The sequence below is a fragment of the Musca autumnalis genome, unplaced genomic scaffold (assembly GCF_047663935.1).
Source record: "Musca autumnalis isolate F117 unplaced genomic scaffold, ASM4766393v1 scaffold_2, whole genome shotgun sequence".
NCBI lineage: Eukaryota > Metazoa > Arthropoda > Insecta > Diptera > Muscidae > Musca > Musca autumnalis.
In genome coordinates this window covers 196,767,800-196,839,888 of record NW_027411755.1, presented here as the reverse complement: position 1 = coordinate 196,839,888, position 72,089 = coordinate 196,767,800, and the positions used below count along the sequence as shown (strand labels likewise).

At 37.3% G+C, this 72,089-nt stretch overlaps 1 protein-coding gene across 1 annotated transcript; it reads right to left on the bottom strand.

Moving 5' to 3' along the window:
- Window positions 1-19,263: 19,263 nt before the first annotated feature.
- Wdr81 (WD repeat domain 81) lies at window positions 19,264-40,673 on the bottom strand. The gene is made up of 5 exons (XM_073970473.1): window positions 36,839-40,673; window positions 26,964-28,057; window positions 26,001-26,894; window positions 19,970-20,562; window positions 19,264-19,901 (listed from the first exon to the last, which is right to left on the bottom strand). The coding sequence occupies exons 1-5, from the start codon at window positions 40,293-40,295 to the stop codon at window positions 19,667-19,669; spliced, it is 6,273 nt and encodes a 2,090-aa protein (XP_073826574.1). The 5' UTR covers window positions 40,296-40,673; the 3' UTR covers window positions 19,264-19,666.
- Between the last annotated feature and the right edge of the window lie 31,416 nt (window positions 40,674-72,089).

Genomic DNA, 72,089 nt, shown 5'->3' with positions numbered 1-72,089 from the left:
ATAACTAATAAAAATCTTTAAAAAATCCACGCTTTTTGTGGTATTTGATAACTAATAAAAATCTTTAAAAAAAATCCACGCTTTTTGTGGTATTTGATAACTAATAAAAATCTTTAAAGAATCCACGCTTTTTGTGGTATTTGATAACTAATAAAATCTTTAAAAAATCCACGCTTTTTGTGGTATTTGATAACTAATAAAAATCTTTAAAAAATCCACGCTTTTTGTGGTATTTGATAACTAATAAAAATCTTTAAAAAATCCACGCTTTTTGTGGTATTTGATAACTAATAAAAATCTTTAAAATATCCACGCTTATTGTGGTATTTGATAGCTAATAAAAATCTTTAAAAAAATCCACGCTTATTGTGGTATTTGATAGCTAATAAAAATCTTTAAAAAGTCCACGCTTTTTGTGGTATTTGATAACTAATAAAAATCTTTAAAAAATCCACACTTTTTGTGGTATTTGATAACTAATAAAAATCTTTAAAAAAATCCACGCTTTTTGTGGTATTTGATAGCTAATAAAAATCTTTAAAAAGTCCACGCTTTTTGTGGTATTTGATAACTAATAAAAATCTTTAAAAAATCCACACTTTTTGTGGTATTTGATAACTAATAAAAATCTTTAAAAAATCCACGCTTATTGTGGTATTTGATAGCTAATAAAAATCTTTAAAAAATCCACGCTTATTGTGGTATTTGATAGCTAATAAAAATCTTTAAAAAGTCCACGCTTTTTGTGGTATTTGATAACTAATAAAAATCTTTAAAAAATCCACGCTTTTTGTGGTATTTGATAACTAATAAAAATCTTTAAAAAATCCACGCTTATTGTGGTATTTGATAGCTAATAAAAATCTTTAAAAAATCCACGCTTTTTGTGGTATTTGATAACTAATAAAAATCTTTAAAAAATCCACGCTTTTTGTGGTATTTGATAACTAATAAAAATCTTTAAAAAATCCACGCTTTTTGTGGTATTTGATAACTAATAAAAATATTTAAAAAATCCACGCTTTTTGTGGTATTTGATAACTAATAAAAATCTTTAAAAAATCCACGCTTTTTGTGGTATTTGATAACTAATAAAAATATTTAAAAAATCCACGCTTTTTGTGGTATTTGATAACTAATAAAAATCTTTAAAAAATCCACGCTTTTTGTGGTATTTGATAACTAATAAAAATCTTTAAAAAATCCACGCTTTTTGTGGTATTTGATAACTAATAAAAATATTTAAAAAATCCACGCTTTTTGTGGTATTTGATAACTAATAAAAATCTTTAAAAAATCCACGCTTTTTGTGGTATTTGATAACTAATAAAAATCTTTAAAAAATCCACGCTTTTTGTGGTATTTGATAACTAATAAAAATCTTTAAAAAATCCACGCTTTTTGTGGTATTTGATAACTAATAAAAATCGTTAAAAAATCCACGCTTTTTGTGGTATTTGATAACTAATAAAAATCTTTAAAAAATCCACGCTTTTTGTGGTATTTGATAACTAATAAAAATCTTTAAAAAATCCACGCTTTTTGTGGTATTTGATAACTAATAAAAATCTTTAAAAAATCCACGCTTTTTGTGGTATTTGATAACTAATAAAAATCTTTAAAAAATCCACGCTTTTTGTGGTATTTGATAACTAATAAAAATCTTTAAAAAATCCACGCTTTTTGTGGTATTTGATAACTAATAAAAATCTCTAAAAAATCCACGCTTTTTGTGGTATTTGATAACTAATAAAAATCTTTAAAAAATCCACGCTTTTTGTGGTATTTGATAACTAATAAAAATCTTTAAAAAATCCACGCTTTTTGTGGTATTTGATAACTAATAAAAATCTTTAAAAAATCCACGCTTTTTGTGGTATTTGATAACTAATAAAAATCTTTAAAAAATCCACGCTTTTTGTGGTATTTGATAACTAATAAAAATCTTTAAAAAATCCACGCTTTTTGTGGTATTTGATAGCTAAAAAGATCTTTAAAAAACCCACGCTTGTTGTGGTATTTGATAGCTTTAAAAAATCCACGCTTATTGTGGTATGTGATAGGTAATAAAAATCTTTAAAAAATCCACGTTTGTTGTGGTATTTGATAGCTAAAAAAAATCTTTAAAAAATCCACGCTTGTTGTGGTATTTGATAGCTAAAAAAATCTTTAAAAATCCACGTTTGTTGTGGTATTTGATAGCTAAAAAAATCTTTAAAAAATCCACGTTTGTTGTGGTATTTGATAGCTAAAAAAATCTTTAAAAAATCCACGCTTGTTGTGGTATTTGATAGCTAAAAAAATCTTTAAAAAATCCACGTTTGTTGTGGTATTTGGTAGCTAAAAAAATCTTTAACAAATCCACGCTTGTTGTGGTATTTGATAGCTAAAAAAATCTTTAAAAAATCCACGTTTGTTGTGGTATTTGATAGCTAAAAAAATCTTTAAAAAAATCCACGTTTGTTGTGGTATTTGATAGCTAAAAAATCTTTAAAAAATCCACGCTTGTTGTGGTATTTGATATCTAAAAAAATCTTTAAAAAATCCTCGCTTGTTGTGGTATTTGATAGCTAAAAAGATCTTTAAAAAATCCACGCTTGTTGTGGTATTTAATAGCTAAAAAAATCTTTAAAAAATCCACGCTTGTTGTGGTATTTGATAGCTAAAAAGATCTTTAAAAAATCCACGCTTGTTGTGGTATTTCATAGCTAATAAAAATCTTTAAAAAATCCACGCTTGTTGTGGTATTTGATAGCTAAAAAATCTTTAAAAAATCCACGTTTGTTGTGGTATTTGATAGCTAAAAAAATCTTTAAAAAATCCACGTTTGTTGTGGTATTTGATTTCTAAAAAATTTGATGAATGATGAATTTGATTTCTAAATTATTTGATAGCTATTTGATAGCTTTAAAAAATCCACGCTTATTGTGGTATGTGATAGGTAATAAAAATCTTTACAAAATCCACGCTTTTTGTGGTATGTGATATGTAATAAAAATCTTTAAAAAATCCACGCTTTTTGTGGTATGTGATAGGTAATAAAAATCTTTAAAAAAATCCACGCTTTTTGTGGTATGTGATAGGTAATAAAAATCTTTAAAAAATCCACGCTTTTTGTGGTATTTGATAGCTAATAAAAATCTTTAAAAAATCCACGCTTATTGTGGTATTTGATAGCTAATAAAAATCTTTAAAAAATCCACGCTTATTGTGGTATTTGATAGCTAATAAAAATCTTTAAAAAATCCACGCTTATTGTGGTATTTGATAGCTAATAAAAATCTTTAAAAAATCCACGCTTATTGTGGTATTTGATAACTAATAACATTTTTTAAAAAATCCACGCTTCTGGTATTTGATAGGTAATAAAAATCTTTAAAAAATCCACGCTTATTGTGGTATTTGATAGCTAATAAAAATCTTTAAAAATTCCACGCCTGTTGTGGTATTTGATGGGCTATAAACATCCTTACAAATTCCACGCCTATTGTGGTATTCGATGGTATCTTTTAATATCCCTGAGCAACTTATTCCTCGCTCAAAAATTGACTTCACATTCCAGTGCTCGTTTTAATAAAGAAAGAAGACATTTTTCAAATACTTGAAATTCCATAAATATTTTTGCTCATAATTCAACGCACAAATATACTTACCAGCTATCAGCTGCCGAGCCACATTCCAAAGCTTATTTTTTAATTTGTTTTGCCCACAACTACAAATGTGAGTGAAAAGAAGAAATTCCTTAACTGCTGCCGCCGCTGCTGCTGGTGTTTGTCATAGCTGATTGCCAGCCAGCCCGCCCGTACGAGATTTGGTCGCAGAGGAATTTGTGCTTGCGTTTAGGTATGACCATCGCCACATTTCTAGGCGTTCGTTCATAGACCTATCCACATTTGCTGCTAACCTATTACAAATGCTGTGGATTGTAGTCATTCTTTGAAAGTTTCGAATTCTCCAAATTCCAAGCGTTTGTTTGTTATTTCATTGTTGTTGCTTTTATGGGGGATATGGGTGCTTTGTTGTTACTTTTTTGATAAACATTTTTGGTAACGCTTGGTGTTTGTTGCTGGTACTTATTTGGTTTCGCTGGCAACATTTCGTATTTGTTTTGTAGGCAATCAACCAACCAACAACCATCATGTTTTTCACCATACCTGTTCTTCATATTATTTTTCCTGATCATGATACTGATGAGAAGAAGATTAATAATGGAGAATCGACACTTCTAATCCCTTTACGTGTCTCTCCGACAAACAGCACCGTATACCCGGTTACACTTAACCGGATTAACCCAGTGGGTTTGGGGTTCAAGTGTCAATTCCATAGCGCAAACGTAAAATAAATCCTCATGAAGCGGGTTAATCAGGCAAAAAACCCACCAAGTTCTGCCTCATCTGCTTTCGCAAGTACCCATGCTTCAGATCCATACATAAGTACGGGTAATATCAGTGTCTGGTAGAGTGTAAGTTTTTTTTGACGAGAGGTGGCTTTTAAACTGTTTACTTAGCCCAAAGTAGCATTTGTTGGCCAATATTATTCTTCTTTTGATTTCAAAACTGATGTTGTTCGTTTTATTTATGGCGATGCCGAGGTAAATAAAGTCATTTACTATCTCAAAATTGTAGTTGTGAACATCAACAGTTGGTCCGAATCTACGGGACGTCTTGCGTGTTGATACCATAAACTTTGTCTTATCGCCGTTGACTGCCAGACCCACTTTGGCAGACTCTTTTTCAATTTTCGCAAAGGTGGCTGTTACGGATCGAGTTGATCGACCTATTATATCAATATCGTCTGCGTAGGCCATTAACATTATATCCTTATTGTATATAGTGCTATTTTCATCTCTATCGGTATATACATTCGCTTCTCGTATGACCTTTTCCAATAGAATGTTAAATAGGTCACACGATAGGCTGTCACCTTGCCTGAAACCTCGTTTTTTCAAAAGGTTCCGGGAGGTTCCTTCCTACTTTAACAGCTGATCTTGTATTACCCAATGTCATCCCGCATAATCTTACAAGTTTTGCAGGGATACCAAACTCAGACATGGCTTGAAACACATTTGATCGAATTGGGCCGTCGAAGGCGGCCTTATAGTCGACTAACAGGTGGTATGTGTCGATCTGTGTTTTGTGGTTCTTCTCCAGTATTTGGCGCAGTGTGAAGATTTGGTCAATTGTCGATTTACCAGGTCTAAACCGTATTGGTTTGACCCGATTATGTTATTGACCATGGGTTTTAATAGTTCCCGCAGTACACTCGACAGCACTTTCTATGCGATTGGGAGCAGACTTATGCCTCTGTAGTTTATACACACCGTCTTGTCTCCTTTCTTGTGTACGGTACATAGGAGGCTGAGGTTCCAATCGTTGGGTATGCTCTCTTCCTGCCAAATTTCGGTAATTAACTGATGCATATTCATTATCAGTATTTCGCAACGTGTCTTGAACAGTTCGGCGAGCCCATCAGCTCCTGCTGCTTTATTGCTTTTCAGCCAATTAATTGCTGTTATGACCTCGCTTTGGCTAAGTGGAAGACATTCAACGTCGTCGTTTGCGATTGGTTCTGGTGTATCTTCATCGCCGCCCATATTCGATACTAAGAGCTTCATGAAATGCTCCTTCCACATCCTCAGTACGCTATCTGTATCATTTACCAGATTCCCTTCATGATCTTTGCAGGGAATGTGCCTTCACCATACCCTTCAGTCTTGTGTTTTACACTCTGGTAAAATTTGCGGACTTCATTCTGACTCCTGAACACCTCGAGTTTCTCACGCTCACGTTTTTCTTGCTCTTTCTTTTTTCTTCTGAAAATACGCTTCTCCTCTTCTCCCGATATTTTTCTTTCGCGTTTCGTGTTGCTACTGAATGCAGGGTTGCTCTGTATGCCGAGTTCTTTTCTTCAATAGCTTTACGGCACTCATGATCGTACCATAGATTTTTAGGTGGTGGTTTTTGGTACCCAAGCACAGATTTTGCGGCAGTTTGAAGTGAGTGGGCTATTCTTTGCCACTGCGCTTTCACATTATCGGGACAAGCAGTGCCGCCTTCCAGCATGTGAGTCAGTTGAGCGGAATAGGCTTATGTTATCTGTTGTGTTTGCAGCTTCTCGACATCCAGCTTCCGTCCTGTGTTACATCGTACTTTTGCCGCAACATTAAGACGAGTGCGTACCTTTGCTGCTACAGGGGAGTGGTCCGAATCGATGTTCGCTCCTCGAATCGATCGGACATCTAACACACTGGACGAGTGAGTGTCTTCCGTCTATCACAACATGATCAATCTGGTTTCTTGTTTTCCCATCTGGGGATATCCACGTGGCCTTGTGTATGTCGAGGTGTTGGAATCTGGTACTGCTCACTACCATGTTTTTTGCCGCTGCAAAATCGATCAGCCTCATTCCGTTGTCGGATGTTACCTCATGAAGGCTGAACTTTCCGATCGTGGGACCAAAGATATTTTCTCTCCCAATTTTAGCTTAAAAATCTCCTAGAACAATCTTAATATCATGGCCACGGCAGCGGTCATATGCTCTCTCTAGGCGCTCGTAGAATTTATCCTTGGTCTGTTCATCTTTCTTTCGGTCGGGGCATGTGCGCAGATGAGACTGATGTTAAAAAACTTTGCTTTTATACGGATTGTGGCAATTCTCTCATCAACAGGATTGAAGCTGGAGACGAGATTTTTAAGCCACCTATTTACCAGAAATCCAACACCTAGCTCATGTTTCGTTTCATGGCAGCTATAATCGTTAATTTTTACTTCTACCCGGTTCCATCGCACTTCCTGTAAGGCGATAATATCAGCTTTGTACCTGCCAAGTACATCCGCCAGTGCGCACCTGCTCAGTAGAGAGTCCTGACATTCCAGGTGCAAATTCGCAGATCATGGTCCTTAAAAAATTTGCGGGGTTCGTCAACTTTAGAGGGGTTTGTTTTTCTTATTTTTCTTTGTTTTTTCATAGTATGCGGTGTTTTGATGGGGTGAGTTACTAGCCCAACGCCCAACCCAAGTTTTTAACGTTCTTATGGGTGAACGCGCGTCACATGTTAGCTCACTACCTTTGACGGATTTTAAATGCAGCTCTCCAGGTGACACTACGGGGAGGTCAGTGTCCACTCTAGATTAAAGAGGTCCAAGATAAATCCTGGGCTTTGGCATGTTAAAGCCGGTCAAGACCGTTGCTTGGTATCATTCATCCCCTACATCACCCGGAATAAACAACAATTTTATGAATTTTTGAGGAGTGTACGAATATAAACCTTCCATACTGTACAACTAAACCACCCTTCGGAGGACCATAATCTAAAAATGGTGCAATTTATTATAGCTTCACAAATTGGAAAATTGGAAAGCAGAATGTATTTGACCCAACTACGTATTGGAAAATGTACTCCACGTTGAAACATCCCACATGGGATGTTCTATGCACCGGATTGACTCGGAGGAATCTTCGATCACCCCAACCACAGAAGCGGCGGCGGCAATATATACCGGAATGCCTGTTCCAAGCTCTTTGGTCCATTCTGGCGTAGAGAGGAACCACGGGACATGGATTTGTTTCGTTTGCAGATCTGTATCCACCATATGTCAACATCGCTGAAATGTAAATGATGCAGGGAATGGGCAGCTCTCCGAGGCTACTCTGGTCCTATCTGTCTGTAGGACTACTGCGATAGGAGCTGCTGCCTGCTGCGCCAGAACATCTCCCAGCGTGTCCCCAACTTCGTGATTAAAGTTGGAGACAATCCCGTAGTCTACCCCCAACAGCATGGTAGAACAAGAAAAGGTAACAGCAATACCCAGCTGACTGAACTGGGGCTCAATTATGTTTCTATGAAAATGTGAAATGAAAACTTTTATAAAGGAGACAACTGTCAAATGAATAAAATTAAAAAGGAAATTTCACAAGTGACTAGATCATCTCAAGGATTGCAACATTGGAATCGGAATAAGTAAATTGTGTCAAACCCTGGGAAGAATGAAGATAATTGTCCACAATGGTTAAGACACTCTCGAACCCTGGGAAGAATGAAGATAGGATCTCAGTCACTTTTGGCGACGTTAAGCTGACAGATCCGAAGAGGTGTGCAAGTTATATTAATCGACAATTTATCAACACCTCAGAGTAACAGCGCGAAGAAAAGAGTACTCTGTGACTCTGGAGGCTTTCCTCTCTTTCCCAGCGTCAGAAATAGCTTTCCAGTTGCCGAACAACCTCATAGGTTCCGTAAGCAGCACAGCATTACAAAAGCGCAGCATGCAATCTCCACTCATACCAGAACAAACCGTGCCATAAGACAATGTTGCGCCCAACTTATCAAAATCCTTTCATACTTTGAAGCCCTCCACGCTGTTCAAAGACATTGAGCAGACTACGCACCAGCAAAGTTTGAAACATTGGACGATCAATTACTTGTGTGGACGTCAGTCAGACGTGGAATTCAGGGACAAGAAGTCAAATCAACGTAGAGTGAAACAGGGAGATCCCCAAGGTGGGGTGATATCTCCTGAACCGTTTAACCTCTACCTCTCCTGTATTCCGCCCCTCCAGACGGCATTGAGATCGTAACGTATGCGGACGAATGCGCGATCTTAGCGTCGGGTACCTTCTCTGATGATGTTTGTGAAAGTCTGAACTCCATTTGACCGATCTTACCACCTTTTTCACAAGATGAATATGCAAATTGTTCATCACATTTACGGCACAGGTGAGAAGAGTGGCTGGTTTTATGGGACTTCAATGCTTATCATGAGCTTGGACATTCCGATCTAGGTATCGATGTTTGAGGGGTACAGCGGTGGTGGAGCAAATTGACAGCTCCACATTTTGCACGGTGAACGAAGACGCGTTTTTGAGAATAAAAGGAAATTGCCACAGCTCTCTAGATATCACCATTATGTGTTTTGGCAACCCGTCATTTGGCTTGGCTCAGACGACCTTCCTGTCTTCGTCTCCGTAAATAGACCACCCTACTTCATAACCTCTGAATGCCGTACTTTTCTGAAGCATGGTAAAACTGATTAGCAAAAGTTCGGAGGGTAATTAACCTATCGAAGACTTTCGGTACTATCATCCATGCCAAGTTGTTCGAGAACATAGAGAAGACTTTCCTCTGTGGTTAGCTACGCTGCGCCAATATGGTATATAAATACTGGCGCCCTGAAGACTGCCACAGGGTGCGTACACGCCAGGGACCTTAAAGAGAAAAACGAAGATTTGATCGGTGCATCAGCAGTACTTGCTTTGGTGTTATCCCTGTCACAATCTAGCGGAAAAGCTTCCCCCACCCAGGCACGTCAGGAGAGATCTTCATGACATAGAAGAAGCCAGGTCCAAAGGTACAACGAACCTAACAGGCAGAACTGGATAGCATTCACACTGATGCAGTTGCGCAGGTAGTATAGTGTGAATGTCGTACTTGGAGGCATCGCAGCAGAAGAACGCCAGCTGCCAAGACAAAGACGAGTGGTTTTAGCCCAATTAAGATTCGGACGATGAAAGCCACCGTGGTGCAATGGTATGCATACCCGCCTTGAACGCTGAATGTGCGGGTTCGATTCCCAGGCCAGGCAACAACAAATTTTAACGGTGGACTGGGTACATAAGCCTCGCGTGCTTACCTTGCTTGCTTCTGATAAAAGAATAAAAAAGAAAAGGGCAATCCAGTTCGAAATTTGCTCGGCCTTCTTTATTCTTTTATTTTTATTATGTCAGAAATGAAGCAGGAAAGCAAGGCAACCAGGCGAGGCAGTTATGTACCCATGCCTTCAAGGTTTAGCAAATCAATTAGTTGGATTCATTTGTAGTCGTTGCGCCTAAAGGGTTAAAGAGATTATGTAAAACAAAAACAACAACGGTTGACGTAAGGAACATTGTTTTCTACATAAATACGCAACTTGAACATCTTCCCATGGAGCTGTTTCCAAGGTCTTGATCATAACGCACAATCTCACAATGAAGGTAACATCCTCACTGTTTATTTTTGTTCATAAAAAGGAAATATTTCATTAGCATTTAGAGGATCACCAAATATTTTGTTTACCAATTGAGGATCCCAACAAAGAATAAAAAACAATATGCCGAACCAACTAAAACTTATCGTCACCCACTTCCAAAAAATCAACAGCACCTCCAACAATCACCAACCACACAGCATCCGTTCGTGTCCAGCAAAAGAAATTAGACGCACTATTGTCCTCATACAAATCCTCTTTGTAACAAGCGATCAGAAATGATCAACAAAACGCATCTTCATTTCGCAAGAAAGACAGGCTCATTCTTCTTCCATACACATCTCCTTCCGCATATCGTTTGCAGCAGCACAGCAGAAGTATTATCGTCAATGGCATTAAAGTGAACTTGAAAAAATAACTAAAACATATTAATAACAAACAACAACACCACCATCATCGTCATCACCACTAAAAACTGCAAAAAGAAACAGAACTTGTAATGATGCCGAAGCAATCAAAACAAAATAAATAAGTACGAAAAATATGGACTTCGATTGAAAGGCGTGAAGGGAACCGCAACAACAACGCCAACACCAATTGACTAAAGGAGAATTGTGGAGAATCCGAAACTGAATGGGGGGAAATATGTACATATATGAAAAAGGAACAACAAGAAGAAACAAATCCAACAGCATCTGCAAGGCGCAAACAACCAACGCATTAATTGAAGATACGAGGGGGGTAGTAAACGTTAATGTAAATGTAAGTATGTACATATGTAATTTTAACAGAGAGGCTTAAGCTGGAAAACTATGTACATATGTATTTCGATTTGCAATATAACGGTTTGAAGCCGTACAGTATCAACTGTTCCTAACAATTTCCATACGCACCTCGTATCATTTGTGAACAAAGTGACCCCAGCTACTTTTTATGTTTTTTCTCCCTTCAAATCAAGCATCGAACACATTTGAAGACACCCTCTTATTCTTAGTCCGCAGAATTCATCAGCTTATCGAAATGCACAGTGGGATTGGCCGACTGACACTTTGAAATAGTGCCTCAACGAAATAATGCTAGACCCCAAGTAATGTTTGTATGTAATCCATTTCAGACAAGTTGGAGTTGATTTAGCCATAGCCATGTCCGTCTGTCTGTCTGATTGGTGCACACGAACGGATCAACCGATTTGATTCAAATTTAGGGTATAGGTAGTAATATTTTGTCCAAACTTAGTTAAAGTTCGAATATAAGCCATTTTGTTCCGCTCCTTCCGGTACTTAACCCACAAAAGTCGAACAATTTTTGACAAGGAAGGAAATAACCGAATTGGTCATTACTTTGCATATAGTAATATTACTTACGGACATAGATTACGTTTGAATATGGACTAAATCGGTATACATCGCCATGTACCCCCCACACAAAATTAGGAAAGAGTACAGTTTAACAGTTCGCCACGGATTGTTTCGATTTTTTTAAAATACCATTTTTCCGGGGCAAAATTTGGCAACGTGTTGTGTATGCTCCCCTAGTTACGACCGTAAAACTTTTTTCGGGTGCAAGTCCATACTTCCCAAGATAATGACTGAAAACCTCAATAAATCCCATAGACGTCAGCAGTATTGTGTTTACTTCTTTTCTTTAGATCCGAGGCTGAGGTTATTCTCTGTCGACCAAGCCGACCGATACTTTTTACTTGTTCGTGGGCAAGTCCATGTTTCCTGATGTAATGGTCCTATCGAGAGGAATGACTCCCAAAATGGATCGGAACGGTTTTTGATTGATTTCTGCAGCCTTTTGAATCCATCTCATCGAGATGTTTGTGCCATAAATCTCTCCAATGTATAGACGAGTTTTTATACCCTACACCACCTTGTGGTAAGGGGTATTATGTCTTTGTGCATTAGTTCGTAACATGCAAAAGGAAACGAGATAGACCCATAGTTCCTTTTAGAGATATACATAAAATCACTTTCTGAGTCGATTTACGCATGTCCGTCTGTCCATGTATTTTTGTAAACAAAGTACAGGTCGCATTTATTGTCCGAATCGCATGAAAATTGGAGAAGATATTTTTTTGGCCAAAGTACGAACGCTATTTATTTTGGTAAAAATTGGTTCAGTTTTGTATATAGCCCCCATATATATCTTCGCCCGATTTAAGGCATTTGGTGCACGAAACAAGCTATATATGTCCGATTTCAATGAAGTTAGGAATATGCGACGGAATTTAGTCTAGAAATAGTGTGCCAAATTATATAGAAATTTCTATTTCTATTGATTAATCAATTCAGATTTGGATATAGCCCCCATATATATTTTCGCCCGATTTCAGGCATTTGGTGCACGAAACTCGCTACATATGCCCGATTTCAATTAAATTTGGAGTGTGCGACGGTATTTAGGCTAGAAATAAGTGTGCCAAATTATATAGAAATCGGTTCAAATTTGGCTATAGCTCCTATATATATTATCGGCCGATTTTAGGTATTTGATGCACGAAACGCTTTATATATGCACGATTTAAATAAAACTTGGAATTTTTGCCGCGATTTGGCCTAGAAATAAGTGTGCCAAATTATATCGAAATCTGTTCAGATTTGGATATAGCTCTCATTTATATTTTAGGCATATTTGAGGTATTTGATGCACGAAATACGCTATATTTGTTCGATTTCAGTGAAATTTGGAATGTGTGACGGTGGTTAGTCTAGAAATAACTGTAGCAAATCATATCGAAATCGTTTCAGATTTGGATATAGCTCCCATATATATATTCGACCGATTTGAGCTATTTGATGCACGAAACACGCTATACATATATGTCCAATTTTGACGAAATTTGGACTATGTGACGGAATTTGGTCTACAAATAAATGTGAAAAATTATATCAAAATCTGATCTGATTTGGATTTAGCTCCCATATTTTTTTACATATCCACAGTGGTGTAGGGTATTATATAGTCGGCCCCGCCCGACTTGAATCCTTTCCTTACCTAGAAGGTATATACACTTTTATACGGGCAAAATGTGCCTCATGAAAATAATGGTTTTGGACCCCCAAGTATGTTTGGACGAAATGTGTTTCAGACAATTTGGAGTTGATTTAGCCATGTCTGTCCTTCTGTCTGTCTGGCTGACTAGAGCGCACGATAACTCTCGAACGGATGAACCGATTCGGTCCAAAATTTGGCGTTAGTAATATTTTGTCCAAACTTAGTTTGGGTTATATCGGTCCACTCCTTCCGGTACCTCCCCCACTAAAGTCCAAAAATGTTCGGAAAATTTGTGCGCACGATAACTCTTGAAGGGAGTATCCGATTTGGTCCATACGTGGCACATCCTAATATATCTACCAGATACAGATCAGGTTCGAATATAGACTATATTTGTCCACCCCGTGGGTACCACCAATACAATTTTTTGGATAAATTCACTTTAAGATCAGCTCTCGAATCACTTTGATTTTTGTTGAAGCAACTTGCATTCACTGCCTCAATTACGACAGTAAAAGTTTTTTCAGAGGAAAGTCTATACTTCTTGAGAAAACAGCCCGGAAATTGTAAAAAAAAACCTCTATGGCACAATAGGTAGTGGTTGGAGAGCTCGAATACTGCGTTCGTCTACACTTTGGATATCGTAATATTTCAATTCAATTCAATTTATTTTCATAAATGGGAACCTAGCCCATAGGGCCAAGAGCGGTTCAAAAAAAAAAAACAAAACATACACTACTCCAAAAGCTTAAAACTAACAATACATTAAATTTAATAGTCTTAAAATTCATTAACAGGATGTAATTAAAGAAAATATGAAGATCTGTTTAGTAAATCAGCTAAGCAATATTAAAACAAGTAAGAAAAGTCTATAGTCGGACGGAGCCGACCATGGGATACCCTATACCACTATCCATGGACAATCGCTCTCAAATATCAGAGATGTAATGTATAATACTTATGACCAAAACCAAAAAGTTATCTAGCATGACAAAGACATTTTTGTAGCAGGAAAGGAAAATTTAGTTCACACAAACTAAAATGTAATGAACTACTACTACTTCCGTTGTTTAACCGCTACGTTATTGAAATTTTTACCAATTTCACACAAAAGTTTCAGTCCATTTAACCCGCTAAGTATTATCTGATCTTCACGTTGGTTTGTACGCTTCTTCTTCATCATAAACTCAAACTTTGTTTAAAATTTTGCGGGTTATTATTTTGACCTACAGAGCCGCTACAAAATTGGTTAAAATTTTGTTTTTGTCCATTTCATCCCCTGAACATTTCACGATCATCACCAAAAACTAATCATTTCTATTCTGGCCCGAACACAATCTCCTTAAAAAATTTGTTATTGAAGTTCAAATTGCCTTAAGATTGTTTACAATTTTTAATGGACGGACACACACTGCTAAATCGCTTTATCTCGTCGAGATATGAATTTTGGCGTACCAAATAAGGGGTCTAGGACGAATATTTCGTGATGTTACATAAACTATCGGAGAGACAATATGTAGCATGGTATAAAAATGTGGTTCTCTACACAGAACCCAATATATATTAGGCAGTAGGCCCGTTACCTAGCAAACACTTTATTGCAATTTACATCAGAGGAAAGGTCAGTAGTTTTTTTCCATATGTAGGCTACTTTGCGAAATGTATATGTCCTCAAGGAATTAAAATATCGACCAAAAATAAAATTTTTATATTTTTCATACAAAAGTAATGGTCTATTTCACCCGCTAAAGAATATCAGATCATCATTCAAAATTGTAGGCATCTTTTTCGACCTATACTCTAACCAGGTGCAAAATTTCGTGACTATTGATGTATAATTGCGACTTCTAGCGAGTTTATTATTACACTACAAACAAATAACGGGATATATTAGGCTGTAACTCTGTTATCTGATCATGCACACCAACATAATTGGCATCAATTGAAAGGTCAAGCGTTCCACTTTCAAGTATATCTCACTTGTCCGGAATGTCACTTCCAGGAATTAAGATATAAGCTGTATATTAAAATTTTTCACAATTTTCACACAAAAGTTTTGGTCCATTTAACCCTCTAAATATTATCCGATCGCCATCTCAAATTGCAAGCTTCTCCTTTGTGATATACTCTTACCTTATTTAAAATTACGCGTTTATCGGACTATTATTGAGACCTACAGAGCCGCTACAAAATTGGATAAATATTATGTTTTTGGTCCATTTCACCCGCTAAATATTTTACGATCATCACCAATAAGAATAGGGATCTATTCTGATCTGAACCCGACCTCCATACAAAATTTCGTGACGATCGGTCCATAATTGCGGCCTGGAGCGTGTTTACAATTTATAATGGACAGACGGACGGACGGACGGACGGACGGACTGACGGACGGACACACATCTCAAAATCGCTTTATCTCGTCGAGATATGAAAAATGGTATACCACATCGGGGGTCTCCGACGAATATTTCGCGGTGTTACATGAATTTTTACCAAAACAAACTTATAATACCCTTTTCCACATTGTGGTATAGGGTATAAATAAGGAACATAAACAATCATAACAAAAATTTGTACTAGTCGAAAAATTATTAATCTTCAAAATCACTCCGATTGAAATATTCAAATAACTTCCTTTTATAACAGATTAAGGAGCCACTGAATGCCTTAAGATCTTGCGGTAAATTTTGAACACACGGGCAACCCGTACCAAAAAGGATTTTTCCAAAAAAGGGGTCAAACGCGGTATATGAATTTGTTTGTTGTTTGTTTGTTTCTTCGAATATTAGATGGAATTCGAAGGTGGTGCCTCCCTATCTGTCGGTATCCCCGCAAATTTTTGAGCTTAATCCTTCCCTCCATATTTTTGTCGGTTCATACGCCAAAAAATGTAAAACCCCCCTACATACATAAGTTTTTTTTTTGGCAAAAAAACGTATTTCAATCCACACAGGCTGAGGGTATATCTCTGTCGGCAAAGCCGACTGATACTTGTTTTTTTGTTTGTAACACATTGAACTAATCATTTGCGACCATATAAAGTTATATATTCATAATCAGGATAAAGTTCTAAGACGATCTAGAAATGTCCTTCTGTTGTAATCACTCTAGCGTTAGCATTAATTGAGACAGAACGCTAAAATATTGCACCGAGTGTATTTTTTCCATAGGCAGGTCAAGTTAGATGATACGCTATATAGGTCCACGTTTTGGTATAGAGCCCATATAACGGTACCACCCAATTTAAGGTATTTTTTGGAATTTTAGCTAAATTTTTTGACCGAACTAGCTGTAATTTGACATTTGAAGTTCTCAGTGATCCGGAAACTTCTCTACCAAAAATCGTCAACATAGGTCCATGTTTTGGATACATTTGTATACCCTCCACCATAATATGGAGGGTATAATTAAATTTGTCATTCCATTTGTAACACATCGAAATATTCATCGGAGATGTATTACTCCTAGGATGCTTGGTATTGCAAATGGGCTATATCGGTCCACGTTTTTATATAGCTCCCATAGAACGGTACCACCCGATTTTCGGTAGTTTGAAGCTTTTAACTTCATTATTACACCGAAATGGCTGAAATTTGATACTTAGTCTTCCCCCAGAAAGTTGTCGGTACAGATCCACGCTATAATATATCTCCCATAGAACGGTACCTCCCCATTTTCGGTGTTTTGAAGGGTATGGCCACAATAGTCCATAGTATTTAGTCTTCGTTGGGGGTATTCAACTTTCCACCTGAAATTTGTAGGTATAGGTCCACGCCTTCATATTGCAATAGAACGGTACCTCCCTACAGAAATTTGTTATTTAGTCGTCCATGGTGTTATAAAATATTCTAGAAGAGAATAGAGACGTACTTCTTGATTTTCGGCAGTTTTTAGGTTTTAGTCCCCATAGAACGGTACCTCCCGAAGTTCGGTATTTTGAAGGTTAGCAACATTGTTTTACCTAAATTGCTGAAATTTGGTGTTGTCTTTTTCATAAACGAAAAGAAACCAATTGTTGAATTCAACTTCAATACAACTCGTGGTGGAGGGTATAACAAGTTCGGCCCGGCCGAACTTAAAGCCGTTCTTACTTGTTTGACCTAATTTAGGCATTTGGGGTATCCGTGGTCAAACAATTTTTGCACCTAAAAGGAAACTAATTATTCCATTTTATTACAGAATATTTTATGAAGGAATAACAGCAGACCAAACTGACACTGCATGGCTTACCACAGGTCGACCTATCGTGGTCTACAAGTTTTCTTTATCTGCATCCCAAGTGCTGCCGGCTAGGGACTTGAGAACCTTGTTTCTACATCTCAGCTTGTCACAAATATTTTTTGCATGCGCGGGTTTCTTTTTGGGTTGTTAGTGGTCGGAGTTCTACTGGCCGTTATGTTTAGTTGTGAATACAGGAGAGGTTAAACAGGTACGGTGATATCACGCCACCTTGAGAAACTCCTTGTTTCACTTCTTGTTCCTAAATTCCATTTACGTCTACACATATAATTGTTTATTCAACCATCACTATTCTATCACTCGACTTGCTCTTGTTTGATATTCATCCGACTCATAAAGTCCGCTATTTCCTCGATCTAAACTCAAATTCCATTGCAATTAAATTGCGAAGATGACACTTTATCAGACACTGGAACAGTGGTAGATGCGGATGTGACAAACTCAACACATCCATATTGATCCTAGGATTTATCCGTGCCGACGATACAAACACAAACACCTCACACCTGTTCAAAAGGGAAATTTTCACTTTTTAGTAAAACAAACACCCTCCGTAAAAATCGCTTCACTCTTTCAATTCAATTCAATTTATTTTCATAAATGGGAACCTAGCCCATAGGGCCAAGAGCGGTTCCAAAAGCTACAAAACATACACTACTCCAAAAGCTTAAATCTAACAATACATTAAATTTAATAGTCTTAAAATTCATTAAAATTCATTAACAGGATGTAATTAAAGAAAATATGAAGATCTGTTTAGTAAATCAGCTAAGCAATATTAGAAATAAGGAACATAAACAATCATAACAAAAATTTGTACTAGTCGAAAAATTATTAATCTTCAAATTCACTCCGATTGAAATGTTCAAATAACTTCATTTTATAACGAATTAAGGAGCCACTGAATGTCTTAAGATCTTGCGGTAAACCATTGAACACACGGGCAACCCGTACCAAAAAGGATTTTTCCAAAAAAGGGGTCAAACGCGGTATATGAATTTGTTTATTCCTCTCCGATCTACTAAAAACAAATAACTCTAAAACAGAGGAAGGGGCTTGGATTTGTATCACCTTAAAGAAAAACAACATGCACCTAATATTCAGAAAAACATCAAACGAACTACCAAGAAATTCTTCTACATACGAAGAAATATGATCACGACGTTTAAGCACAAAAACATAGCGCATGACCCTATTAAACAATAGCTTAAGCTTACGAAAAACATAGCCACAACTTCCACCAACAACCTCAATACAATACAAAAAATGCGGCATTATCAATGCATGTACTACCTGTATCCTAATTTTCTTAGGTAGAACAATATCCAAACAGTACAACTTTCTTAAAATAAAGTTTACCTTGGAAACTAAACAATTAACATGCAGATCAAACTCCAAACCACTATCAAGCAACAAACCAAGACACTTCATCGAGCTTACAACATCTATAGACTCCCTATAGATGGAAACATTTATAGAACTCTCTTGGAAGTTGCCAAAAAACATAGCCTTAGACTTACTAGTATTTATTGAGAGCCCATTGTTGGACAACCACGTGACTAACATATTAATATTAAAATCAATAGAAGACTCCAAAACATCCATAAAAACATATTCCCCTTTAAACAAAACCTGTATATCATCAGCAAAGGCAAATGACATACAATTTCTACTATTAATACAACCAAACAAATCATTAATATACATTATAAACAACAAAGGCCCAAGGACAGAACCTTGGGGCACGCCACTACTCACAGGTAGCATACTCGAAACACAATTTTTACAACTCACATATTGCAACCTCCGGAACAAATACGAAAAGATAAGCTTACATGCTGAAATATCGTTATGTCATCTTCATTTCTTCAGAGTAATTTCTTATGTATCAACGGTTTTTTGTATCTACTGAAAAATAGAAAATTGTGAGTACACTGAGTTAGCTGGCAGCCGCTGGCAGTAACGCGAATGTTGTGTGGTTCCTGCTGCCATGGGATGGCACCACTTTGTACTAGCACTACCATGTTAAGACATCATTTTGTGCAAATACTAAATTAGATTTGTTTTTATTCGTTTATTTATATAAGTTCTATAATATTTTTGTAATATAAATATACAGACAGATATAGACTAAAATTACAAAATAATAAAATAATTAAAATAAAACACCAACACAAAAAAAAGAACGAAATAGGAATGGGGCCTATATTTTAAAAGAGAATAAAAATAAAATACGAGATTAAATATGTTTTAAACAATAACAAAAAATATTTGGTTTAAAATAATATCAAGAGAATTGCTCTGTATATATAAAGATCATGAGAATGTTGATAGATTTTTCGCGGGGAAGGATTGAGTGGATCTTATAAACTAACAACGGAAAAACTAAAAAAAATGTTGCTATTAAAAATACATTTTATAAAAAAATTGGAAATTCCTTTGTCTTTTTTCCATTTCTCATTTTAACACAGCAGTGAAATATTGCCGCTTTCATTGCCAGCCAAATAGGCACGATTCAAGGGCAATACGGCCAAAGAAGTTAGAACACCTTTAAACGTTTCGGAGCGTAATTTGGTTACTGTATGTGAGGCATGGGAGCTGCTTAAATCAGAATAGATGCCAATGCGATTACCTGTTGTGGCGTAGACCAATTCGGGGCCGTTTGTTTGTAGAAAATGGGCTGGTTCGGCTGGGGGTCTAAAAAAGTAAGTAAAAATCGGAATATATAATTAAATCCTTAATAAAAGTAACAAATTTCAACTTACACCAGCTGATAGTGTAAATTGCCATCATGGGCATGCCACACCGCCAAACTATGATCCAAGGCTGAACTAATCAATTGCTGATCATTGGGAGCAGCCAGCTGCAAAATATCACATTCCATGCGTCGCCATGAATTCAATATCATACCGGTGCGTGTATCCAACATTACAATATAACCCGACGAAAGGCCCACAGCTAACCAATTACCCGACGGAGCAACGGTCAGACATCTTACTGTGGCATTATTTTGTGTATTTGTGCTAACACGCCATTCATTGACATATTGCATACAGCGGGCATCAATTATTTTCACCGAAGCCTCTGCTGTACCGGCCAATACCAAGGGTGAAGGTGATGGTAGACATTTGACAATTGTAACGGGATTATGTTTGGGTGAATCCAACACACCCAACGGTCGGCCTATAAATGGATCCCATATGTGTACCCCCGAATCACATGACACCACAAATCGTAACGACTCCAGGAATGCTAAGGAATGTATAGATTTTCGATGATCAGTATAGGTGAATTGGCAGGATTTTGTTTTAAAGCCATCACCCTCACTGCGCAGAGACCATAACTTGACTGTTTTGTCCTGTAAAGTGAGAAAATATGTAGAATTGTTTTTTGGTCGTGTACATCAATTACTGTCTCCACCATGAGCAACGAACATCCATATAACTTTTATGTAGTAAGAATCCTAAATAGTCCTCATGGTCAAACATTCTTCTTCACATATAATATCAAATGTTCTTTCTGTAGAAGACGGTCTTCTTATGAATAACCAAATTGTCTTCCCACTGAGAACAAAAAAGAACAAAGAGAAAATTTTCCGTCGTAGAGGCCCAAAAGGACTTCCGGTATTAGAATAAATTATATTCTTGTAGAAAGAAGACCAACTGATCTACTCATAGAAGCTGAAGTTGTCTTCTCATGGAAAACGATATACTTACGATATACTCACATATGGTCTTCGCATTAAAAATTAGCAGAGGGTCCTTCGACACCGGATTGGCTTGAAACCACACAACATCCGAATTCCGGCTAGCGTCTTTTACCTTAGTATAGTTAGTATGTTTGTATTTCTAACGTTTTTCTGTTTTGGGAGCAGCATATCCCGGAATGCCTGCTCTGAATTTTTTTGGTACTAGGTTTGTCATATCCGCAACCACCACACTCATACTTCGGCGACATGCAATAGATGTCGCTAGTGCGTGCATTTCAGGGATTGCTTTTGAATAGTCCATGTAAGGGAATATTCCTTACTGAGTCGTCGTTATCAGAAAGCGAGACTCATCCTCATCCTTCATTCACTTGCACTGTAAGTGAGAGAGAGAAGCAAATGCAAAAACAACTGAGTGGGTGCCCTCACTATACTGACTTTGCAAAGAAGCCCGTCCGTGGTTTATAAGCTCACTTTTTTTAAGGTTAAATCCCCCTGGTCTTAGGGAACATTCATACTGATCATGAGTTGTGGCATTCGGTCCTAGGTAATGACCAGAGGGGGTATAGTGCAGGCTGAGCAGATTAATAGTTCTACGTTTGGCAGAATTTGCAAAGAATGCCACAGTTCGCAAGACATCGTGTCACCAGATCTGACAAATAACGTCACTTGGCAACCCACCACTTATTTTGGGTCAGAACATTTCCCTATAAACGTATACATCAGCAGACCACACGACTTCATCATCCCTGAACGCCGTACTTTTATCAATCACGGGAAAACTATTTGGCCTAGTTTCAGGGAGTTCACCAATCACTCCTTCAGAGAAATGGCCAAACGTTGAGATGTTCGGGTAACAGAAAGGACGTTTTGGGACATAATCACAGCTGCAGCCGCTCGCTATATGCCTGACTTCCTGCAGATTCGGCGAGACTGGGAAATCTGCGTGATGAGCTTCGTAGTACCAATCCCAGAGTCAGAGAACTAACCCTGGCAGGAATAAGTGACTAGATCATCTGAAGGATTGCAACATTAGAATCGGAATAAGTGAATTGTGCACAACGCTTAAGTCACTCTCGAACCCTGGGAAGCATGAAGAAGGGACCTCAGACACTTTTGGCGACGTTACGCTGACTGATCCAAAGAGGTGTGCAAGTTATTTTATTCGATAATTTGTCGAACACCTCGGATTGACAGGGCGAAGAGTACTACGTGACCTTAGATCTCTTTCCGGCAGGGGATGAACAATCAGAATTAACAATGGATAATGTTGCAAATGCAAACGCTAAGTCATCCAAGGCGTTGGGCCCTGATGGAATCTCCATGGCGACGGTGAAACAGCTGCATGAGCTGGGTGTAGAGTTTTTCACCAAAGTTCACAACCTGTCGCTAGCCATCCACATCTTCCTTGATGTCTGCAAAATGGACAGGGCGGTCCCACTACTGACTCCAGGCAAAGATGCCAGCAGAGGTGAATCGTATAGACTGATTTCGCTTTTATCTTCCGTAGCAAAAGCCCTTGAGGCTTTACTCCTCCCCAGCATCAGCTATCAAGTTCTCCATCATCAGCATGGGTTCCGTAAGCAGCACAGCAATACATACAACAGCGCTGAGTGCCATCTCCACTCATATATATCGAGGACTCAGAAGAAGTCAATATCAGAAACAAGTTAAAAGGTTTTGATACTGCCAAGCACTCCGCTCTGTTAGAGGACCTCGAGCAGACTACCCTTCGGACAAGTTTGAAACATTGTAAAGACAATGGACGCCAGCTGTAGGTGGAATTCAAGAACAAGAAATCAAAACATCGTAGAGAGAAACAGGAAGTTCCCCCAGGAGAGGAACTATTTAACCTATACCTTTACTGTATACCACCCCTGTCAGGCAACATTTAGATCGTTATCTATGCGGATGATTGTACGATCTGAAAGGACCTAAAAGCGTATTAAAAAAATTGGAAAGTAGAATTTATTTGACTCAACTATGTATTGGAAAATGTACTCGACGTTGAAACATCCCATCTATGCACCGGATTGACAACGGTTAAAAAGAATGAAGATAGGAACTCAGTCACTTTTAGCTACGTTACGCTGACAGATCCGAAGAGGCGTGCAAGTTATTTTAATCGACAATTTGTCGAACACCTCAGAGTGACAGTTCGAAGAAAAGTGTACTCTGTGACTCTGGAGGCTTTCCTCTCTTTCCCAGCGTCAGAAATAGCTATCCAGTTGCCGATCAACATCATAGGCTTCGTAAGCAGCACAGCATTACAACAGCGCAGCATGGGATCTCCACTCATATTTGTCGAGTTCCCAACCAGAACAAGCCGTGTTATAAGACAGTGTTATTGGCGCCCAACTTATCAAAATCCTTTCATACTTTGAAGCCCTCCACGCTGTTCAAAGTCATTGAGCAGGCTACCCACCTGCCAAATTTTAAACATTGGATAATCGATTACTTGTGTGAACGCCAGTCAGTCGTGGAATTCAGAAACAAGAAGTTAAATCAACGTAGAGTGAAACAGGGAGATCCCCAAGATGGGGTGACATCTCCGCAACTGTTTAACCTCTACCTCTCCTGTATTCCGCCCCTACGACGTAACGTATGCGGACGATTGCACGATCTTGGCGTCAGATACCTTCTCTGATGACATTTTTGAATGTCTGAACTCCTATTTGACCGATCTTACTACTTTTTCCACTCGAGGGGAATATGCAAATATCCGCCACTAAATCTACGGCCACTCTGTTCACCAAATGAACTGCGGAGATGAGCACTGAGCTCATGACTTTAGGGATCACATTCGACAGCATGTTCACGTCGTCAGCGCATGCCATATCTATCTTCGACAAGCTGAGATTTAGGAACAGGAACCTTTAATCCCTATCCGGCCGCACTTGATTGATTGGTCTGTGGTAAGCTATGCGACGATAGTCTTGTTGTTGTTGTAGCAGCTTCTACAAGTACATGTAAATCTTTGTTTTATTGATTCGGCTCCAGCTCCAAGCTCAGAAAGGACGCCACCTGAATTGGATTAGTCCAAAGAGAGAGAGGAGTTAAGTCAGTCGGGTTGGCTGGGCAGTTAAACAGGTGCTGCGTAGTATGCGGACCGGTGCCACATGCTGGGCAGATATTCCGCGTGCCATCAATCCTGGCCCAGTAAGAATTAAGGCGGCTGCACCAACCAGATCTAAGTTGCGCCAACACGACTCTCGTTTGTCTTGGCAGCTGCTGTTCTTCCGCTGCCACGGGTGGTGGATGATCTTCGAGGACTATATTCACACTTTAGGCTGCCAGAGCCTCTGCAACCGCATCAGTATGAATGTCTCTTAAACCTGCCTGGTATGCACGTTGATCTAGAGGTTCTCTTTTATATCTTTGGACCTCTCTCTCTAGATCTCTATAATCCTCCCTAACTCGCCTGGGAGGTTCAGGCATATCCACCAGATGGTGATTTGGGTGGTCTTGCTTCTACGTAGGTTTCCGGCTGCTACAACAACAATAAATCAGTGTCAATCCCATGGCAGCGGGTTCTTTGTACCGGATTGACCCGAAACCAAAAGTGTTTCGGCCAGCGTCTGCCAACTCAGCATCGAACCAACCTATTCTACTACAACAACAATAAATCAGATTTGTTTTGGTTCAAGTATATTGGGAATGGTGCAGCCGTCTAAACCCCTATAGGGCTCATTAGCTGCCAAGACAATGAAGGCAGTTTTGCCCCAACTACGGGCAAGGATTGAGGACAACATGTGGTACAGTCCCGCATAACGCTATGCATATTTTCAACTGCGCCGCCAAACCTACTCAACTATGCTGGTAAACAAGCAGATTAAGCAGGAAAACAATGATAGAAACATTTCATATGCCGCTACAACAAACCAAAAAGTAGTTTTTAATCAAATATGTTATAGAAGGTGCAGCCACTCAACCCCTAATGGGCAGAGATTGGCGACATTCTGCTAAACATCGACCAAAGGTATTTGAAGCAGCCATCAACAAGAGATCCACGTTGCAAGACATACTCCGATGACGGCACTGACTAAAAGTTTACAGAGCATATTAAAACACGTAGATGGCCCCTGGTCGAAATTCTGATAATTTCAATTAACCTGCTACGGGTGGAAATGGATTTCTATGTTCTGCTTATTTGTTTTTTTAATCTTGAAGAATTTTCAATTATTTGTCTTTTTTGTGTTGTTCCTAAAAAAATAAAGCCCATTTGTAGGTTCGGTCTTGCTCATGACACAATTACCCAGGTAGTGGCATCGTAAAATTTTGAATATGTTATGTCAAAACTTTCTTTATGTTGTTGGGGAAATTACAACAAACATAATTTTTTTATAAAGGGATTTGACTTTTCATATTCGATCAGCTGGTGTGATACCACTACCTGGTAGTTCTGCCATGGTCTTGCTCCAAAAAATAATAATTGGTCTGTTCCAGTACTGCAAGAATCTATATATATATATATATATATATATATATATGTTTACTATTTTTTCCAATAACATAAAGGAAAAATGTTATCGTAGTAAAAAATAGTAGCTTCATACAGGTTCTGGAACACATCAAAAAATCTTATTATTTTGTCGTCCCCAAAATTATGGGTTGCTCCTAAAAACCGATGTTTGTTGTGCACCTGAAATAGTTGCTCTGTTCCAGAACCTGCAAGAAGCTACTATTTTTTATTACGATAACATTTTTTCCTTTATGTTATCGGAAAAAATAGTAGATTCTTGCAGTACTGGAACAGACCAAATATTTTATTTTGGTCTTTGGTTGCTAATACAAATTTTCAAATTGTTCCACCATCCAATTTTTGTCGTCTATTTGTTGTCATTCAAAATATTAAATCCTTGAGACTCCATTGTTTAAAATTTGTTTAAAACTTTATTGTGGTCCTTGGTCCTTACCAGAAATAGTTATAAAATCTACCTTTGATGTGGCCTTTCGATACTTCAATTAATCCTCAAAAAGTACCCATAAATTATACTCTCCACTCTCTATTCTCTATTCTCTATTAATTTCCACAATTCTTCTCATGGTGAAAGTCATAACAAGGGAGTAAATGTTAAATGTGTTCTTACCTTCGATGCCGATATAAAACTATTCTCATTATCCAACGAAAGAATAGCTCTCACCGAATTTGTGTGACCCACAAATGATTGCAGCTTAATTTGTTGAAGACTCAGAGTGGTATCTTTTTCGGAACGTGTTATTTCATGCCTCCAATAGGCAAGCCAATTACCTTTGAGGTAACGGGTATTGGGCAAGTGTTCGAACTTGTACGCGACCATATCAAGAACTTCCATTGTGTCGATAGGTTGCACCTTTTCCTTTGAAATAATCTTTGGTGTTTGCTGCGAAGTCGTGGGACTAACAACTTCAATACGATTTCCCACCACCTGGGTACCAAAACTATTGGCTGCTTGAGTTTCCGCTGCGCCGGCAGCATCTAATGTAGAACGTGTTGGACAATCTACAGCATCACTTGATTTTCTCGAATTTATGGTAAAAGGTTTATAATCCGGCTGCTCAAATTCATGACATAACGTAAGGACGAATTCCAAATTCAATAGGGTCCGTTTCATGATATCCTCCCCCAGGAAACGCAAGAAAGCCAAATAGGCACTATGCGCCAATGCCGGACTAAAAACATCACCTATTTCTTCAAGTTCACGTCTGGATTCCTGTTGTCGGTTGGGGTCGGGGGGTGAGATTTTGGCAGTACGATTATCGTTGTTTTCAAAGTTAATGGTCTCTCCAAAGGCTTTGTCGAATATAAGGAAAAATGGTCGCAATACGGTGAAACATAAATGTTCACGGGTCATATCCGGACCCAGGCGTACACTGAGGACATAGACAGTATCTATGAATTTACGGGCCAATACTGAACGACCCAAATAACCGCTGGGCATAAGTACTTGCGCAGAGCCCAAAAAGCGTAACACAGGCAAGATTATGCTATCCAAGAGGATGTCCTAAAATTACACAAAAACAGGGAGGTGGAAAAAAGATAACTTTTCAAATAGTTTTTTTTATTGCTTTACCTTCAAATGTTCCATTATGGTGGCATCTGTCAGACAAGGTATCAAATATTTCAACAACTGTAGTGTTGAAATAATGGCTCCCTCCAAACTGCTTGTTATGCGTTTAACTCCCAACGCTATCAATTCACTTATGTGGGGAAAATATTGCATTAATATCACTTGTTCTCCATACAAAGAGACAATTGCCATTAAACACTCCAAGACACGCACAGCACTACGATCACCCACAACCCGGGCATCGGACACAGTGAAATAATTTAAATTTAAAGCATCTTCATCCCGACCTGATTCAGGCAAAAGATTTTCTTGTCCCACATAGCATAAAGTCAACATTTTCAATAGATTTTTGGCAATGTAGCGTGAGGTTAAAACTGGTCCCAAACGATGTGATAGCCATATAAGGCTAATGCTACTCATTTCCGATATGCAATTATTTTGCAAGGATTTCTCTTCCGACATTTTTGATATAACCGAGGCCTGCAACGAATCACTGGCCTCTTGTGATAAACTGGTGGATGTGGCCAATTCCTCCTCAATTGGTTGCTTTTCCCCATCACCTTCTCCTCCGTCCTTTGTTTGAGCTTTTCCCTCCTCTTTGAGTCGTTTTGCATTCGCCCTAATCTGCTTTTGCTCCTCCTCGGCTGCGTTTTGTAGAATTTCAAAAGAGTCCACACTTTTTCGAGATCCAATATCACAGTCAATGGTGTTGAGCTGATACGATCTACGAAAGACACTTGCCGGTATTGCAATTGTCGGAGAACGTGGTCCCAATTGACTATTGTGTGACTGATGCAAGGGTGAATCATTGGCATTCTGACTGCTTAGAGATATTTTATCGGCATCTTCAAATGAGTTATTAGAAATCTTGGAACCATAAATAATTTCCGAAATAGCCAACTTTTCGGGTGTGGTTTCGAGTTGCCGTTCATCCTCTTCCTCCAACTCTTTGGCCTCCTCGGCAGTTGTTGGTCTTTGATTCATATCAAAGGAATCTAACGATTTATTTGATATGTGATCGGATGTTGAGATATGATCTGAATTGGCGTCATCATCAAAACTGAAAACATCTTCGATTTCCGGTTTGAGATTGGAAACTGTAAGGAAAAGTTGATATTCTTAAAATATTTACCTTTATTGGAAAAATATTATTTAAAAAATCAATGTTTTCTTGGAAAATAATCTTTTAAAAATCCACTTTGTTTTCTTAAAATAATCAGTGTTTTCTTGGAAAATATTTTTTAAAAAATTCACGTTTTCTTTTAAAATTTTACTTAAAAAATCCTCGTGTTCTTAGAAGAATAATTTAAAAAATCCACGTTTTCTTTGAAATTTTTACTTAAAAAATCCCCGTTTTCTTAGAAGAATAATTAAAAAAATCCTTTTTCTTTGAAAATTTTACTTAAAAATCCCCGTTTTCTTAGAAAAATAATTTAAATTTAAAACATTCACGTTTTCTTTGAAAATTTTACTTAAAAAATCCCCGTTTTATTCGAAAAATAATTTAAAAAATCCACGTTTTCTTTGAAAATTTTACATAAAAAATCCCCGTTTTCTTAGAAAAAAATGTAAAAAACCCACGTTTTCTTTGAAAATTACATAAAAAATCCCCGTTTTCTTAGAAAAATAATTTAAAAATCCACGTTTTCTTTGAAACTTTTACTTAAAAAATCCCCGTTTTCTTAGAAGAATAATTAAAAAATCCATGTTTTCTTTGAAAATTTTACTTAAAAAAAATCCCCGTTTTCTTAGAAAAATAATTTAAATTTAAAACATTTGACAATTTTACTTAAAAAATTCACGTTTTCTTAGAAAAATAATTTAAAACATCCACGTTTCCTTTGAAAATCTTACTTAAAAAATCCCCGTTTTCTTCGAAAAATAATTTAAAAAATCCCCGTTTTCTTTGAAAATATTACAAAAAAATCCCCGTTTTCTTAGAAAAAAAATTTAAAAAACCCACGTTTTCTTTGAAAATTTTACATAAAAAAATCCCCGTTTTCTTAGAAAAATAATTTAAAAAATCCACGTTTTTTGGAAATATTATTTGAAAAAAAAATACCCCATATCTTTGAAAAATAATTAAAAAAATTTCACGTTTTCTTACAAAAATAATTAAAAAAAAATCCACCTTATCTTGGAAGAACAACTTAAAAAGTATTACGTTTAAAAAATCCACGTTTTCTTGGAAAAATAATTTTCTTTGAAAATTTTACATAAAAAATTCCCGTTTTCTTCGAAAAATAATTTAAAAAATCCACGTTTTCTTGGAAAAATAATTTTCTTTGAAAATTTTACATAAAAAATTCCCGTTTTCTTCGAAAAATAATTTAAAAAATCCACGTTTTCTTTGAAAATTTTACATAAAAAATCCCCGTTTTCTTAGAAAAAAATGTAAAAAACCCACGTTTTCTTTGAAAATTTTACATAAAAAATCCCCGTTTTCTTAGAAAAATAATTTAAAAAATCCACGTTTTCTTTGAAAATTTTACTTAAAAAAATCCCCGTTTTCTTAGAAAAATAATTTAAATTTAAAACATTCACGTTTTCTTTGAAAATTTTACTTAAAAAATTCACGTTTTCTTAGAAAAATAATTTAAAAAATCCACGTTTTCTTTGAAAATTTTACATAAAAAATCCCCGTTTTCTTAGAAAAAAATGTAAAAAAACCATGATTTCTTTGAAAATTTTACATAAAAAATCCCCGTTTTCTTAGAAAAATAATTTAAAAAATCCACGTTTTCTTTGAAATTTTTACTTAAAAAAATCCCCATTTTCTTAGAAGAATAATTAAAAAAATCCATGTTTTCTTTGAAAATTTTACTTAAAAAATCCCCGTTTTCTTAGAAAAATAATTTAAATTTAAAACATTCACGTTTTCTTTGAAAATTTTACTTAAAAAATTCACGTTTTCTTAGAAAAATAATTTAAAAAATCCACGTTTTCTTTGAAAATTTTACATAAAATATCCCCGTTTTCTTCGAAAAAAAATGTAAAAAACCCACGTTTTCTTTGAAAATTTTACATAAAAAATCCACGTTTTCTTAGAAAAATAATTTAAAAAATCCACGCTTTCTTTGAAACTTTTACTTAAAAAATCCCCATTTTCTTAGAAGAATAATTAAAAAAATCCATGTTTTCTTTGAAAATTTTACTTAAAAAAATCCCCGTTTTCTTAGAAAAATAATTTAAATTTAAAACATTCACGTTTCCTTTGAAAATCTTACTTAAAAAATCCCCGTTTTCTTCGAAAAATAATTTAAAAAATCCATGTTTTCTTTGAAAATATTACATAAAAAATCCCCGTTTTCTTAGAAAAAAATTTAAAAAACCCACGTTTTTTGCAAATATTATTTAAAAAAAAATACCCCATATTTTTGAAAAATAATTAAAAAAATCCACGTTTTCTTACAAAAATAATTTGAAAAAAAATCCACCTTATCTTGGAAGAACAACTTAAAAAGTATTACGTTTAAAAAATCCACGTTTTCTTGGAAAAATAATTTGGAAGAATAATTGAAAAAAATCTACGTTTTCTAGGAAAAAGAATTTATAAACATCCACGTTTTCTTAGAAAATGGTATAAAAAAATCCATCTTTAAAAAATCCAATTTTTTAGTAAAAATAATTTAAATAAAATAATTGGAAATAATTGGAAAAATAATTTTAAAAATCCAGGGTTTTTTGGAAAAATAATTTAAAATAATGCACGCTTTCTTGGATGAATAATTTTAAAAAATCCACGTTTTCTTGGAAAAATAATTTTAAAAATATACGTTTTTTTGCAAAAATAATTTTAAAAAAATCTGTTTGTTTTTGAAAAAATTATTTAGAAAGCAAGTTTTCTTAGATGATTGTTCGTTAAAAATCCACGTTTTCTTGGAAAAAATATTCTCAATAAATCAACGTTTTTTTCTTTGAAAAATATTCTTATAAGAATTCACGTTTGTTTGGAGAAATGTTACAAAATCCCCGTTTTCTTGGAAAAATGTTCTTAAAAATCCAAGTTTTCTAGGAAAAATATTCTTAAAAAATCCATGTTTTATTAGAAAACTATTCGAAAAAATCCACGTTTTCCTGAAAAATGTTCTTAAAAAGTCCATGTTTGCTTGGAAAAATATTCTTCAAAAATACATGTTTTATTGAAAAAACGTTCTTAAACAAGTAAAAAAAGTGTCAGTCGTCTTTGCCGACAGATATATACCATCAGCCTATGTAAAGCGAAACTTTCACCTACGGACAGATCGAATGTATTTAAGGTCTCTTCAGAATTTTGTGGCCCTTTTTGGACATTTGAACTTGCCGACAAAAATGTGGATTAGGAATTAACTGCACTAAGACACAAATGTTGAACTTTTGTAAAGCAGGTACCCTTAGAGAGGACCGATATGGACCATTTTATTAGTTAAACTAAATTTTGATAAAATATTAGGAGATCCAAAGTTTGGACCAAATTGGTTGCCCTATCAAGTGATATAGTCCTAGCATTTTAGTGACATTTTTTAAATATTGGGGAGATGTACCGAAAGTTGTAGACCGGTATTCGTGGGCAATACCGGTCTACAACTTTCGGTACATCTCCCCAATATTTAAAAAAAGTCACTAAAATGCTAAGTTTGGATATAATATGACGAAGACCAAATGTTGGACCAAATCGGTTGAACAGTTCGAGAGTTATTGTGCTCTCCGACCGCCACATATGGTGACATAGGGGGTTTTTACACCTTTCGGACTAATAATTTTAAAAATCCAGGTTTTATTTAAAAAAATAATTTAAAAAAATCCGTTTTTTCTGGGAAAATCATTTAAAAAACACGTTTTCTAAGAAGAGTGTTCGTTAAAAATCCACGTTTTCTTGGAAAAATGTTCTCAATAAATCAACGTGGTTTCTTTGAAAAATATTCTTACAAAATCCAAGTTTTCTAGGAAAAATATTCTTAAAAAATCCATGTTTTATTAGAAAAATATTAGAAAAATTCACGTTTTCCTAAAAAAATATTCTCAAAAAGTCCATGTTTGCTTAGAAAAATATTTTTAAAAAATATTTGTTTTATTGAAAAAATGTTTTTCAAAAATCGACGTTCATTGGAAAAATGTTTTTTTAATAAATCCTCGTTTATTGGAAAATATTCTTAAAAAGTCCATGTTTGCTTGGAAAAATATTCTTAAAAAATACATGTTTTATTGGAAAAATGGCCTTCATTGGAAAAATATTTTTTAAAAAATCTACGTTTATTGCAAAAATATTTAAAAAAATGCACGTTTATTAGAAGAATATTTTTAAAAAAATCCCTTTTAATTGGAAAAAAATATTTTTAATAAAACTATCTTTATTGGAAAAAATATTTTGCAAAAAAACCACGTTCATTGAAAAATATCCAATCCACGTTTATTGGAAAAATATTTTAAAAAAATCACGTCTATTTGGATTAATGTGGCCGGCCACAACCTTCAAAATACCGAAAATCGGAAGGTACCGTTCTATGGGGGCTATATGATGACGTGGACCTATACCTAAAAATTTCTGGGGGAAAGTTTTATACCCCCAACGAAGACTAAATACCAAATTTCAGCCATCTCGGTGTGATAATGAGGCCAAAACCTTCAAAATACCGAAAATTGGGAGATATCGTCCTATGGGGGCTATATCAAAACGTGGACCTATATAAACACTTTACGGTGGAAATGTTTCTTAGCCTCTGGAAACATAAAATACAAAGTTACAACCGATTCTGTTGTCAAATGGGACTAATAGATTCAAAATATATTAAAATGACGCGTACTTTATATGGGGCGTTATATAAGGGCTATACCAAAACGTGGACCTATATAAACCAACTTTGGTAGGAATGTTTTTTGGCCTCTGGAGACACAAAATACCAATTTACAACCAATTCGGTGGTAAAATGGGACAAATATCTTAAAAATTCCTCAAAACGACGACGCATCACGCGTCATTTTGTATGGGGGCTATACGAAAACGTGGACCTACATAGCCCACTTTCAATACCAAAAGTCCTACGTTCAAACAATAGATTTTCCCAAAATTTCATCCACCTACGTCAATCCGGTCGGACGCTAGAGTGATTTCCACAGACGGACAGATAGACAGACGGACGGACATGGCTGCATCGATGTAGAATTGCACGCTGATCAAGAATATATATAGTTTGTGGGGTCTACAATTATTTCGAGTAGTTACAAACGTAGTGACAAACTTAATATACCCTCATCCTATGGTGGAGGGTATAAAAATACATTTTTATTGGGAAAAGATTCATGTTTATGGGAAAAATGTTTTGAAAAAATTCACTTTTATGGAAAAAATATTAAAGAGTAGTAAGATTTGTCTATTCGCTTAAAAGATTGCAGCATGTCACTCCTTTTGTTATTGATTTTTTAGGTTGCAAATTTCGTGATTTTATTAATTTACGAATATGCCTTCTCTTCTACAAATGCTTTAAGATGCAGACGCCACTTTACTTTGTACATTCATTCAGTTTTACAAGATCATATCGGAACCCCCAAATTCGCATTCCTTTGCTCACACCTCCATTAGAGAGATCGTTTCTTGTTCGAGTAGCTAGAGTATATATTGTATTGCCACTGCCCTTAAGAGGAGTGTTTGGTCTTTCACTAGTTGTATTCCGCAGAAAAATGTTGGAGTATATTGTTTCACGTTACTCCCAATTGTGATCTATTTATATTAATTTTCATATTATCCGCTTATAGCTCAAATGCTTTAAATATTTTTTTTTTCCTATGCTGCATACATGTGAATTTGAATGTAGTCACTGTGTCGTATTTTGCTTGAAATATTTAGGCACATCACTGAGTGGTTCATTTCATATTCAGATGTAAATGTAGTTTTTATTGGAGTAGTTCAAATTCTTACTTTGCATTTAATGATCTGAAGTTTCATAAAAAATAATGAATTTTCATAAAATATTTGTTTTTGAAATTCTCATTAATCAAAAAAATAAAAAATTTAATATTATTTATGCATATTTATATTGCTCTTATTATAAATGCTGTATTTCTTTTGGAGTAGTTTATTATCCTTTTCATTCTTGGAGTATCAAAATTCAATTAATCAAAATGTTTTTTATTTACATTTTTTTTATTTTATAATTACTGCCCCCTTTTTTATACATAGTAATTATTTTTTTTTTTGAGTAGTTCTAACATCCCTCCCTTGTTATATTTAAGCTATTTTATATAATATTAAATTGAACATTATACTGTAGTATACAGCCTTAAGGTCGAAAGACTGGGCATATGAAAATTGAAATAAATAAATAAATAAATTTTTTAATCCACGTTTATTGAAAAATATTCTTTAAAAACACACGCTTACTGGAAAATTTTTCTTTAAAAATTGACGTTTATTGGAAAAATTTTCTTTAAAAAATTGACGTTTATTGGAAAATATTGTTTAAAAAATCCACGTTTATTGGAAAAATTTTCTTTAAAAATCTACGTTTATTGGAAAATATTCTTTAAAAAATCAACGTCTTTTGGAAAAATATTCTTTAAAAAATTCCACGCTTATTGGAAAAATATTTTTTTAAAAAATCCACGTTTATTGCAAAAATATTTAAAACAAATTCACGTTTATTGCAAAAATATTCTTAAAAAAATTGACGTTTATTGCAAAATTTTCTTTAAAATATCCACGTTTATTGGAAAAATATTTAAAAAAAATCCACGTTTATTGGAAAAATATTCTTTAAAAATCCACCTTTATTGGAAAAATATTCTTTTATTTATTGGGAAAATGCGGCGTTGGGAACGTTCGAAAAAAAATCCACGTTTATTGGAAAAGTGTTTCTAAAACAACAGCGCTTGTTGACAAAAAAAATCTTTAAAAAACACATTTATTGGAAAAGTATTCTTAAAAAAACTCCACGTATTCTTAAAAAGTTCATGTTTGTTGACAAAAAAAAATCTTTGAAAAAAATCTACGTTTACTGGAAAAATACTCTCAAAAAATCGGGGTTCAGATTTCAAACTGTAAAATGGACTACTATTAAAAAATAAAAGTCGAGTACACCGGCAATGACAGGAGAAGAGAAGGGTACTACGCCGCATTAGACATTTTCTGTCAAGAAGGCACCATCATTATTTACAATGGATGATGTTGCAAATGCCATTGCGAACGCTAAACCATCCAAAGCATTGGGCCCTGACGGAAAATCCATAGTAATGCTAAAACATATGATTTAAGTATTTTATCAAGGTCCTCAACCTGTCGAGGGCTCAATCAGAACAAGCCGTACGATAACGTTGGATAATCAATAATACGTCTGGACGTAGGTTGTTGGAATTCGGGAACATCTAACCAAATTTTTCCACCCGAGGAATATACAATTATCCGCCACTCTGCTCACCAAAAAAATTGCGGATATTAGCACATAACTGGATATCCATGCCACTGTTCACGCATGACACTGCTACCTGCTAGAAGCTGAGATGTTGAAATAAGGTTCTCGAGTCCTTAGCCGGCAGCATTTAGGGCGCACATCAAGAAACCTTGGTGACAACATATAACGCCATAAATCTGTCTATGGTAAATTATGTCGCGTCATTGTAGTTCAACAATATAAGTGCAACGCAATGGAAGAGTATTCAAACCTGTCAGAACAAAACGGTGCCTCCTCATGTCATCAGTTGACCATGTGCATGAGGAAACGAAGATTCTTTTTGTACAGAAAAACAATAATATGTTCTCGTTGCAGTACTTGCCATTCTAATCAGCATATGGGAGATATGACCTCCCCACCAGAAAGGCATGTCAGATTCATACATACATTCACATGTTCCCACAACATCCCCGAAGGTACAAGGCAGACTTCTCTCATATCAATGAGTTCACGGCGATTCATATTCAGGTATGTGATGGAAAACGATTCGACTCGTTTTGCTATAAATCGAAATCGTATTCGAGTCGATTCGGTTTTCATCACATACCTGATTGGCTCAATGATATGGGACCTACTTTTTATTGCCGAATCCGAACGGCGTGTCTTACGACACCACTTGTAGAGAAGTTTTTTATGGCTAAGTACTCAGGAAATGTCGCCAGCATTACTGAGGGGGAATTTTGCCAGTTTAAAATTTGATGTTGCTTGGCCTGGGATTCGAACAGATCTTCTGAGTGCAAGGCGGACGACCTAACCATTGCACCACGGTGGCATGTCAGATGACATCTTGATAATCTAAAGAGGTCAAATATTACAGGAGAGAACCCCTAGATCATCAAGTTTATCAAACAGGTTTGAATAGAATTCACACAGATGTAGTCGCAGATGCCTTAAACAACTATGATGTGAATGTGGTCCTCGGCCTAAATCCTCCATCTATCACAACTGAAAAACGTCAGCCTTATGGTAAAAAAACGGCACTTATGAGAATTGAATAAACAATCTTTTGCAAACCAGAGATTTGGTGAACTCGTCATTACTTGTCCCAAAAAATAATCTGTAATATTGGAATTGACTGGAGCTATAGCCAAGCCAAGGCCATAGATTTTCATTCAACAAAATATCATGCAAGGAGAGTTCACCCAGCACCAATCATTGTTGATGTAAACTCCTGAACAATTGCAGCAGCATATAGACAATAAACAGCGGTTTGTTGTAATTTTTGGGCTAAAGGTTAATGCAGTCATATAGGGAGGCCGAATGATTCGAAAGGGCCCCCTCTGTCACATCATCACATTTAGCATCTGTGGAGTCCTAGCGTAACATGACGTGGACATGAATGAAAACCCGAAATATTATCTTAACATTTTACTGTAGTATACAGCCTTAAGGTTGAAAGCCTGGTCTGAGAATTGAAATAAATACCTTTTTTATAGATCTAAAAATGTAACTCACCTTCAACTTCTCCCGACAGAGTATTATCATCCACATCGTCTGCTTTCTGGCCAGGAGACATTAGCGTCATATCATCTTCATTGATAACCACAGCGGGATTAGTGACTAAACTTAAATTACGACTGCTACGTCTTCCAGCTGCTGAACTGTGATAATGCAGACCATTACCATCTTCAGGTTCCTTATAACCACCCACCGCTTCAATGAGAGGTGCAATAAAATTTTGTAGAAAACATTTCAAACCGAAACGGACAATTAAGCGCAGTAGAAAGATTTGATGATAAAGTTTTACGGATTTCCTCGATTTAAATGAACTACTTGTGGAGAAGCGTAAATGTGTTGAAGAGCTTGATAAGGAGTCGGTGATGGAACGATTTCTTACCGAAATCATGCCACGTTCAAAACTCTCCACATCATACAGCTTCATAATGGGCTGTAAAAGATATTTTTGAGTGTTTTGTATACCCAATGCCTGGGCCACAGCATCGAAGAGATTCCAGGCGGTTAAAATTGAAGTATGTTCATCAGTTAGGAGATTTATTATGTGAGGTAGCAGAATATCGATGGGAGGAAATTGTTCAAAACCCAAGGGTTCCAACAGACGTCTTATGTGGGCACAACATGCCATAACTTTACATTTGCCAATTTTACGTTCAAACTGCACTCGCAAACGATCGATTTCGGTGTAGCGCGAACATTCATGGCCATTGCACTGAAAATGGGTATGCAGCTCTAATAGGATAAAGGCAAAATCAAAAGAGTACAGAGATCTTATGAGGGCATATGAGGCATAGAAATTGGTGGGAAAGGGTATTAGCAAATTATGATAGATTGGTTCCAACAGCTGGCCGGCGGAGGGTAAAGGCATACCCATTTCTGTTACAACATCTTGGGCTGATAAATTCAACAGGATATTGGTTAAGTAACGCAAGCATTTGGGTATATCTTGTTTGTACAGCTTATTTATGGTTAGGCAGGCCTTGAGTCGGGTTTCAAACTTTGGTTGCAGATTGTGGCCAATTAGTGGCCTTATTCTTGACATTGCAAACATTTCCACAATTAAACATCCCAAAATTTGTAGATCTTTCAATTTCTTCATATGATGGACATGCAGCGGCATAGACTTGTGTGGTTGTTTGGTGGAAGCGAGAAAATTTTTACTTTTCACCTTTGATGAGGAGGCATTCTGCTCCAACGGCGAATCTCCCTCATTGAAAAGATGATTGGTAAAGCTGTGATTATCTGTGTAGTCTTCAAACAGCAAATCGCTGGTCAGCATTTTTTCTGGTGCATTTTCTGTGGGTTTTTGCAGGGGAAATGTTTTGCTTACAAACTGCTGGGAAGACTCTAAGGATTGTAATAGCATAATGGGATTGTAGTCCTTTGGAAGTTCTATGAAATTTGTGGTTTTATAGAAATTGCTCGTGGAGGAAGAGGGGGAGGATGTGGAGGTGTTGCTGGCATCTTCGGGCAATTTTAAGGTCAAACGTGGCGATGCCTTGGTAGAGTGAGTCGTCATATGCTCTGCATGCCCATCTAATGACTCTGTGGATTTACTAAGATTATCTAGGCTTTTGTTGAGTTTCTTATCTCTGCTTGACTTGTGTTTGGGAGGGGGTTTTTGCTGTTGGCTGGAGAGAAGATTTTGTATCCTAGGAGCTTGCTTTGAAAACCAAGGTGATATTGTTCTCTTCGCCGGATGTGGATGGGAGAATAACTGTACAATACCTCTTTTGCACAGGTTTTTGTGTTGATCCACCATTGGTAGACACACATTTTTGGATTTTATTGCAGCCTTTCCTGAAAGTTTGTAACCAAAATTTAAATCTATCCAATGATGTAACCGTTCACTGACGTATTGACTTTCCAATGCCTCGCGATGTTTGGCTATAAAATCTTCCGGGCACGATGCCCAAGAGGGTATTTCCAAATCCGGTAAATCTTCATGTATGGATTTGAAAATCATTGGATCTGTATAGAATTCTGGTATACATTCATCTGGTGTCCATTCTTGCAGCCTTTGTATCGATGCAGGATACTCTGCGGGAACCCAAATTGGTCGAACATGTTCCCTTAGGATATTTTGTGGTGTACGCCTTGCCATATAAACAAAATATGTGATTTCCGAAAGGAAATCTGAAACATGATGGGCCACCTGTTGTGGAGATGTTGTACAATTCGCCTCCAAATCTCGATGTGCCTGTTGGGTGGCATGTTGAAACATTAAATCCAGATGTATATCACCCTTATTTAAACGGTATTTACTTTTGGTCAAGTCCCTCCATTGTAAGCCATTGCGAGATTCAAAATTTGTTACCCATGGCATTATGTGATGATACGAGGGATTATTTTGAGAACGTCCTGCAGCTGTATTCAAAATGGTGAGATAATCAAAATTGCTTATTTGTCCATTACACCACATATCACAATAATCCCGCAGCGAGAATTGTTTTAAATCATACGAGAGTTTTAAATCCAATTTCAAATTGGAGATATCCATAGTGTCGCCATCCACCGGCAAATCTAACTCCTGCAAACCAGTGGCTTCACTTGGTGAGTGGGTCATTACATCTTCCAAAAAATAAGCTGTGATATTGGCATCGACTGGTGGTATCACCAAGGCCCATAGATTTTCATTCAGCAAAATATCATGCAAGGAGAGTTCACCCAACACCAATCCTTGTTGGTGTAAACTTCTAAACAATTGCAACAGCTGATAAACAATAAACAAAGGTTTATTGTAATTCTTATTCAGCACTGCAGGGCTAAAGGTTATGCAGTCATATAAAGTGGTCGAAAGGCCGATGGGATAGAAGAACACTGCCATATATTGACTGGTTTCAATGCAAATCAAAGCAGGCATAACATTCGAATGCGCCTCCATTGTCACCTCATCACATTTAGCATCCGCGGAGTCTTCACGTAAACGATCCAAGCCACAATGGATAATGGGACATTTGAAAACCCGATAGATTACCTCCTTCAAAACAGTATCGTAGGGTAATAGATTTGCTGTAGCTGTCCCCACTTTACTCTTAACACCACCATCCTTTTCTCCTCTGACATGGGCTCCTGGACATTTCTTATAAAAATCTGACCAAAGATTGCGAAAATTCTCACACATGACCTCGAAGACAGCCATAGAGTAACTCAATGGCATTTTTTGCCCAAAATCATCACACAACCGATTATCGTCAAGCGGACATTTCAGTGGGAACACCTTACTATAGGGCTGTTTTTTAAACAGCTGTACCAAAACTCGACACCACGGATGTTCCAAATCACCATCAGGATGTGCTCTCCGGTCCAATGTGGAATGTATGGGAAACACATCGATTTTCCGTTTCTTTTCGAGGGTCTGTAACCACTTTTTATCGCAAATTATTTGATAACGCTGTGGAGATGTCTGAGCGACATGCTGCCAATTGATACCAATCTCCAGGCAAACAGTTTCCATATCGTTTGATGACTCACCGATGCGGGAGTTACTCGTCTTTGTGTTTTCAATATTTGCTTCTTTTTACAAAATATCGAGGATTAGAACATTTCTTTGATTGATAAGACAATGTCCAATGTTCTAAATAGGGGGTGGTGTTGCAAAAAGTTAGAATGTTTAGAATTTTCACAATTCCCCTTTTTTTATTGCTAGTTTAGGCCATAATAAATTCTGCGTAGATTTTGTTCTCTTTTTTAATCAATTAGACAATTTCTTTTTATTTTTCCAATTGTTTATTGATGCGAAAAATTGTTTTGTTGAATTTTTTGTTTTTCCTTTGTTTATTGACGAGGAGATGAAACTAAACTTAAAAACGTTCCGCAAAATTCGAACACGGACAAAATGGAATCAAGAATGAAACATGAAAACAAAGCAAAATGACAGACTTACTACGATGTTTACGAAGGAGAGTGAAGCAAAAAGGCCGACTTGTTTACGAATGAGACATAGGAAAATTTAAACAGCTGATGAATGAAACTGAAGCAGTCGATATTCGATAAAAAATTGGCAGTCATATGGCACTATCGGTTGTATCGATTAATTTTAAAAATTCAATATCGATATAACCGGACGAAAAACCTTTGCCATGGCCTGCAAGCGAATTCAAAGAAAAACAAAGATTTTAAATGTCAAAATTCATAAGCCGATAAGCAAAAACTTTTGATGCGAATTTCTTTTCTGTCAATTCAGTTCGAGCGGGAGTACTCGCGCGAGAAGAAAAAATAAAACGAGGATACTCTATTTTTACTCGTCACTCGAGAAGCATATTTCAGACTTGGTCGTTTCTTGGTGCAAGTTGAGGGGTGGAGTTGAGGTGGGGGCAATTTTTTGATATGCGAAGAATTTTTTGTGTGGGGGCGATTTTGGGGACGGGATAAATTTTTATGACCCTCCCCCCTGAACTTGTTCTCCTCTATCAACTTCCAACCCATCTACTCCCCCCCCCCCCTCAACTTCCCTACAACACTACAAAAAAAGGTTTTTAAAAATATATAAATTATTTTTCACTAGATTGTACTCTTCGAGTAAACTCGTACTCTATTTCGAGTATTTTCACTCCTACTCTTATTTTTAAACCCCGAGTACTCGCGACCCAAATAAAACAAAAGTATATACTCATTTTAAAACTCAAGTACTTTTCACTCGCGAGTAAAAACAAGCACTTTGTCTACTATAATGGTGACAAAGTCATGGTACAATTACTTAGGTAGAAACATCGGCGAATTGCTACAACAAAGCAACTTTTTTTGTAATGTAAACTGTCAAAATTTTCGCCAAATGGTTTCTTGTTGTCTCTTTTTATCGCTTGTGTTTGTACAGTGAAGTGAACACATGCTACCTCTTACTTACCGAATCATATGGTTTTTTGTTTTGATTTTTCATAGCGAATTATATGGTTTTTTTGTTTTGATTTTTCATAGCGAATTCCTAGTTTTTTGACGTTTTAGATTCGATCAGCTGGGCCGAGGCATCTACCTAAGTAATTGTACCATGGACAAAGTCAACACTTTGTCAACAGGTTGTCCACAATTGATACCTTTACCTTAATAAGAAGAAGCATTGTTTATATTGAAAACTGATAGCCCAACAAAGCATCTTCTTATTTCTTCATATTCTTAATTGTTTGGCGTAAAATAATTGGTCTGTCTGGTTACTTTCCCAGCAAGAATTGACCAGCAAGAACTTTCTCAAAGAGTAAGGAGTTTTTATTCTCTTTTGCTAGAAAATTTTAAAAAGTTATCAGACACCTTCCCAGCAGAAACCAGCAAGCAATCAGCTGACTTGCCAAAACAGAACAATTTGTCCGCCAATGAAGGAACCAAAGGAAGCAAAAATGTTGTATTTTATTGAAAATAAAAAAGCAAATGTCCCAAAAAAGGATTTTCCCACTTTGCAACTTTGTTCTCCAAAAAAGCAATACAATTAGGCTTGCTATTTCCACAATAAAAATGTTTTTAATTTTCACAAACATAAATCAACGAAAATTTTAAAACAGATGATTGATTGTTTTCAGGAAGAAGAACAGTGCAAGTGCTTGCTAGAAGAAATTTGTCCAGCAAGAATTTGCAAGCTCTCAGTGAAAAAATTGTCAAAATGTCTCTCTCGAATCGCTCTCTTTTGCTGACTTTTTGCGTTAACAGACGACTTCCAGCAACAATTGGTAAAAGTTGGTACAAATTTTGGCGTAACCAGACAGACTTAATGTTGGCGGTTCGTTAAAAAAGTGTTTTTGTGACAAATCAATAAAATATTGTTACGGAATTAGGTTCAACTAATCTCCGTGTAGACGTTGTTTTATTTCCCGATACGATTTGCACCAAATAAAACAGGGTTCGTTTCAGATTACGTTTCTACAATGCTTTATTTAATTTATCACACTTATTCGGAGCTGACTGTTATAGCTAAGTACACAGCTTTACTTTACTTCTTTGCTAGTCGATGTTTACACTTCGGTATAAAGTTCACAACTGCCCACTGTTTGGCCGGCATCTCATATTTATACCCAAAATCTCCCTGTTCTAGAGTCCTCTAGAACACATATGGCAACATCTCGGATCTGTGCAACGAACACACAGACGCACATTCGCAATAAGCGAACAACCACATTCACATACATACATGGGTGAAATACGAGTGAGTAATTACAACAACAACAAAATTTAAGAAATAAAGAAGTAACAAACTAAACAATAAATACATGATTGTTGCAAAACAAAACAAACGCACATTAATAACAGGTAAAGTAACATCCAGAATAATGAAGAGAGTTCTACATGGTAGTTGTTGTTGCTTAAATAAAGTAACTGCGTAATAAAACTTTACGTTACAATTCAAATTTTTAAATTAACGGAAATTAAACTAAACTAACTTAAATCTATCAGTTACATTCGTAACATTGCCTCCCGCTTAAGCCTGTTCGTCCCGAATAGGCACAGTTCCCTCTCTGTGGTATGTGCATTGGTAACACACTTCCTCCCGCTTAAGCCTGTTCCTCATGACCTGGCACAGTTCTTGTTCCATAGCGGGCCAACCGTTCTAGATGTACCACCTTCATCTTTGATCTAGGGCTGTCGCTCTTCTGTATGCGATACACGACGTCATTTATTTTCGTGACTACCTTGTAGGGGCCTTCCCAGTGCGTTTGTAATTTGGGGCATAGTCCTTTTTTCCGTTGTGGGTTAAACAATAGTACCAGTTGCCCTTCTTGGAACCCATCAGTATTTGCCGCTCGATCGTACCTCGCCTTCATGTGGTTGCTGACCATTTTTATCCGATGGCGTACTGCATCGTGGACTTCACTGAAAGAGTTTTGACTGTTTTCATCGTTATCAGTTTCGGGGTTTGGTGTGGCACCGAAGATCAAGTCACCAGGCAGCTTTAATTCATTCCCGAACAAAATTCTGGCTGGAGTTCGAGATGTCGAGTCATGAATGGCCGACCTATAGGCTAGTAGGAATTTTGGAATATGCTCATCCCAGTCTCTTTGGCCGCTATCTACCACCTTTCGTAGATGCTCTTCCAGAGTGCGATTAAATCTCTCCACCATGCCATCTGATTGTGGATGCAGGGGCGTTGTCCTCGTTTTCTTGATTCCGTAGGTGTCACACATTTCTTTGAAGATCGCTGACTCAAAATTTCTTCCTTGATCGGAATGAACCTCGGATGGGACACCATAGCGACAAATCCAATTCTTGCTGAACACATCCACTATTGTCTTGGCTTCCTGGTTGGGAATGGCATAAACCTCTGGCCATTTGCTGAAGTAATCCATGACCACTAAGACATACCGGTTCCCAGAGTCGCTTATTGGAAACGGTCCAGCCACATCCATTGCGATTCTTTCAAATGGAGCTCCTGAATTATACTGTTGCATGTGGCCTCGACTCTTCCGGGTTGGACTTTTAGCTCTTATACACCTCTCACAGTTGGCAATCCAGTCTGCGATGGATTTCTGACAGCCGACCCAGTAGAACCTCTGCTTTACCTTTTCAGCAGTCTTTGTCACACCAAGGTGTCCTCCACTTGGCCCATCGTGAAACTCTGACAAGACATCTTTTATTTTGGAGTCTGGTACGACAATCAAGTTGCGGTGAGTTTTTCCATCGTCGCTCTCCCACTTACGATGTAGGCACCCATCTATTAGAAGTAGACTGTTCCACTGGGCCCAATAAGATTTCAAAAGGGGGCTTTCGGGCGCTATTTCTTTGCGACTAGGGCGTTCGCCCGTTTCCATGGCAGAAATTAATTTGCCTAGGGTGCGATCTTTTCTTTGTTCCGCCGACCAATTCTCGCCGGACTCAACCTGCAGTAGCCGGACATCGACGATACTTGCTTTGCCTTCAGCCTTCGAGCAATGTCTGCATTCAATTTTGCATGGCCGACGAGACAGGGCATCAGCATTACCGTGTTTTCCACCTTTTCTGTGCTCGATACTTAGGTCATAACTCTGAAGCCTTTCGATCCAACGGGCCAATTGACCTTCCGGGTTCTTAAACTGGAGCAGCCATCGCAGAGCGGAATGATCGGTTCTTAGCAGGAAGTGCTGTCCATACAGGTATTTGTGATAGTGTTTGATGTTCTCCGATGACTTTTTCTTGGCCGTCTATTTCCTGGGAAAGGACACCACCGATCCCGTATGCACTGGCGTCAGTGTCCAACACAAACTTACCGCCCGGTACAGGGTACGCCAAAAGAGGGGCTGTGCAGAGCATGTCTTTGAGTTTTTGGAATGCCTCTTCCTGATCGTTGCTCCACAGAAATTTCTGCCCTTTTTGAGTCAATCGGTGTAAGCTTGCGGCAGTGCTGGCAAAATTGGGGACAAACCGACGGTAATAGGTGCAGAGACCCAGAAAACTTCGCAGCTCATGGAGGTTTCGAGGCTGCGGCCAGTCTCTGACGGCTTTAATCTTCTCGCTATCCGTCGATATGCCCTCCGTCGTCACATGGTGCCCCAGGAACTTTACCTCTCGCTGGAAGAGGCTACACTTCTTCGGGTTCAGTTTCAGGCCCGAAGACGATAGCTGCTGGAGTACATTCCTTAAATTCGTGAGGTGTTCGTCGAAGGTCTGTCCCATGACTATGATGTCATCCAAGTATATAAGGCACGACTTCCACTGCAACCCTTTCAGCACCCGCTCCATCAGCCTCATGACATCCCCAGAACCATGACATCCCGGCTAAGGTGTCTAGTGTGTCATCGATTCTTGGGAGCGGGTAGCTATCTTTCTTGGTGACGTCATTTAGTTTTCTGTAATCCACACAAAATCTGGTACTTCCATCTTTCTTCTTGACCAGAACTACTGGGGAACACCAGGGACTCGACGACGGTTCGATCACCCCACTCTCCTCCATTTCACTTATCAACTTCTGGACTTCGTCCCTTTTTGCCAGTGGAACGCTTTTTGGGGCCTGTTTTATTGGTCTTGCGTCTGCCGTGTTTATTTCATGTTTCACCACCGATGTTCTTCCTTGATGCCTTTTTTTAGAAGCAAAGGTAGAGGCATGTTTCCATAATAACTGCTTGGCCTTGTTCTTCTCGGAAGGTGATAAGTTGTGTGTCCACTCTTTGATGTAACCATCGAGGTGCTTCTTTTCCATGGCTGCTGATTTTTCGGTGTTATTTTCCAAATTGATTACAGCTTCAGCTGGTGTACATTGTCCAACATCGGAAAATTGACAAATTTGTTCTTGTTTGTCTGACAGGTTCAAAACTCTAACTGGAATCAATCCATCATCGTTGCTTTTCACCAGGGCATTCGCTATTAAGATGTTACTATTTTTATTTTCCGCTGGTTCCACCACCCACAATTTCCCGACTCCACAATCTCCATCCATTGGTACCCATATCAATGTTTCGGCACAAGGCGGTATAATCTCTGGATGTTCCGTAGTCAGGCGTCTAATAGATGTGTTTTCCTCGTAACCCATATTTAATGGAATTTCCACATTGGACCATGTCATCACATGTTCTTTCATATCCAGATTAAGACCAAAGGCAATCATAAAATCTGCGCCTATTATAACTTCGTCTACGATATCAGCCACTATAAACTCGTAATCGACCGATTTATTGGCAATAGTAAGTCTCACGGTTATCTTTCCATGTACTGCCGCAGGCTCCCCCGTAGCTGTGCGCAATCTGACTCCATTTAGTGGCATTATCTTTCCTTTTGCCAGATCTGATCTGATGATTGACTTTGATGCGCCTGTATCCAAGGTCAGAATTCGCTTGTCGCCATTGATGTAACCAGTTGTTGTAAGGTTGTGGTTTTTCTGCTGTACAATCGCTATGGAGATTGTGGGGCCGTCGTCGATGGGAGCCAGTTCACGCCCCGCTGGACTGGCTCGATTTAGTTTAACGGTGACTCATTTGCAGAACGTTGAGCCACTCTTTTACTTTCTTTTGACGGGGATGGTGACGATGACCTCGATCGCTTGCGCTTCGCTCTACATTCACGCGCAAAATGACCCATTTTGTCGCAATTGTGACACCTACCCTTGGCCTTAGTTGGTGTTGCCGTATACCTTCCTTGTAATACCCGCTTCATTGCTGCCTCGATCTCGTTAACACGATATTTGGGTTCATCGAACTCGGTATCCAGTTTGCGGACCTTGTGAGTCTGGGGATTGGTGATTATTCTTGCCGTCTCTTGTGTAAGGGCGTATGACACGGTTTCAGCAAATGACGATTTTGGTGACGCATACGTTGCACGTTTGATCTCGGCGTCACGTATACCATTCACAAATGTTTCAATTTTCATACGGTCCAACAATGGATGGTTTTCTCCTGGATACGTCATTAGCACCAAACGTTCTACTTCCGTTGCGAAGTCCTGTAAGGTCTCATTTGGCTTCTGTACTCTTCCCCTTAATTCCATTAGGTAGATGTTTTGCTTATGTTCACCACCGTACTTGCGTTCAAGAGCAGCCATAATATCTCCATAACTGTTTCTAGAAGCGGCGGGAATAGTCTGTATTACCTCAGCAGCACCGCCCTGCAATGCCATTAGTAGTGATACAGACTTGTCGTTGTCGTTCCAAGAATCTCTAGCCGCCACGGTCTCGAACTGTAATTTGAACACATTGAAAGAGGTTGAGCCGTCGAACACAGGAGGCTTGATTTTTAACGTGTTATGAATAGCTCTCACTGGGCCACCTTTGATTTCCAGTTCCGACATTTTCTTCTCTATGCCCAGAATCTTCTCATCTTGAGCCAGAAATTTCTCGTCAACAGACAAAATCTTTTTATCCAACTCTTTAATTTGTACCTCCACGTTTTCTACTCTCTTTTCAATCACCATCGTGATGTTCTCGAGTTTCTCGTTAATTGTTCTAGAATTTACCTCTAGTTTCTCTTCCATGCCCTTAGCGATTTTTCTAGAGTTCTCTTCTAACTTTTCCTCTAAGTTGTCGTCGAATTTGGCAAATCTATCCTCCAATTTTCTGGAATATTCTTCACTCTTTCTAGAATTTTCTTCGCTCATTCGACAATTTTCTGCTTTCATTTCCATCATAAGTCTGGAAGTTTCTTCATTCTTTCTAGACATCTCTTCTAACATCTTACAGTTGTCAGATTTCATTTCCAGCATCATCATAGCCAGCATTGATTTCAAATCGTCACCCCTGGCAGCTACCGATGAAACTTCCTCAACGCTGGATTCGCCCTTTGCCGATAACTCGACTTCCTCCTTACTGTCAAACTCATATTCATCGATGTTCATTCCACGGCGCTCGAACTCTTCCAACAAGCGTTTTTGTAGTTCGGCCTTGTTGCCAGTAGAACACAACTCCAACTTACTTAGCTCCTTCTTCAAATCTTCCACTCGTAGATCCTTAAACTTCATTGTAGGATGATCGTAATCTCACTGCTGACACCAATTGTTACGGAATTAGGTTTAACTAATCTCCGTGTAGACGTTGTTTTATTTCCCGATACGATTTGCACCAAATAAAACAGGGTTCGTTTCAGATTACGTTTCTACAATGCTTTATTTAATTTATCACACTTATTCGGAGCTGACTGTTATAGCTAAGTACACAGCTTTACTTTACTTCTTTGCTAGTCGATGTTTACACTTCGGTATAAAGTTCACAACTGCCCACTGTTTGGCCGGCATCTCATATTTATACCCAAAATCTCCCTGTTCTAGAGTCCTCTAGAACACATATGGCAACATCTCGGATCTGTGCAACGAACGCACATTCGCAATAAGCGAACAACCACATTCACATACATACATGGGTGAAATACGAGTGAGTAATTACAACAACAACAAAATTTAAGAAATAAAGAAGTAACAAACTAAACAATAAATACATGATTGTTGCAAAACAAAACAAACGCACATTAATAACAGGTAAAGTAACATCCAGAATAATGAAGAGAGTTCTACATGGTAGTTGTTGTTGCTTAAATAAAGTAACTGCGTAATAAAACTTTACGTTACAATTCAAATTTTTAAATTAACGGAAATTAAACTAAACTAACTTAAATCTATCAGTTACATTCGTAACAATATATAGGGGGTTATCATGAACGGCAATTCCCCGTGAATTTTTTCACTTTCTCCCTTAAGTTGCAACGGCGGAAAGACAAAACTCACGGGGAAAATTTCATTCATGATAACCACCATAATTTTAATAACAACAAGTATCATGATACCATGATACAAGGTAACCTCACGTTCACAGAACTCGCAGAGTTGTATTCGCTTTGCCGTACCTTCATTGACAAAATGATTTTGACAAACTTTTTATGTATATGTTAAAATATACATATGACAGTTATATTTACAATTTCAAATTCTAAACCAATTTTATTCTTTAAAATTTTTAAATTAAAATTTGAACGGAAAATAAATTGTCATTAGAAAATTTCAAAGACAATGGCAGTGCCACAGCCCGCAAATCTCCCGATATGAGTGGTGGTTTCTTTGTTGGTGATGAGACCTGGGGCTCAATTCTGTTTGTATGAAAATGAGAAATGAAAACTTTTATAAAGGAGAAAACTGTCAAATGAAAAAAATTATAAAGGAAATATTTTTCATTTCAAATTTTCATAGAACAAGAATCCAGCCCCTGTTCCACACAAACGTTCAATATATTTCTTAGGGCGAAACCTATAACTCTGCGTGTTGCGTGTGCGTTTAAAAAACAAAAACAAAATACATGTATTTCAATCATGGTAGAATAAGAAAAGGTAGCAGCAATACACAGCTGACTGAACTGGGTTGTAACGTTAGTGTCAAATTTCATATGACATTTTATACATTTATTTCTATTTCGATGTACATTAGGGACGTATATTTTTAAAAAAAAAAATATATCATTCGGAAAGAACGATTTCCCAGAAAGACTTCTTCATATCAATGATATGTAACCTCCTCCAAGTTCGAACAGTAAATCACCGCTTGTGGAGGCGATACAACGTGTTTTAATATGTCAGGTATTTTGTTAAAATTTAAACAAATAAAGCCCTAATAAACATGTGCTTCTTTGATTTCTAAAACAAAATATTGAAACAGCTTCTCCTTTTTCTATGAATTACCAACGACCCCAAACTTTTCTGCAAGAATTCTACTTTCTGCGAGAATTTATCCATTTAGTGGAATGATGTGGAAACATAAAAATTGAAAAACGAATTTTCATTCATGTTTTCCAAAATATTCAACCAAATGTGAAAAAATATTAGTTTTTTTTAAATTCCAATAATTTGTAGACATTTCCTTGTTTTGTTTACAAATACAACTGGCAGTAACGTTACAAACAAAAACAAATTCCTTTGTGGTTGTTGTTCGAGTTGTATTTGTTGTAGTATTAACTTTACCTTATATTTATTCTACCATGTATTTCAATTTGAAATATGTACATGTACTTTTTTGTTTTTGTATTTCTGAACGCACACGCAACACGCAGAGTTATAGGTTCCACCCTTAAGGCTCAAAATGTAAGCACACCCAAAATGAAACCAGAAACTCAACGAATTGTTGGTGTCGTCAGTTCCAAATGCAGAGGAGGCGAAGTCTCCCAATACTCCGGCTACAACTGATGTGGCTATTAATGATGAAACCTCACCAGCCACTGCTACTTTGTTCTCGTCACAACGTAAACAATTGTCAACAATATTGGAAACATCTGAGCATGGAACCACACAATGCACCCATACCACAGGTGCAACAACAAGATCAGCGGGAGTCACAAGCACAAGGTGCGACGACCAACGCTCAACATCATTAACATACACTTGACACTCTCAAAGAACGTACAGTAGAGGATTCAATAACACCAACTTCTCCCTCACCTCAGGAATCCAGATTTTTGGATACAATGAATCTGTAGTCGCTGGCGTTGATGCTTGTGGTGCTCCGCCACAGAACAAAGAAGGCAATCTGGCCAACGAAAAGTATCATCTGCAACTTTGACCACACACGGAGCTGCAAGACACGACCCATCGGCCGCTAAAAGTTCGCGAAATGGGTCAATTAAACTTTTCCATATTCGATGATAGCATAAAGATAAAACCGAAACCATTTCTAAAATGCTGATGGCACCACCGCAACCAATTAAATTTCAAGAACATAAAACTGAAACCAGCTTATAGCTGTGTTCCAGAACTAAAAAGTTTTTACAATTTTTACGACTTTTACACATTTTACTCGAAAAAGCGTTCCCGTACACAAAAAAGTTGTAAAATGTTCACCTCTCTTTAAACAAAAATGGCGCTGAATGATGCTCTCTTTAAAAACTTTTTACACGACAAATTTGGGCGAGTAAAAAAATAGTAACATGGTTGCCGGCGTTTGATTGGCTGATACGCCGACTTTGACATTTGTTCTAGTTTTTTTGACGTATTTTCCATTTTTCCGTTCCCGAACTATTTCAAAAAACTTGTGTGTGAGAACAAATTTTTTGCAGTTCTCTCTTTTACGAGTTTTACCATTAAAAAGTACGGGAACGAAGCTTTTATTACAAATTTTTTTCGTTACTTTTTAATAGTAAGGATAATAAAGGTCTAGAAGATAAAATCAATAATTTTAATTTTTTCTACTTCTTGGCCTTACCCTGCGTTTACAAAAGACAGGACAGTTGACTTCATGTATTGATTGTCCAAAACCCAAAACTTGTCTCTGTGACGTAGGCGTCCAGACAACTGCAAAAACAGTTGTAAAATTATGAATGAAAATCATAGATTTCTTTTTGTTTTCCGTTCACATATTTTGTTTTTGTACCTATTCTTTTGTCAAAGTATTTTTTTCGCTATCATTCTTCAGTGAATGGCTGTTGAATTTAACATAATTGGCCATGTTCCCGTACTTTATAAAGTGGTAAAAGTTGTAAAAGTCGTAAACGATTTTCATATACATTTTGTGTACGGGAACGCAAAATGTGTAAAAGTGGTAAAAATTGTAAAAACTGTTTAGTTCTGGAACAGAGCTAATGTTATATTACGATATGGTGATATAACATTTTTTTCTTTTATACGTTTTTACGTATTTAACCGAATTTATAGTACGTTTATATATAACCGGATTTAACAAACCCACTGGGTTTTAAAAGTCAGTTCCATTGCTTATATTTCAAATAAATCCTAATAACGAAGGTTAACCCTGCAAACAGCTATAAACATGGCCTTACCGATCCAATTGACATTACATGAAATGTTCCTACTTGGTTGCGATTTTGAATAAACTGCAACCTGTTAAGGGTAATGTTTCTATACAAAGTTTCGTAAACATTTTTTTGTTGCATGCATTTTGTCTAGTCTTAGTTGTATTTATGTCTTTGCTTTTGTTTTCAACACATATTAATTATTATCTCACTTCTTTTTTCACAAAATGTCAAAAATTTGTTAACCCTACTGTCTATGAAAATATGATGGACAGCTGGAAGACAAACGACAAATGTATGTGTTAGTAAGTCAGAGTTGTATTTGAAGACAAACTGTCTGGTGTAAACGCCTAGTTAACTGCAGCCTTGGTACCATTGCCACTTTTCTGCAGCCAAAGCGTCGGAGAACCTCGGAATAAGGATTCAACTTGATGAGATGACGAACATTCGGCGGCAACGACGGAAGACTTTCTTGTGGAGTCACGGAGTACCTTGCGGATTACTTCAGATTTAAGAAGGCGAGATAAACAGGTGCTGGTCATCTAGGTTTGAGGAAGGTTGCATCCTTCTTCAGGGTAGAAGCAGATCAAAATAAAATGCACATACAAATATCATTTGTCTGTTCTCATTTCGTTTTCAGTTTGACCGTGTCAAAAGATTACAGAGCTAAGATTAACCTACCTGACCGGTTGTTGTAGCAACGTATGTATGTTCGTTCGTGTATTATTTCAGTTATCAGTTTCTGGTTCCTCTCTATACAGACTCAAAAATTCTGGTTGCATCCATAGATAATGAGGAGACAGGTGAGTGAGGTTAGGTGGAAAGCTAAACAAATGCAACATTCATTTCAGGCCCAATATGAATTAAGGCAGCCTCATCGTACGGATCTTAACTGGGCTAAAACCACTCGTGTTTGTATTGGCACTGGCGTCCTTCTGCTTCGATGGATGGGAGCGGTCTCTAAGTGGATGTAGTGCCTATATTTACATATTTTTCAGATGGTAGAACTGCAAACAAAAAATAATTCCAATGTTGCTTTTGCACAGTTATTTTAGCGTTTTTCCACAGAATTTCAATATATCCTCATGTGCCACGATGTCTGCTTCTTTTTTGCACACTGCTTACAATTTTTTATTAGCACTTCTTCCCAAAATTACAAAATGAAGGTGCAGACCAGCCATGCACGCGCCTTTACGAAAAAGTTAACTACAACTCTCTTTCCCATACAAAACCCAAAATAGCATTCTCTTCTTGTGCACCATTGGTGTAGACCAGGGGTGAGCACGCCTGTGTGCTAGCACACAGGCAAATTGTGAAAACGTACTCTTAGTTTTTTGTGAACCATAAATAATTAAATGTTTATGCAATTTTTTTATTTATATTTTTTAATAATTTGCATTGTGGACAATTTTAGACAACATTAATGTTTAAAAAATTTTGAAATAAGTAATAAAACGTCAAGAAAAATTAAATATTAACTCTCCCTTAAATTTTGCTCAGCTCTGGTGTACACCAAAGGTGCGCAAGAAGAGAATGCTATTTTGGGGTTTGTATGTATTTGGACTCACTATCTCCAATGTCTCTATTGACTTACTTCTTCCAATGTCTCTACAGACTTCCTACCTCCAATGTCTATACTGTCTCACTACCTCCAATGTCAACACATGGTTCCTCAGTAGTACTGTTGACAATGTCAGTAGTAAGTCAGTATAGATCCACTATTGACATTTCATACAGGGAGTAAACACAAAAGCAACAAGTGGGTTTGTTTACAATACATTTTTTGAGCATGTTATACAAAACGCGAAAAATGAATGAAGTGTCAAAGTCAAAGATATGATAAAATTAGTAAGCCTTTTCGATTACTTCGCAAGTAAAAAGTACTTGTAAGTTCTTGCAACAACTTCTCATTTCTCTTAAACTGAACAAGTTTGTTATCGTACAGCATTTTGTAAAAGTTTGTACAAATTTATACAAACTTTCTTCCACACAAATGTTATAAAAACAATTTTAAAAATCGTTGAATTCGATTGTTTTTAAAATTGTTTGGCATATTTTTCAAACAGCACACACACATACACAGATTGTGTATATAATTTTGACATTTTAGGAACACTCGAAAGAAAGAATTTGAAATGACAAAAGGCCTCGGTACATACGGCGCTTTAAGCGTTGCGTTACAACAACCACATGAAAACTTCAAGAACAAACTTGGCATCACTTACACATTTTTCATGTGGTTGTTGTTTTCAACGCACAACGCGTCGCACAACGGACCATATGTACTTGGCCCAAAATAGCTTTAGCTAAGGCCATGTTTATATTATAGCTTTTTGCAGGGTTAACCTTCTTTATGAGGATTTATTTGAAATATAAGCAATGAAATTGACATTTGAAACCCAGTGGGTTCGTTAAATACGTTTATATATAAACGTACTATAACCTATCTAATTAAACCATGATGAAAACCAAAAAAATAAGTCAAAACATTTGAAAGATTGGGCGCGGCGTGCTCCTAAGTCCCGGTTCATACTAGAGTGATTTCATTAAAAAACATGAAATTATGCGTTTCTAGATCGTGTTCCAAACTAGAGTAAAGTCATAAAATTGCTGTAGTGAGGAAATTCGATCTTAGAACGCCTAATTTCATGAATTTTTTAATGAAATTCGCTATAGTGTGGACCGGGACTATAGGCGACATTTCTTCCCAATTTTGGAAATTTCTGGAGAAAGAAATAGCTATTTGTCGCAAACTATAACAGATGCTGGGTTCATTGTTTTTTGTTAGGTAGGTAGGATTGTTGCCTTTAAGAACTATTTTAATAAATTAACATAGCGTTTACACGAAACGAACTATTTTATTTCTGAATTTTAGTGAAATTCCAACTTTATTGGAGTAGAGCTTTTAGGGAACAATATGGAGCAAGGTTTGGTATTCACAGGAAGATGCCCGAGAGTGTCCTCTTGCAGCCCACTTATTCCATACTTTTAAGGCTGTTTTAAATTCATTGAAATTACATGCATAAAGATGTGAAACGGTCTGGAAACCGTTTCCCATATTAAAAACTTTTTTCACAAACCTAGATTTTTTGAAGTAAATGAGTTTTAATATGAGTTATTTTTTATTTTTTTGTATTATATATTTTTGTTATTATATATTTTTAACCTTAAATTCCTCTGCATCTACAAGTCCGAATTTAACCTTCTTTATTCCGTTCAAAAGTTATAGAATTTAAATAAAAACTTTCCTTCCTAAAAGTAACAACTTTCCTTCTTTCCCGGATTCGAGGGTGATTTAATCGTGCCCACAATTTATTCTAATCCTGTACCAATGTTGCATTGGCTTAGGTAGTCTAGTCACTTTGGCACTTATGCTCGCCTACTAGCTTGTTCACTTCAAGAATAAAGGCCTTGACACATAAGCGGCAGCTTTCTGGCTGAAGTCATTTCTGGGAAAGGAATAAAGAAATGTCAGAACCACATTTGAATTAGGTCGAACTTGGTCTTTAGTTATTTACCAGATATGACTTAAGCAAGAATGTACTGCTTCTTATGTGTCGAAGCCTTAAGTTCCCCAACTCTTGGGTATTCAGGGTTCGTACGAGGGCTGGACGATAACTATCTGGTCTAACAATGAAAACTCGAATATTAACCATCAAAAACGGTTTTGTTGTTTTCTTAATTAGTCTCCAGCATGATTTATACACTTTTTCGTGCACTCAAACCTATTGGCGAAGCACTTTTTCCACACAGAATGAGACACCTCCAAAACGTGGTTTTTGAACGCTTTTATAGCATCTTCAGGCAACAAAAATCTTTGACCACGCATTTGTTCTTCATGTGCTGGAACCAAATGAAGTCATTGGATCTCCATTCAAGGCTGTACGGCGGATGAGCCATCAATTCCACGTTTTGTCCGGTCAAAAAGGCGCTGGTTTGAATCGATGAGTGGAAGCCCACACTGTCATGATGCAGAATGATTTGTCTTCTCTTGTTCGTTTTTCTAATTTCTCAGCAGACTTCAGGCAAACAAATTATAGTGTACCACTCAGAATTAACCGTCCTATATGTCTCAAGCCGTATCGTCGCCACACGGTCAGTTTTTCTGAAGAAAAAGGCAACCTTTTGCTTCAAAGTGCTTCTTAAATGAACAACTTTCGTTTGATTTGCTTCCCTTTCAAAGACCCAAACGGTCGATTCCTGCTGTTGTTTAAGGCTCATATGCATAGATCCGAGATTCGTCGTCTGTGACGATCTTATAAACGTCGTTTGAAGCACCGCGATCGATTTTATGCACAATTTCTTTGAACCAATTCACAGAAGCCTTTTTTGAGCGATTGTCCAATTTTGCTGGCTCTAACGAGAAAAATCCATTTTAACGGCCAGGTGTTTATGAAATATAAAATGTTAGTTGGTGGAATAAATGCCCAAGGCTGCCTCAATCTCATGGTATTTGACATGGCGATGTCGCATTAACCGTTCATGCACGGCAAATTTTTTTGTTTCTGGCACAACGACCGATTTTGGGCGACCGTTACAATATTTGTTTTTTGGCGAGTGCCGACCATGGTTGAATTCATTAAACCAGTTTTTCATTGTCCTATAGTAGTACGTTTACACTTATAAATCCACTCGATTTCAAATGTCAATTCCATAGTATTGTTACGAATTAGATTTAACTAATCTCCGTGTAGACGTTGTTTTATTCCCCAGTACGATTTGTACCAAATAAAACAGGGTTCGTTTTAGATTACGTTTCTACAATGCTTTTTTTTGCTTTATTACACTTATTCGGAACCGACTTTAATTACTAAGCACACAGCAAGTCACTAGTTAGCACGCAGCTCTTATTTAACCGATCTGTTCAGTTCAACGCTTAAGACACAACTACTCCGTCATTGCCATTTCCCCGGTATTTATTCCCCAAAGTCTCCCTGTTCTAGAGTCCTCCAGAACACATATGGCAACATCCCGAATCTGTGCAGCGAACACACAGACGCACATTCGCACTAAGCGAACAACCATACTCACATACATACATGGGGGAATACAATTGGACGACAAGCACAGTAATGACGTAACTACAACAACAAACAAGTGCAATAAAGAAGTAACAAACTAAACAATAATTACATGATTGTGGCAAAACAAAACAAAAGCACATTAATGAACGGTAAAGAACATCTAGAATAATGAAGATAATTCTACATGATAATTGTTGTTGCTTAAATAAAGTAACTGCGTAATAAAACTTTACGTTACAATTCAAATTTTTAAATTAACGGAAATTAAACTAAACTAACTTAAACCTATCAGTTACATTCGTAACATTGCCTCCCGCTTAAGCCTGTTCGTCCCGAATAGGCACAGTTCCCTCTCTGTGGTATGGGCATTGGTAACACTGCCTCCCGCTTAAGCCTGTTCCTCTTGACTAGACGCAGTTCTCGTTCCGTAGTGGTGGCAACCGATTTAGATGTACCCTCTACTGCGTCAGCTTTGGACTTCTGCTCTTCTGGACGTTGCTTTCTCTCCAGGAATCTTGACGTTATACCTTCTTTCTTTGTGGTCACCTTCCTAAGTGCCACCTGGTCTTCATCGGACTTGTCCTTCCTTGTTGTACGGCCGCTTTTCGATGGATCTTTCCTCGACGTACATCTTCGCCTTCTCGTCCTCGTTGCTGGATTTTTCCGCTTTCCTACGGGCCAATTGTCGGCGGCTTCCACCTTCAGCGTACGGACATCGACAGCGATCTCGCCGGATTCTGCCTTTGGGCGATGTTTGCTTTTCTCGTTGTAGCCCACACTTATCGGTATTTCCACATTGGACCAAGTCATCACACGGTGCTTTATGTCCAGGTTGATATCGAAGGCAATCATGAAGTCTACACCAAGTATGACTTCGTCCATAATATCGGCCACTACAAAATCGAAATTTACAGATTTTCTACCCATGCTCAGCCTTTGGTAGGCCTTTCCATGCACCGTTGTAGTCTCGCCTGTGGCCGTCCGCAATTTGACTCCATTTAACGGCAATATCTTCCCTTTTACCAAATCCGGTCTAATAATGGACTTTGTTGCACCGGTGTCCAATGTCAAGGTACGCAATACACCATTGACGAAGCCTTTCACCGTTAAGTTGTGGTTCTTCTGCTGGACTATGGCTATAGAAATTGTGGGACCATCGTTTTCATCCTCTGCCAGCGGCGCCTCGTGATCGACGGAATTCATTTTATTTGATTCGCCTGATATCTCTCTTTCCAGATTCTTGGCCACCGGTTGGTCGTCGCTTTTTGAAGGCGGTGAGGTGGATCTGGGCCTTGGTCGTTCCAATATGCATTCTCGTGCAATGTGTCCAGCTTTACGACAGTTATAACAAGTCTTTTTCGTTCTAGCAGCCCTTCGTTTCACACGCATCAGTGCATCTTTCAGCAGGTCGACAACGGTCTGGGAATTGTTGTCCTCAACTTGCAGCCTCCGCACGTTGTAAGCTTTAGGTTTCACCAGCATCTTCGCGGTTTCTTGGGCCAGGGCAAATGACACGGTTTCTGCAAATGTTCCTATCGGTGCCGCATACGTCGCAAATGTTATCTCTGGATCGCGAATACCACTTGCAAATGTCTCAATCTTTATGCGGTCCACCAATGGATGTGTCTCTCCTGGATATGCCAACTGCGCCAACCGCTCTATATCAGCCGCAAAGTCTTGTAAAGTCTCATTTGGCTTCTAGACTCTTCCCCTCAGTTCCATTCGGTAGATCTCTTGCTTGTGATCACTATCGTACCTACGTTCAAGAGCAGCCATTATATCTCCATAGTTGTTCTTAGAAGCGGCGGGAATACTCTGTAATACGTCAGCAGCATCACCCTTTAATGCCATCAGGAGTGATACCGCTTTGTCGTTGTCGTTCCAAGAATCTCTAGCAGCCATTGTCTCGAACTGTAATTTGAACACATTGAAAGAGGTAGAGCCGTCGAACACGGGAGGCTTGATTTTTAACGTGTTATGAATGGCTCTCACTAGGCCGCCTTTGATTTCCTGTTCCGACATTTTCTTCTCAAGGTTCACAAATTTCTCATCATGGGCCAGAAATTTCTCGTCAACAGACAAAATCTTTTTATCCAACTCTTTCATTTGTACCTCCACGTTCTCTACTCTCTTTTCAATCACCATAGTGATGTTCTCGAGTTTCTCGTTAATTGTTCTCGAATTTACTTCTAATTTCTCTTCCATGCCCTTAGAGATTTTTCTAGAGTTCTCTTCTAATTTTTCCTCTAATTTTCTGGAATTTTCCTCGCTCTTTCTGGATATCTCTTCCAACATTTTACTGGAATTTTCTTCCATCATTCTACAATTTTCTGCTTTCATTTCCATCATAAGTCTAGAAGTTTCTTCGCTCTTCCTGGAATTTTCTTCCATTTTCTTATTCATTTCCATGGAGCTTCCTTCTATTTTCCTAATTTCCAGCATCATCATAGCCAGCATTGATTTCAAATCGTCACCCCTGGCAGCTACCGACGAAACTTCCTCAACGCTGGATTTACCCTTTGCCGATAACTCGACTTCCTCCTTACCGTCGAACTCATATTCATCGATGTTCATTCCACGGCGCTCGAACTCTTCCAACAAGCGTTTTTGTAGTTCGGCCTTGTTGCCAGTAGAACACAACTCCAACTTACTTAGCTCCTTCTTCAAGTCTTCCACTCGTAGATCCTTCAACTTCATTGTAGGATGATCGTAATCTCACTGCTGACACCAATTGTTACGGAATTAGATTTAACTAATCTCCGTGTAGACGTTGTTTTATTCCCCAGTACGATTTGTACCAAATAAAACAGGGTTCGTTTTAGATTACGTTTCTACAATGCTTTTTTTTGCTTTATTACACTTATTCGGAACCGACTTTAATTACTAAGCACACAGCAAGTCACTAGTTAGCACGCAGCTCTTATTTAACCGATCTGTTCAGTTCAACGCTTAAGACACAACTACTCCGTCATTGCCATTTCCCCGGTATTTATTCCCCAAAGTCTCCCTGTTCTAGAGTCCTCCAGAACACATATGGCAACATCTCGAATCTGTGCAGCGAACACACAGACGCACATTCGCACTAAGCGAACAACCATACTCACATACATACATGGGGGAATACAATTGGACGACAAGCACAGTAATGACGTAACTACAACAACAAACAAGTGCAATAAAGAAGTAACAAACTAAACAATAATTACATGATTGTGGCAAAACAAAACAAAAGCACATTAATGAACGGTAAAGAACATCTAGAATAATGAAGATAATTCTACATGATAATTGTTGTTGCTTAAATAAAGTAACTGCGTAATAAAACTTTACGTTACAATTCAAATTTTTAAATTAACGGAAATTAAACTAAACTAACTTAAACCTATCAGTTACATTCGTAACAGTATATACGTCAAATAAATCGTAGTTCTAAATCCACTGGATTTTATTTGACGTATATTGTATGGTCTACAGTAGTCTAACAGGCGTTTAAGATGGTCTTTTATCGACATACAAAGATTTAATTTGAAGTATACACTCTTGCGGTGATTATCCGCATCGAAAGTTGTGAAAAATTCTTGGGCGAAAATGTTCACAAGTAAATTCCATTTTTTCTTGCAAAGTGATTTTTTCAAGTCACTTTAAACAACACATAAAATGGTCGTACGGCAAACTGTCCTGAGTAAGTCTTGGCTAAGAACTGTCAAACATTCCAATAAAAATTTCAAATGGCGCCTGGCAATACGCGGTGTTGCCTAGGCCAGGTAGTTTTCGTGCAGCCCTCGTACGACGAAGCTCATCACGATCATTTGGTAATCCCGTCGCCCCTGTAGGTAACAGAAACTGATAATGTTCCAGAAACATCTATCAGCTACCCAATGACATCCCTGAAGCGGTGATTGGTAAATTCTCTTAACCTTGCCAATCAGCTTCTCCATGGTGAAAACAGTACGACAATCAGAGTTTATGATGTTGGGTTGCTTGTTAACGAAGACGACGATAGGGAGGAAGTCTGAGCCAAGGGAAATGACGGGTGGCCAGGACATGTCATTTATCAGAGAGGATGTATGTACTTGCTCTCGAAATAATTGTACCATTGTCTAGGGAAGGAGGCCAACCTGTAGCAAAAAATATCACAAACGATGTGAGACATACAATTTTGAAATTTTATGTGAGTGGTACACGAAGTACTGGACCGATATATACGACCGCCGCCGGTCCGAAGTCCGGCTGAGAAAGCAAGCAATTCTTACCATAGATATTTGACTGACATAACCCCAGAATGTCTCTGGGACGGCGGAATACATAAACACTTTTTATAACCTCAGCATTTATGCTAACGAGGGTATATACACTTTCATACGGGCAAAATCTGTCTCATCGAAATAACGGTTTTAGACCCCAAGTATGTGTGGACGAAATGTGTTTCAGACAATTTGGAGTCGATTTAGCAATGTCCGTCCGTCCGTCTGTCTATCTGGCTGGTGCGCACGATAACTCTCGAACGAATCTGTCGATTCGGTCCAAAATTTGGCCTTAGTAAAATTTGTCCAAACTTAGTTTAGGTTCGCAGATAAGTTATATCGGTCCACTCCTTCTGGTACCTCCCCCACAAAAGTTCAAAATTGTTCGGAAAACTTGTGCGCACGATAACTCTGGAGGAGAGTATCCGATTTGGTCCGTACATTGAACATCGTAATATTTCTACAAGACATAGGTCAGGTTCGAATATGGACGGCATATGTCAACTCCTTCGTGTACCTCCCGCACAAAATTTCAAAAAAATGCAGTTTACGGACTTCTCTCGAATCACTTTGATCTTGTAATAAATTGAATGCGCTGCCGCCACTACGACGGTACAAGGTTTTTAGAGCGCAAATCCATTCGTCCTGAGAAATTAGCCCTAAAGTTATAAAAACCCTTATGGAACCATGTAAAGTGGCTGAATGAATCGCACGATAACTCTCGATCGGATCAGCCGATTCGGTCCAAATGTTGGCTTCCGTAATATTTTTCCAAGCTATGTTTATTTTCGAAGATGGTCACTATCGATGCGCAACTTCAGGTACCTCCAAACCCCCCCAAAAATTAAAAAAAAAAAAATTCACTAAAAAGCTACGCGCTATATCTGTTGAACGGAGCAACCGTATAAACTTTGGATCTCCCAATATTCTGTCCAAGGGTAGTTTTACTTCAGGAATGGTCCATGTCGGTCTTCAGCCACAAAAGTTCAACATTTTTTTAAGGACAGTTTAGGATCTGTTCGAAGAAGAAAATTATGCTCATGCTAACTCTCGAAGGGACTAACCGATTTGGTCCATACTGTACACATCCATATATTTCTACCAGACATATATCAAATTCGTATGTGGGCTATATCGGTCCACTCCTTCGGGTACCTCTCTCACAAAATTTCGGAAAAGTGCAGTTTAAGACCTCCTCTCGAATCGTTTGGATTTTTGTTGTAACAACTTGTATTCGCTGCCCCCATACAAGTTTTTTTCAGGAGCAAGTCTATACTATCGGTCCATTCCTTCAGGTACTTCCCACACAAAACTTCGGAAAGTGCAGTTTAGGACCTCCTCTCGAATCGTTTTGATTTTTCTTGCAACAGATTGCACTCAAGGCCGCTATTACGATGGTACAAGTTTTTTGAGTGGCAAGTCCATACTTCTTAAGAAAATTACCCCAAAAAACCCCAACGGCCAGCAAGTGTGGTGGCTGGTGCGCACCTCAACTCTTGAACCGAATATTGCTTTGGTCCACACTTTGCATATCGTAATATTTCTTCGAATATTAAATACATTTTGAAGGTTATGCTAATAGGTCCTCTTCTTCCGGTACCTACCACATAAAAGTTCGAAAATATTCACTAAGATAGTATGCGCGATATCTCATAAACGGAGCAACCGATTTGGTCCAAACTCGAAATATTGGTCCACAGCTTGGGGTATCACCCACATAAATGCTTAACATTTTTTTTAAGTGCGATCAAGGGTCTGTTCGAGGATCCTTTGGACATTTTTGCCAACGTCTCTGTTTACACCGATAATATGTTTTTTATGGGCAAGTCCATGTTTCCTGATAGAATGGTTCAAATGTCTAAATTATATGGTGACCCACTCAAATCACTGGTGGGCGCGATATCTGAGAGGAATGTCTCCCAAAATAAGATCCACATCCAAAATGGACTATGTCGGTCCATTCCTTTAGGTACCTCCCCGCAAATCTTTTGAGCTTTATTGTCGGTAAGTTCATAGGCCCAAATTCTGAAAACTCCCTAAACATATACATAATTTTTTGGGAAAAGTAGTATTTCAATTCATACAGACTGAGGGTATATCTCTGTCGATAAAGCGGACTGATACTTTTTTTGGTTTTTTTGGTTGGTTTTTGAACAAATTTTAATTTTTCTAAATTTTTATACCCTATACCACAATGTGGAAAAGGGTATAATAAGTTTGTTTTCCCAAAAATTCATGTAACGCCGCGAAATATTCGTCGTAGACCCCTCATGTGGTATACCAAACTTCATATCTCGACGAGATAAAGCGATTTAGCGATGTGTGTCCGTCCGTCCGTCCGTCCGTCTGTCCGTCCATTAAAAATTGTAATCAAGCTAGAGGCCGCAATTATGGACCGATTGTCACGAAATTTAGTATGGAGGTCGGGTTTGGACCAGAATAGAACTGATTAGTTTTTGGCGATGATCGTGAAATGTTAAAGGGATGAAATGGACCAAAAACAAAATTTTTGCTCGATTTTGTAGCCGCTCTGTAGGTCGCAATAATAGTCCGATCGGCGCGAAATTTTAAACGTAGTTTTGGTTTGAGATGAAGAAGTAGCGTGCAAGTCAACGGTATGATCGGATAATATTTAGCGGGTTAAATTGATCAAAACTTTTGTGTGAAAATTGGTAAAATTTCTAATGCACATCTTATAACAGCTAGCCCGGAAAGCTAGTGCACAGGGATAGTGGTATAGGGTATCACATGGTCGGCCCCGTCCGACTATAGTCTGTTCTTACTTGTTTTTTTTTAATTAAATTTGTCATTCCGTTTGTATTCGTCGGAGACCCTATAAAGTATATATATTATTGATCAGCATAAAATTCTATGTCGATTTGACCATGTCCGTCTGTCCGTCCGTCCGTCCGTCAGTCCGTCCGTCTGTTGAAATCAAGATACAGCTCGCAATTTTAAAGATAGAGAGTCAAAATTTGGTACAGACATTTTTATTACTTGCAGGATGGTTGGTATTGAAAATGGGATATATCGGTCCACGTTTTGATAAAGCCCCCATAGAACGGTACCTCCCGATTTTCGGTATTTTTAGGGTTTTAGCTTCATTATCCTACCAAAATGGCTGAAATTTGGTACGTAGTCTTCTTTAGGGGTATAAAACTTTCCCCCAGAATTTTGTCGGTATCGGTCCACACCTACATATAGCCCCCATAGAACGGTACCTCCCGATTTTCGGTATTTTTAAGGTTTTAGCTTCATTATCCTACCAAAATAGCTGAAATTTGGTACGAATCCTTCTTTAGGGGTATAAAACTTTCCCCCTGAATTTTGTCGGTATCGGTCCACACCTTCGTATTGCCCCCAAAATGGCTGAAATTTGGTACGCAGTCTTCTTTAGGGGTATAAAACTTTCCCCTAGAATTTTGTCGGTCCACACCTTTATATAGCCCCCATAGAACGGTACCTCCCGATTTTCGGTATTTTTAAGGTTTTAGCTTCATTATACTACCAAAATGGCTGAATTTTGGTACGTAGTCTTCTTTAGGGGTATAAAACTTTCCCCCAGAACTTTGTCGGTATCGGTCCACACCTACATATAGCCCCCATAGAACGGTACCTCCCGATTTGCGGTATTTTTAAGGTTTTAGCTCCATTATCCTACCAAAATAGCTGAAATTTGGTACGAATCCTTCCTTAGGGGTATACAACTTTCCCCCAGAATTTTGTCGGTATCGGTCCACATCTTCATATAGCCCCCATAGAACGGTACCTTCCGATTTTCGGTATTTTGAAGGTTTTAGCTTCATTATCCTACCAAAATGGCTGAAATTTGGTACGTAGTCTTCTTTGTGGTATAAAACTTTCCCCTAGAATTTTTTCGGTCCACACCTTCATATAGCCCCCATAGAACGGTACCTCCCGATTTTCGGTATTTTGAAGGTTTTAGATTCATCACACCGAAATGGCTGAAATTTGGTACTTAGTCAACGTTGGTGGTATAAAACTTTCCCCCAGAACTTTGTCGGTATCGGTCTATGCCTTCATAAAGCCCCCATAGAACGGTACCTCCCGATTTTCAGTATTTTGAACGTTGTGGTCTCAATATTCCACCGAAATGGCTGAAATTTGTTATTTAGACTTCGTTGGGGCTACTCAAACTTCCCCCTTTTAATTTGTCGGTATAGGTCCACGCCTTCATATAGCCCCATGGAAAGGTACCTCCCGATTCTTCGTATTTTGAAGGTTGTGTCTTAAATATTCCACCAAAATGGCTGACATTTGGTATTTAGTATTCAATGTGATATAAAACTGTTCGCCAGAAATATGTCTGTACAGGTCCACGCTTTCATATTGCCCCATTTCTGACTAAAATTCGTCGGTATAGGTCTACGTACCTCCCGATTTTCGTAAAACTGAAATTTGTGACGTCAATATCCAAACGAATTTCAGCCATATTCGTTATTTCGTCTTCCAAGAGTTATAAAATATTCCAGAAGAGTATTATCAGTATAGGTCCACGTCTTCCTATATCCCCATAGAAACGTTCTTCTTGATTCTCGGTATTTTTTAAGTTTTAGCCACATTCTCTTACCGAAATATAGGAAATTTGGTATTTAGTCTTCTTTGAGCCTAAAAACTTTCGGCCCGGCCGAACTTAACGCCGTTCTTACTTGTTTTTTATTTATTTATTGGTGTTTGACCTTTTTGAACATAGGTCTTGTTCCTGAACTGCAAGAATCTACAAATTTTTACTATTTTTTCCGATAACATAAAGGAAAAAATGTTATCGTAGTAAAAAATAGTAGATTCTGGCTGGTTCTGGAACAGAGATACGAACGTATCTCAAAAACACGAACGTACGAAAAACTCAAAAACACTTTTATTTTGATCAAAATATAAAAAAAACTCAAAATGTTAACTTCGAATTCCTCTGCAACTACTAGACCGATTTTGTTTTTTTTTTCTTGATTATGAAAATATCTCTATCACTTCAAAAGTTAGAGAGTTTTGACCATGAAAAATAACGATTCTGAACCACTGGGCGTCATCAACTACAAAAAGGAAAAGTGGAATGGGCTAAAATCGAAACAAAGTTGCCTGAACTTGTTATGGAACATGTTTTTACAAACGAGGATTCTCCTAAACTTAGCGATTCTTGGGACAACATCGGCCTGAGGCTTATACCGGTCCAAGAAATCCCGATAAGACTGCTGAAATGTCTGGTGAAAATGAACAAAGATGTTCCAATGGATGAGTGGTCCGTAATCGTCAACAACACCACCTAGCAACAATACCATGAACTTACATCTCTCAATAACTTAGGCAGGAGTGGAAGACCTATTAAAATTAAAAACATATTAAAATGTCAAACACATTATCGTTTGCATATCGAACGAACGCGTTTACTGTAATACAAATTAACTTCCGCAAAAGATCGACAAACTACATTGAAGGTGTGTTAAATTTGGCCAGTCAATGTTAATGTAAAAAATAAGACCAAAACAAAATTCTAATTAAAATTACACGCTTTGGCCCTATAAATACAATTCGTGGGAAAAAATGTGTTAATATTACATCGATAATGTAGAACATGTGTCACTGTTTTAAATGCAATTTAAATAAAATGTTAATCACGTACGATCGTACTTATGGTATTTATGTACAAAACATATTATTATGGGCATAAAATGCTAACATTTGTACATACAAATATAAGTAAGTCAGTATTTATACAAGTTAACAATATATTCTCATTTTTTGTTGTTTATGTGTTATTGAACTTGAAGTGGACAATGATTGCGAGTGTTAAATAAATATGGAATATGGATATGAATAGTGTTTCACTTTTTAATGGACCTACTGAAATACAGACATATAACTGGAGGCATATTGATATTGCCGGATATTTTTTTTTCAATGAATATAAGACAAATATTTTTGCATATGTCAGATATTTTGCAATAGTTTGAAGATGTTTTTTTAGGTTTGAGAGTTTTGTATTTGAAACATCCGCATGCGTAATAGGAATGACGATTGTACGTACAATATCGTTGATATAGGTCAGGTTCATGTTTATCGTCTTTGTTTATTATATTATTACACTGTACAACAAAATCGAACTTTTTTTAAAATTACCAGAAACCCCGCACAGATTATGAAAGAGGACCGAAAAAAAGAAGACACGTGTATCGGCGTTTTGAAAGTTTACGTCGGGAAGTAACCTAAATAGGGGTGGCAAGTTCCGCCCATTTCTACAGGTTTTGAAATATTCGACATCAGATTCCTTGGAATCCTTGCATTTTAGGTATAAAGTGTCTTTGGCAATATTACTGACAACAAGCGGGGTATATTTTTATGAAAAAAAAAATTAACCCTCATGCGAGTCACTAAAGGGGTCTTTTTGGTCCCTTTTTTCAAAAACCTTTAAAAACTCCTTTAAAAATTGATTTTGTCTTCGACTTCTTCAGTTAATTTTATCAGAGCAGGAGTAGTTGCCATCATTAGAGTATTTAGGACCATGCCAAAACGATGGATGTTAGGACTCGTATGTCAGATATATTATAACGAGGGTTTTGTCTAAGGCTGAGGTGAGTTCAGTCGCAGCCAGGGTCAACTCAAGGACCCACGAAACCTTAAGTGAAAACACGAGTGATGACAATTCAATTCTTTATTATCACCCCTTGGTGCTTAATTTATGATTAACATGTGGATACTTATGTGATAAATGCAATTATATGTGGTGGTTATTCGTCTCAGCTGGGTGGAACCTTACTGTGGGCTCGTAGTCAATCGTCTTCGGCCGACACGAGACAGAGTGATGTTGGTAAACTTGTAGTTGTAGCGGTGTTGGCTTGGTGGTAGTGGTCGTTACGTTGATGCTCGGCTGTAGTACTCGCACCCAACGACTCGGCTTGTTATATTCGGGTTGATGTGGTCGTGTTGATGGACTCGGGTTGATGGTATTCGGCTTGGTGTAGTCGTGTTGAAGCGACTCGGGTTGATGTTACTCGGTTTGGTGTAGTCGTGATGAAGCGACTCGGGTTGATGTTACTCGGCTTGGTGTAGTCGTGTTGAAGCGACTCGGGTTGATGATACTCGGCTTAGTGTAGTCGTGTTGGATCGACTCGGGCTGATGTCTCCGGGTTGATGATACTCGGCTTAGTGTAGTCGTGATGAAGCGACTCGGGTTGATGTTACTCGGCTTGGTGTAGTCGTGTTGAAGCGACTCGGGCTGATGTCTTCGGGTTGATGATACTCGGCTTAGTGTAGTCGTGTTGGAGCGACTCGGACTGATGATACTCGGCTTAGTGCAGTCGTGTTGAAGCGACTCGGGCTGATGTCTTCGGGTTGATGATACTCGGCTGGGTGTAGTCGTGTTGGAGCGACTCGGGCTGATGTCTTCGGGTTGATGATACTCGGCTTAGTGTAGTCGTGTGGTGACCTTAGGCTCTGGATTCGGTTGCGGTAGTCGGGTTGGTGGTTCTCGTTGGGGCCCTTTGGTTTAGTCAGCCTGGAACGAGAAGACGATCGTATTTAGAGGGAAGCGAACGAGTCGCGGAAGCGAACGAGTCGCAGAAGCGAACGAATCGCGGAAGCGAACGAGTCGCGGAAGCGAACGAGAATTACTTTCCCACACTTTAGAAATAATCATAATTTATATGCACTGAAGTGAAATAATTCCATTACAAGGAGTGTTTTGACTGAGGGTATTTTATGACAATTGCAGAGCATGTATTGACCAATGGTAAATTCATAGATAGCGGGACTCGTAGAAATATGCACATTAAGGTGGGGCATATAATGAGCTGGGTTAACCACAAAATAAAATACTTTTAAGGAAAAGAAATAAATGTAATGGTCACGTTACAATATATTCACTGAACAATAGCCGTAGACTATTCCCGCATTTTCACATACAATATCAGGAACCTATGATATCCTGACGACGTTATTTTAGTTTATAGTACTAAAATACGTAATTTTTAAAGTCCGATCTGGGTTATCAATATTTTCCCTATATATATTTACCATAGATATTTCAAAAACAGTTTAGATCGAGCACACATAATCTTCTGAAAGAATTTATTATCAAACAACTTCAAAAAAGTATATTTTGTGACCGAAGATAACGAAAATGTGAGTAAAAACGGTAGAATACGGTCCTAAATCATATATAAAAAGCGAAAGCTTCTGGAGATTTTAAATATTATAGCTACAAATTTCTTTTGTTCAGAGACTCATAATGAAATTTGATTTGGAACATTTCTTCTTTTGACACAGCCCCCAAAAAGTGAGGTTTTTTAGGAGATTTTGACTCAGTATGGAATAAATTTTAATTAAGAGTCTAAAAGTTTAATATCTAATTTTGTAACGTCATTTTCTTAACAAAGTATTTTACTCAGATATCTAGTTTGTTCTATGACTTGCAATGAAATTTTGTGTAGAATATTTCTTCTTTTAACACCTTTCGTCTAGAACTAAATTTCATGTTACTTTCATGCATCAACTCGAAAAAAGAACGAAACAAATTTATTCAAAAAATATTTGGGTGTTTTGTTGGCAAACTTGATGTATATATTTTCTTGATATATATTGCAAATACATATTTCATTTATTCGGCGACTTATATTGAAATTTGATGGAGATTATTTTTGTCTTCGACTTCTTCAATCTAGAATGAAGTTTTGTGGGACAAAACTTAATGAACTCAGATAAAGTACAACATTAACCCTAAAACGTGATTTTACTTTTGGCAGATTCCTGGCGTTTAGGTACGATTTAGAGTTTTAGTGTATTCGGGGACCTATAGTAAAATTTAATGACAAATAATTTTGTAGAACATTTTGATCTGATACGATAACATTTTAAAGGAGTTATTAAACGTTTTTGAAAAAAGGGGCCAAAAAGACCTCTTTAGTGACTCGCATGAGGGTTAATTTTTTTCATAAAAAGATACCCCGCATTGTTGTCATCAATATTTCCAAAGACACGTTATACCTAAAATGCAAGAATTCCAAGGAATCTGATGTCGAATATTTCAAAACTTGTACAAATGGGCGGAACTTGCCACGCCTATTTAGGTTACTTCCCGACGTAAACGTTCAAAACGCCGATACACGTGTCTTCTTTTTTTCGGTCATCTCTCGTAATCTGGTCGAATTATCTTGTAATTATTTTTTGTGTTGTACAGTGTTATTATCACAGCAATAATCGTGGATTTTTAAAATAATATTTTTCATGGACCGTCACCGCAATAATCGTGGAATTTTTTAAATAATATTTTTTTATGGACTCTTACAGTAATAATCGCGGATTTTTAAAATAATATTTTTCATCCACCCTCACAGAAATAATCGTGGATTTTTTATAAAATATTTTTCATCCACACTCACAGCAATAATTGTGGATTTTTTAAATAATATTTTTCATCGACCCTCACAGCAATAATCGTGGATTCTTAAGTAATATTTTTCATCCACCCTCCACCCTCACAGCAATAATCGTTGATTTTTTAAATAATATTTTTCATCCACACTTACAGCAATAATCGTATTAATAATAATAATCGCAATAATAATATTTTTCATGGAAACTCGCAGCAATTATCGTGAATTTGTTGAATAATATTTTTCATGGAACCTCAGAGCACTAATTGTGGATATTTTAAATAATATTTTTCATGGACCCTCACGTCAATAATCGTGGATTTTTTAAATAATATTTTTTATCCACACTCACAGCAATAATCGTGGATTTTTTAAATAATATTTTTCATCCACACTCACAGCAATAATCGTGGATTCTTAAGTAATATTTTTCATCCACAGCAATAATCGTGGATTTTTTAATTTAAATAATATTTTTCATCCACAGCAATAATCGTGGATTTTTTAAACAATATTTTTCATCCACACTCACAGCAATAATCGTGGATTTTTTAAATAATATTTTTCATCCACACTCACAGCAATAATCGTGGATTTTTTAAATAATATTTTTCATCCACACTCAGAGCAATAATTGTGGATTTTTTAAATAATATTTTTCATCCACCCTCACAGCAATAATCGTGGATTTTTTAAATAATATTTTTCATCCACCCTTACAGCAATAATCGTGGATTTTTTAAATAATATTTTTCATCCACCCTCACAGTAATAATCGTGGATTTTTTAAATAATATTTTTCATGGACCCTCACAGCAATAATCGTGGATTTTTTAAATAATATTTTTCATGGACCCTCACAGCAATAATCGTGGATTTTTTAAATAATATTTTTCATGGATCCCCAAAGCAATAATCGTGGATTTTTTAAATAATATTTTTCATGGATCCCCAAAGCAATAATCGTGGATTTTTTAAATAATATTTTTCATGGACCCTCACAGCAATAATCGTGGATTTTTTAAATAATATTTTTCATGGACCCTCACAGCAATAATCGTGGATTTTTTAAATAATATTTTTCATGGACCCTCACAGCAATAATCGTGGATTTTTTAAATAATATTTTTCATGGACCCTCACAGCAATAATCGTGGATTTTTTAAATAATATTTTTCATGGACCCTCACAGCAATAATCGTGGATTTTTTAAAAAATATTTTTTTATTTAGAAACAACTTTACATTAATTCAAAGCCATCTGTTTTTCATCCACCCTCACAGCAATAATCGTGGATTTTTAAATAATATTTTTCATCCACACTCACAGCAATAATCGTGGATTTTTTATACAATATTTTTCATCTATCCCCACAGCAATAATCGTGGATTTTTTAAATAATATTTTTCATGGACCCTCACAGCAATAATCGTGGATTTTTTAAATAATATTTTTCATGGATCCCCAAAGCAATAATCGTGGATTTTTTAAATA

Coding starts and splice junctions, on each gene's coding strand:
- Wdr81 (XM_073970473.1), bottom strand. CDS start 40,295: ATGGAAACTGTTTGCCTGGAGATTGGTATCAATTGGCAGCATGTCGCT. Junction 26,895..26,963: donor CCATAATGGAACATTTGAAG/GTAAAGCAATAA, acceptor GTGTAATTTTAG/GACATCCTCTTGGATAGCAT. Junction 20,563..26,000: donor GTTTTATATCGGCATCGAAG/GTAAGAACACAT, acceptor CTCACTTTACAG/GACAAAACAGTCAAGTTATG.